Below are 71,314 nucleotides of genomic sequence, written 5' to 3'. Positions count from 1 at the left end.
GTCTGTAGACTTGAGCCTGTGCTTTCCGTTTCTTGGCTGAGTGCTTCAACTTCTGGTGTTGCTTTTTTGAACAGGAGCACATGATTCTTTTGTCTTTATGACTTGTGCCTTATGGTTTGCAAGAAGCCCTTGCTTTAATTTGTTTGTTTTGAAATTGAAGGGCCTAAAATCAAAGGGGTGGACATTATAGAAGAGTTAAGTGAAATTATTTGTTTTTAGGCACACTGTCAGCAGGTCTGAGGCCAGAAATTGGTGCCAGACTAAGTGCCTCTCTGTGCTTGAGCTCTCCTGCTCTTATTGTGCTTTTTTGTTCCCCTGGACAAATTGGGATGTGTTGTCATTTCCTGAGACTTTTGTCTAAGGCCACTGGTTTTCTTTCCAAGGTGATTCTTATGTTTCTCTCATCACTTCCCCAGGTGAGCATCCTCCGCTCCAAGGTGTCCTACGCTGCAATCATCACTCTTGGAGAGCTCTTTGCAACCTTGAAGAAGGACATGGACTCCGAGGTGGATGCGGTTGCTCAGGTCCTGCTCCTGATGGTTTGGAATTCCCCAGAGTTTGTTGAGAAAGCAGCCAATCAGACCCTGGGGATCATGGTTTGTAGGAGATGGGTTCGGGAATCAAGAGACGACCCAATATGAGTTAGCTGCTTGTTCTAAATTTATTACAACCTTAGCTACATTTTTATAGTATTTTGAAAAGGTAACATGTGATCTGTATTCTACTATGATTGGATAATTGCTATTTTTCACACGTTAATTTCTACATTTCTACTGGTCCAGCTCATAACACCGGAGCTCTATAAGATACTTTTTAGTAAAGCTTATTAAGATACATTTAGCAGATTTCTCATCCTAAAATTCTTATTTTTCATTGTCTTATTAACAATTAGCCTTCTTCATTTCTTTGATACAATATTCTGCCAAGGACTCATGCTAGCTCAAAATCAGGGTTGTGCAGGCCTTCTAAGGAGCTATGGCCTCGAGAAGGAAGCCATTCCTCAACAATTCCCCTGTTTTTCTTCTGCACAACCATGACTTTGGTTACCTTAGCAAACAAACACTTGATTATAGATATTGCACAACTAACACATAACAATCTAATGATCATAACACAGATAATTAATAATCCTGTTTTACATAAACTCTTAACCCATCCTGTCAATCCAAGCTAATCAGCCAGTCCATCAATCCTAAGGAATCTCACATCTTCTTTGATCTTCTGTGTATGCTGCATAAGTTCTTGAATTTCCTTGTGGATGGATTTTGAATGATCTTGTAAGTCCATACAACACATACCATCAAAGTCTTCACATCCATGACCATGTGCAAATAACAAAAAATCAATGCCTGCTCGATTTTGCAGTACTGCATGCTGAACTTGTGACGTATCAATTGCTAATTCAGAAAGTACTCTGCTAGTACCATTTGCTTGTTTTACAACCCAACAACTAAGTTTCTTTAAATTGCAATGAGCTCTAGCAGCAGCAGCACCCAGCAAAAAGGTAGAAGCAAAAAACACTTGCCATCTGTTCCATAAATCTAAATTATCATCAGAGTCAGAACTCAAAATTTGACTAAGATCTCTTTTCCATCTGACACGATGTGTGCTATTAGGATGATGGAGTGGAAGTGCCACGCTGAGTTGTCCAGTTGTGTAAGGACCTCCCACAGGTTGTGATGGGATACCTGCCCATGCTCTGTTACCACAAACTAGAAAATAACCTGCTGGTATCTACGAGGGGACTGAGTCCCAAATACAGGGTTTGATGCATTCCTCACCATTTTAGCACACCACTGTGAAAAATTGCTAGTTGGACTTGTCAATGTGATGATACTGGATTGTTCACATCTTTGATCAGTACTTTTTGCACACAATTTTTTGCTAGCATTTAGATAAATACAATAAGCAGCATCTAATGAATCTGCTAGATCAATTGCTTGTGGCTCAGGGCCTTCTGGAAGATGATCATTCCAAACATCATAATTCTTCATACATTGTGAAAAATTGTTATATCCATTCCTTAGACGCTTTGTCTTAAAAATGTCCTGAGTCTCTTTCATTGCCTTGTCTAACAAAGTCCATCTTGACTCATTGATTGGAACACCAATCAGACAAGTCATGAAAGGAGACTGAGGTGTAGACAGACTAGCACAGAAGGTCTTAGTATTTAAACTATGAGCAAGTGAAACCCATACATTTTCCCATGGATCTATGGTCTCTCTAGTTAACATGCCTGTTATTAAAGGTAAAATTACGAGAATGAAAATGCCAGTTGCCATTTTGAACTCTTTCCCACTGTCTACGTGAAATAGTACAGTTTTGGCACTGTGCTGCAATTATATTAGTTTTCTGAGCAAGTTTTGTAAAAGTTGCTGTTTTCTGAATTCTAAATATTAGACTGGCTCTTTCTAATGCACCCACATTTTCCCATAATGCTAAGGCTTCTGCCTGTGTTAAAGAACAATTTAAGGATTTTGTCAATGCAGTAAGCGGAGTTAAATGGTGAATTTCTCTATAACACCTAAGACACCCTCTATGAGACCTTGATCTCTGATATTCCCACAAATCTCTTTTACAACCTCCACACACAATTCTTATCTACAATTTTTCTGTGGTTTTACAATACTGACACCTTATACCTTCTAATTGTTCTTTAACCTGTTGTAGATAAACAGAAAAATAAACACTTTCAATATATGGATTTCTATAATCAACTTGTACACCTAATAGATAATTGACTTCTCTCACTAATGGTTCAAGGGCAAGTTGCCACCATTTATTTTCTCACCACCGTTGACTTTCTCGCAGTCTGGCTGTGATATCCCACTGTTGATGTGGTTGATCGCGGCTCGCGTCCATTTACTCGGCACCCATAACAGTCCTGTAGGGGTATCAACACACACGTAGCCTTGGCCATTAAATAGGACTTTGGCTGGTCCTATCCAATGTCCTGTTTTAGGATTTCTGTAATGAACAAATATTTCATTAGTTACAACACCTGATTTTACACATCCATTGTGTATGACAACTGGAGGATCTTGACAATCTGCAAAAACACACCAATGGTTAATTACAAAAAGAACTTTATCTAATTTTTCTTTTGGATCAGAGATATCTTTGAATTTGTTAAGATATTCCTTTAGGGTTCTATTGGTTCGTTCCACTATTGCTTGTCCTGTAGGAGAGTTTGGAGTCCCTTTAATATGCTCAACTCCACACTGCTGCATGAATTTTCTAATATTGTCACTGGCATATGCAGGGCCATTATCAGTCTTAATTTGTTCTGGGACCCCCATTATAGCAAAACTTTGGGTTAAATATTTCTTTACATGCAAACTCTTTTCTCCTGTCTGGGCTGTAGCCCATACAAATTTTGAATAGGTATCTACAGTAACATGTACATATTTGAATCTGCCAAATTCAGAAGCATGGCTAACATCCATCTGCCATACCTCTAGGGCTTTCAACCCTCTAGGGTTGACTCCTATCCCTAACCCAGGACCATGATGACTACATTGTGGACATGCTTGTACAATTCCTTGTGCTTCTGAAATTGATAATGAGAACTGTCTTCGTAGGCCCTTTGCATTTTGATGGAACTGTTCATGAGCCATATGAGCAACCTCAAACTGATTGAGAGGAACTCTCCTCTGCACCCAACTAGCTAATTGATCTGCAAGATGATTGCCAAGACTAAGGCCTTTTTGAAATTTATGACTTCTGATATGTATTACACAATATGGTGCTGATCTTAATCGTGTAGTTTGTTGTATTTGTTGAAACAACTGCATAAACCATTTATTTTGAGTTCCCTTAATAAAAGCATCCTCAATCCTTTGTAAAACACCTGCAACATACAATGAATCTGTAACCACGTGAAGAGGACAATTTATCCACCGACACATAGCCCAACAAACAGCTGCTAGTTCAAGTGTCTGTAATGAGTCTCCCTGTTTAGCATGCAAAATATGATAAGTCCAAGATCTTTGTTGCTGCCAGACAATTGCTGCTCATCTGGTTGTTTTACCAGCATCTGTAAAAACTGTATGTCCCTCTTTTAGAGGCATTAATGATTGTTTAGGCAATTGAATCCAATTATGATCTTTCAATATTTGAATAATTTTACTTTTTGGAATTTCATTAGTTACTTGCCCATTATATGCCAATAATGCAAGCTGAAGAGGATAAGAGTGACGCATTGTCCGTTCAAGATCAGCAGCAGTCATTGGGATGTGAATACTCGCCGGTCCATTTCCTGAAAAAGCAATTGTACCATCACGACCTTTTTAAATTGTCTCTCCCACTTGTTCCATCCAGGCCTGTAAGCTATGCTTAGGTTGCATTGATACAAAGACCCACTCAATTATGAAAACCAGATCTTCTCCCCCTGTCATGATTTTAAAGCAGAAACTAAAAAAATTACTTGCTTCTTGCTGTGAGATATGGATTAGAGCAAGAGCAAAACAGGCTTAAAACTTAAAAGGAAATAAAGAAAGTTTATTAACAAAACTACAAGAATAAAAACACCAGAATAAACTTCCAGTCCTTTCATCAGTCTTTGTAGAGAAACAGAAGACTTCTGCTAATCTATGGAGTTTCTCACAAGAAAACTATTTCTGTTATAGCTGTCTATTTTTTATGATGCCAGGTGCCTGGAAATCTGTCATCAGATTTTTCTCCTCCCATTTCACATCACTCTGAGGTGTGTATGGGCCATGAGTCTAGGGATGTCATTTTAAGGATGAGTTATTCAAAGGCAAAAGTTCTCTTCATCTGTCTCTGTGAGCTTCTCTGGAAAACAGTTTTCTCATTGCTCCCAAGGCTTCAAATCTTCGCTTCACTCTGTTCCAGCACCTCACTGTATCACATTTACTCTACTTTTTACTCAAAATCCACACTTTGAACACTCCATTCCTCCCAATACACTCTGACATCAATTAAAGAAGTTTTTTTAAAACTACTATTGTCTATCTCCATAGCTTTAACAGAAAAATATTTCATCTTATAAAGCATCTCCTTATTCTCTCTTCCCCATCTAAAACTTGACTCTTTTCTTCACTGTCTTTGATGGTTTTATGATGTCTCTTTCATGCTGATTGTCTCTCTCTCTGTCTCTCTGGGAAAAAGGAGTAATCTGTACGTTTTATCCAGGTAGTAAAAGAATGAAAGTCCTGGAAAGGCTGCAAGTGTTCATGGTGTCAGGTTTCAGTCCAGCAGCAGAAACTGAAAACGAAGCCAAGCTGGCCGGCTCCGTTTCTCTTCCTCCCCCCCACCCTCCGTCCTCTGCGGCCTTGTCCGGCCTGGAGGGGGGGGAGGAGGCCGAGACAGAGCCTGTTACCTTGTCAGAAGCAGGAAACACAAAGAGAACAAGAGAACTCTGGCTTTACATCTTAACGGGGTGTTCACAAGTTGATCTCACTTTTCAATGGTTAAAACTGCTGTCAATTCTCAGAAATGATCGATAATTGGTCAGGAAAAAAGTTCCTTTTAATAAAGGTTGCAAGGGGGCAAGATCTTCATTAGTAATTCTAACAACAGTGCAGACCCATTGTAAATCACCCATTAAAGTTTGCACATTTGTAAGATTTTGTATTTTGTAATTCAGTGTTGCTTTCAATGGACGTATTATGCTGTCATTAATTTGTCACCCTAAGTATTTCCATGGGGCAGTTTTTTGGATTTTCTCAGGAGCAATTTGTAATCTAGCATTAGCTAATATTTGTGTGAGCACCTTTAATTGTTCATCTGTAAAAGGGTGTTCCTGTGCAATGAGAATATCATCCATATAATGATAGATGATAGCTTGTGGCCATTGTTCACGTATTGGCTGCAAAGCTGTGGATACAAACAGCTGACACATGGTGGGACTATTGTGCATTCCTTGAGGCAGCACAATCCATTCATCTCTCTCACTAGGTTTCTCTTTATAAATTGCAGGTAATGTGAATGCAAACCGTTTTGTATCATCTGGATGTAGTGGAATAGTGAAAAAACAGTCTTTCAAATCAACAATTAACAGTGGCCACTTTTGTGGTAACATTGCAGGTAAAGGTAATCCTGGTTGTAAAGCTCCCATGGGCTGTATTTGTTCATTGACCTTTTGTAAATCATGCAAAAGTCTCCATTTCCCTGATTCCTTGAGTATGACAAAAATAGGTGTATTCCATGGACTTACTGATGATTTAATATATCTTGCATTAAGCTGTTTTTTAACTAATTCATGTGCTTTTTGCAGCCGTTCCTCACTTAGCGGCCACTGCTCCACCCACACAGGATCATTACTTTTCCAGGTCAGTTGTCATGGGGCTGGCTGCACTGCAGGGACTGCTGTGAGAAAACCAAATCTGGGGTAGTTAGTACTACTCCCCATTGAGTTAAACATTCTCAACCAATGAGGGCAAATGTTCCTTCTGGCAAAGGTATTACTGTTGCAACTGCACGGGCTTTTTCCTTTCAAGCACAAATGTTAGAGGATTAGGTGTGACTAAAGCAGCTGCAGACACTCTTCCAACTCTATCCACAGTAGTTGCGGTGGTTTGCAATGGCCAATAGCGTGGCCAAATTTTACTAGAAATGATGGTAATATCTGCACCTGTATCTAACAATGCTTGTATATTTATTTGTTCTTTTCCATTTATGATAGTTATTTTTTGAACAGGATGATCATGCATTCATAGTGTTAGGTACGTAACTGGTCTTGTTGAACCAAAGCTAGCATCTCCTCTCATGGGTCGCATAGGTTTGGATCCTTTCATCATTGCAGATACAAGATTTTGAAAGGGAATAATTTGTGCAATTTTACTGCCTTGAGGTATAAACAAAGGCGGATGCAGTGTATATGTAACCATTTGAATAACTCCCGTGTAGTCTGCATCAATGAGTCCTGGTATCACTGAGATACCTTTTAAGCCTGCCAATGAACGTTCTAGCAATAATGCTCCTACATCATATTTAATTCTTCATATATTATATGAAATGTTTCCCTGAATCCTAGAACTAAATATTAAAAACAAGGGCACACAGTCTGTATCTCAGACTCCAACAGGCCCTGGCCAAGCCTTGACTTTACCTGGACGGAATGTTTGCCAACAGATCCAGATGTTTTCTGCACCAAATCACTATTTCAGTCACTTTTTGACTCAGCAATTTGACCCTATTAATAGGACAGCTGGATCAATTTTGAAGTGAGCTTGGAGAATCATTTCTGGAGGTGGTTGTCCAATCCTTCACTGAGTTTTTTTTGGTTTTTGTTTGTTTGCAAACTATGGGATGCTGGTGCAGTATTTTAGTAGTTAATAGTAGTTTTATATTACATATGTTATTAATAATGTTTCTGATTTGATTGATTTTTAACTGTTACAAGTTTTTATTCATTGTGTATGTAGTTCTGTGTTAATGTTGATGTGTATAACAGAAGTACATCTCTTTTGTTTTTTTTTTTTTAAATGGGAGAAATTGATGCCCTAAAAGCATTTAATTAGTGTAATTCATTAAATTCAAGGGGAGAAGTGTCTGTGTTTTGCTGACAGGTTCAAAAAGGTCACCTGTTCATCTGACCAGACTGTCTGCCTCTGAACACACGAGATCCAGTGAACAGAGAAGTCACCACACAGCCTTGGTACTCCAGACATGGATCAGAAGTGGAGCTGTCAGGACACAGTTGTGTCTGAACACTACACAGACAGTTTGCCAACAGAAATTTTATGTTGTTATCACGATGCTGTGTCTTTACCAATTTTTTCAGTTATCTTTTGTTTTAAGATTTAAAAGGATGTGAAGAACAACCTGAACATCGAAGCCCTCAGTCACCGATCAGCTGCCAGCTGACATCACAGGAGCAGTGAATGTTCCAAGACTGAATCGTGTTCAATCATAGTGTGTTTGTGAGGAAAATTCTGTAGAAGATCTAAAAGAGTGTAGAGACTCCATCTAATTGTATATAAAGCAAATTGTAGTTGTGTGTTTACCCTTTCAGCAAATTGCTTTCATGCTTAGACTACATATATACCAGAGCACATGTGTTAAAAGAAGTGAGATAATAGTTTAAAATAAAGAGTTTGGCCTGTGTAGTAATTGCTATATTAGTATATAAAGTATAAGTATTCCCCCTTCAAGAGTTGGTATAAGCATATTTGAAAGTTCATTTAACGTTAATGCCTTAATTCTGAGTCTGCAGGCATGGTGTCATTTGCATGGAACAAACTGCTTATGGTAATTGTGCTGTGTATAGTCCTGACCAACTGTCTGCTAACTAACATCCAGAAGCGACAGAACATATGGGTCACTCTGGCACATTGAACTGGCCGAAAATCAATGTGTCTAAGCCTAGCCACACCTGGAGATCCTTTTCACACCTGTCTCACAGGAGTCCCTGAATGGGATCCTCAAGCATTTAAAGGTTTAGTTAGTAACGAGACTCGACTGAATCGATTGGCAATGTCGCAAGAGTGCAGTTGCACTGTTGGTTTCACATCAAGACAACTAGAAGCCTGCTGGCAAGTGAAAATTATCAAAGTTCTCAATGTTACCATAGGGCCCCCAGAAGAATTAGGCTTGTTAGGTTCCACCAATACCTCAGGTGGATGGACAATGTTTGAGCCCCTGACAAAAAGCCATTCTAACAAAGTAATGAAACACTGGGTTACAGTCAATCCTGTAGTTGATCTCATTACTCACACAAAAGTAAGGACTTTTATTCATGGTGCAATCTCACAGGACAATTACCAAAGCAATTACCTAGTTCCATATTCCAAATCTGTGGAGATAGAGCATAGAATGCAATTCCTGCTAATCCACATGGAGAGGACCCTGTTATCTTGGGAAACTTACTTTGTTCCGTCCAAGCTTGCATCAATTGCTGAATGTAGCTGATGACATAAAAACCATCAAACGGTCAAAGCGAAGCCTAAATGAATTACATTAGAGACGCAGACTTGTGGAATCATGGTATAATATGGGCAGCCTCCTTCTTCATTACAGGAGTAGCTGCTGCTAAAGGATTAGCAACTCAAAAAAGGCTCAGTTGCTGGACTAGAAAAGAATTCTACTTAACATCCACAATGTTTAGTTTAGTGAACTTTCAGCTGATGTGTGTAGTTTACGTCATGCAGTATTGCAAAATCGAGCTGTAATTGACTTTTTGCTCTTAGCACAAGGACATGGTTGTGAGGAGTCTGAAGGCATGTGCTGCTTGAATCTTACTGATCATTCAGTTCCCATCCACAAACAACTACAACAGCTACAGGATGGGTTACATGCCCTGAAAGAAGATAGTGACCCCATTGGAAGTTGGTTCACCAGCTGGGGCATCACTGGATGGCTGAAGTCTCTTGTGCTAGAAGGGGGATGGATTTTACTTATAGTGTTAATTGGGATGATACTTTTAAGTTGTATGTTATCCTGTCTTGGCAAAAATGTAGAATGAGTCGCATCCAAAGCCTGGTTTGTGCAAAAGGAGAAATGGGGAATTGTAGATAATATTCTAACAGAAGGTGAGCATGAAAGGCCTATCTGCACAAAGCAGCCTCTGGAATAAGTCGTGATATTAAAGGCTAAAGTTCTTGAAACTTTCCTGCAGAAGAGAGAGTGAAGCAAAACAATATCCTTGTGTACAGGAGAAAAAATGTAAACCTGTGTGTATTAGCCAATAGTAACTTGCCCTGCCCACGGACCCTGTAGAACCCTATAAAAGGTGTGCTAAAGATAGAAATAAACGGCGTTCACTTTTCCTTCTGTGAAGAGTCGTGAATAGCTGGCGGTCTCTCAATTCACTGCTGTCGCTCTATTGGGAACGGCGAGAAGAACGCCACAGACTCTCTTGTGCATTGAACAGGAGAGCGAGGTTTATTACCTCAGATCTTCTTTTATAGACCGATACATGAAAGTACAGCAAGGCTAAAACTCTCATTAGTCAGTAAACTAACACATTACCATCATTGGTCAGTGGGATACACCACCCCTCGACCTTCTCTTGCAAGAAAACAAGGAACTGACAAACAGCACCTGCAAGGCTGTCTTCTATCTCTGAGGATTGTTTGAATTCCCCTTTATGAATTCCCAGGCCACTTTTCTCAGGTGAGACTGAGAAAGTTCTGCGGCCTGCTTTTCCACAGGCACTGTGCTCCCTGCTTTTGCTCATAGTTAGCATCCATACACCACTGCCAGAGAAGCTGTCTTTTCCACCAGAGGAACTTGAGATAGTTAAAGGGAGTGGGGCAGAGGAAAGAGGGGGTAATTGGTTTACAAGGGATAGTAAGCAATGGATACCAAAAGCTCTAGCTTTACAGTTGTTAAAACAACTTCATGAAGGAAGTCACTGGGGCTCCCGAGGAATAGCAGAAGCCTTCCTCAGAATGTATGCTGCTGTGGGTCTTTTTACTCTGGCAAAGCCAGCTATTGAGGGTCATTTGATTTGTGCTCAAAACAGTAACAGAGTTACAATGAAACTTGCCAGGGGAGGGAGGCCTTGGCCTGTACATCCTTTCCAGAGATGCCTGGTAGATTTGACTGAAATGCCTCGAGTGGCAAGATTTAAATATCTTCTGGTAATAGTGTGTCCAGTTAACAGGGTGGCCAGAAGCGTTTCCAGACATTTCAGCAACTGCAAGACCAGTTATTAAAGTATTTTTGGAACAAATAATTCCAAGCTATGGGATTGTGGAGGCAATAGACTCAGATAGGGGAACTAATTTTACAGGAAAATTTCTTAAAGGAGTAATGACTGCTTTAGGGATACAATGGAACCCCCTGGCACCCCCAGAGTTCGGGCCAAGTTGAACAGATGAATGGGGAAATGAAGAAACACATTCTGAAGCTGGTGATAGAAATTAAGATGCTGTGGGTACAGCTCTTGCCACTGGCTTTGGCAAGAATAAGTATGGATGCTAACAGTGAAGCAGGGAGCACAGTGCCTGTGGAATAGCAGGCCACATAACTTTCTCAGTCTTGCCTGGGAAAGTGGCCTGGGAATTCATAAAGAGGAATTCAAACAATCCTCAGAGATAGAAGACAGCCTTGCAGGTGCTGTTTGTCTGTTCCTTGTTTTCTTGCAAGAGAAGATCGAGGGGTGGTGAACCCCACTAACCAATGATGGTGATGTGTTAGTTTTCCTCGGTCTATAAAGAAGACCTGAGGTAATAAACCAAGAGAAATTCTCCAGTCCGACTCCACAAGAGAGTCTGTGTCGTTCTTCTCACCGTTCCCAATAGAGCGACAAATAAGGGCCAGACCCAGGGGGGATATTCAACTATCTCCCTTTGAATTGATGTTTGGAATTCCTTATCCTTGTAATTCTCAGCCTGGGGCAGGGCTAAAGATAAGTGATATATATTGAAAACAATTTGTGGCCCAGATACTGACTCTTGTGAAATCTCTTCAACAGGAAACTCAGCTGGCACAGACCTTGTCTTTGCACTTTGCTGTTCACAACATCCAGCCAGGAGCCTGGGTCCTAGTTAAGGAGTGGAAAGAAGCACCACTGGTGGCTAAGTGGCTTGGACTCTTCCAAGTGTTGCTGACCACAGAAACAGCCATCAGGAGAGCTGAACACAGGTGGACCCATGGCACTCAGGTCAAGATCTCTGAAGCCTCGGAGATTTGGACATCTCAGCTGGAGGAGAAGGATGGGAAGCTGTGACTGACACTCCACAGGAGTGGACCAGAGCAGTAGCCAGTGCATTGACATCGGGGGGAGCCCCGAGTGCCTCCCCACAGGCGGCCTGCTGAAATAGTTTGTGTGGGCATCCCTTCTCTCCAACCTCCAGTCATTAGAGGCCAATCCTGGCTGTCATGGCTTTCTTTATGTTAAGCTGTTTCTGTGCCTTCACTCACCACAGGTGGTGCCGGAGACAACGTGAAAGTGAAAATTAGGTCAGGAAATTAGATGCCACCATTAGAATGCTTCTCTTAATAATCTTACCTTTATACTGTCAGTTAGGCTGGGGCAAAAATTCGGAAAATAATTTTTTAGCCTTAGGAGAAGAAGTAGCAGAAACCTTTAGCAATTGTTGGGTCTGTAGAGGCCCAGGGGAATCTGAAAACTGGCCATAGGTGGCCAGCCCAGTCAAACCTTAATAGTGGGTTAGCACCCTGAGTGAGGTCCATAATAGAAACAAGATTTTGGGATGAAGAAAGAAGTCCATTGCAGCTTCATTCTTCTGAAAGAGGCATTTATTGTCTAAATAGAACAGGAAGCATGTACGGGAGAATGGGACATGTTTCCGTGGTTACCTCATGAACTATAGATTAAACAAATGCTTTTTTTGTGCTGCAGCAACTCTAACCTTTTTATCATGCATCATCCCTTGCTTAGTACAACTTCTTCATCGTGTGATCAGAGAGATGCAAGTATTAGCCATGCCTACTGATCCAGAGATGGCTGCAAACAGACTGAAATTGATGTCACTGCAAATAATTGCAAAATCAAAAAAGACCCAGGAACAAGAAATGAAGTCAATGATAACTAAAGTTTGTAAAGACAATTATTAAAAAATAAAAGGAGAGGGATTGAGAGGAATAACGGATTTGTCTTTACAAACAAGCTGTGGGTCTGCTGGTAGATAAAACTAGCACTGAGAGATAAAAGAATCCGTGGGAAAGATTCCACTGGTTGATGAATGGAAAAAAGATATTTGCCTTTACAAACAAACTGTAGGTTTGCTGATAAATGAAACTGGATATTGAAAGATGAAAGAGACAATGGGGAAACACCATAAATTCCTAAGAATTAAAAATTAAGAGGGAGGGCTATACATTAGAGGGGAATCTTAGGTATCAGGTGATTTACCAAAATATGGATATGATCTAGTATCAATATCCAACTGGATGGACAAAAACTCTCTAATTGTTTTAATTAGAAAGGATATGTTTAATCAGCGCTGGACTGGTGCCCTAATATGCACGCGGCCCTGAGTAGAGATGGTATCAGGCTTTGATTTACAAAAGTATTGAATACAAATACATATTCATAACTCAGTTACCACCCAGTCTCCACTTCTCATGTTAATGAATAAAAGGCAATTAAGCATTTAATAAAATGCAAATAATGTTCTTTGAAATAAGTCCGTGGTCTTTTTATGAGTAGAGGTCCTGGAAGGGAGAAAGGAATGCATCTTGGCCTTCCTACCTTTCAGGGTAAGATGACAAATGGGCCAGATGGGCGTCTGTCTGGGCTCTTAGTTTCTTGTTTTAGTGAGCCTTTCTGATTTACTATTGTCTTTATCAGGTTTTCTATTTTCTTTCTTAAGCCCAACTGAGTCAGCGTCTCCATCTTCTAGCCTTGGTAAGGCCTCCCCATTTGCCCTTGGTGTCTCGGTTTTAAAAGACAGGTATCCACTAGGGAGGGCAGGAGCCTCCCTTGGAATAAAAAAATGTAAACCCCCTCCCTCCAAATGATTATAATTCTGAAATCAAGGGGGCTCTCAGGCAGAGATCTGGGGATAGGAATAACAGTTCTTTACTAGTATTTATGACAAGGCAAACAAACAACAATAACTACAGCATTAGCAAGAAAACAGAACCAGGGACCCCGTGGCAGCTTTCTCGGCCCAGACGGGAAGGGATGGAGGAGAGGCTTTGCTTCACAAACCCCCTCGGGCGGGCGGTCGCGGTGCTCCTGCAGGGCTCTGAGGAACAGCCGGCTGGAACAGCAGGGATGAGCTGAGATCTGGGACCGGTGGCTGAAGTGTAGGGAGACACCATCGCAGGATGACACATCCTGGTCATCCCCCGATGTGTTATCCATCTCCCAAAGTAGCTCAATGCATCCCAATGTTCCACCAGGCACACTGGGCCTTGAGTCCAGCATTCCACTGCCCTCCAGAGTAGAGGCCAGACTCCCACAGAGAAAGGCTGGCCATCCAGCCTGCTGTGGGACAAAGTCTGGCTCCCAGCAGCTCCACGGAGCCTCTGGCACAGGAGCCTCCTCCACCAGCTGGCTCTGTGGGCTGAGAGCCAGCAGCGGCCCCATCCTGCACCCTGCCCACAGCCCTTGGGCCGCTTGGGGAGGCCCTGAGGCTGCCACTGATGGGGCTGCTTGACTCATTCCAGCACTGCTGCGTCTGTGGCCAGAGCGGGGCCACCATCACGTGCTGCAGGGAAAACTGTGGCAGATGGGAGTGTGACAGCTGTGCTGGTATTGGCACGGGTATAAGGCCAAAGAGCCGGCTGCCCCTGGGCTGGGGGCAGTGCCCAGGCTGGGCTTGGCAGAGCCTGTCTGCTCCTTGGGGGCTGGGGGCTCTGCTCTGGCCTGGCCGAGGCCTGGGGAGCCCTTGGCTGTCCCGCTTGCCCTTAGAGCCTGCACTGGTGAGCCAGAGTTCAATGGCCCCAGCCTGACCAGACACTCAGGGCTGGAGCCTTCCTGTGGTTACGCAGAATCTGAGGCCATCAGAATCTGCCTCTGCACGCTCCACCTCCAGGGGCCAGCAACCACAGGAGCCCCAACATGAAGCATAACAACAGTCGCTGCCATCTTGCTCTCTGGAGAGCAGCAGCTGCAGCACACAGAGTGAGGCAATAGCAGCGTCAACATACAGCAGCTCCCCAGACCATGGGCACCATGAGCAGTGCCTGTTGTAGTTATAGTAGTTGTGGTAGTAGCAGTACTAGTAGTAGTAGTAGTATTTAGCGGCCTCAGCACAGTTATAGACATGCTGGGCCTGATAACTGGGGAAACAGCTCCTTCCAGCAAAGGAAAAACCTACCAAATGTAACCGACAATAAAAAGGGCCACCTTCATAATTATGCAAGTACGTTAAACACTTTACCAAGCAGTCAGCTATTCCTGCGTGCAGTTCTAACAATGTAATGCTGGAATTTGATACAGTTGCCCTTCAAATACCCCAGGTAAAGGGAGCTGAGTGCTTCAGTTCCACGGAAACCATGAGAAAGTATCAAGAGAAGTATGCTGCTATGTAGCAGTTCCATAGTGAGTCGAGCACTCTTTTTTCTGCCATGAAGAAAGAGGACTCACATGTGGAGGAGACCGTGGTGTTCCCACACAGAAACTGACCAGAATCATGTTTGACAGGGAGCAGGAGGGCCCTGATGGCAGGGAGCAAGGTGAGGGCAAAGCAGCCCCTCCCACAGCCTGGCCCAGGGGCTGTCAGGGTGGCCAGCGTGGGGCCCAGAGCAGAGGCCAAGGGAGGCAGGAGCTGCTCAGCCAGGCCAAGGCTGGGAGCCTCCTTCCTCCTCAAGTGGGGCCCAGCTGGGCCAGGGGGCAGCTGGTGGGAGCCCCGTGCCCGCAATGGCCGCTGCTCTCCAAGGCCTCCAGCCCTGCCCATCAGCCAGGCATGCAGGCAGGGACAGAGCAGCCCTTGGGGCCAATGCTGTGGGCTGAGAGCCCCACAGAGCTGCTCATGCCCACTGCCATTGGCTCTGTCCCCTGCAGCATGCCTGCTGTGTTGCCCATAAAGGCCGACCCCTGCGTTTCCCCAGGCCCTGGCAAGTGCCCCTGTGCTGCTCCTGCATTGCCCAGGGCACCCATGGGTGTTGCTCGCGCCTGACAGCGACCAGAACCAGTGGGGAGTGTGACAGCTCTGTTGCTGTGGGAACGGCTGTCAGGCCAAGACCCCTTTTGGGCTTGGCAGAGCCCGTAGGCTCCTGGAGGGCTGAGGACACTGCTCTGGCCCAGCCTGGCCCAGGCCTGGGAGGCCTTTGACATTGCTGAGTGCCCTCACAGCCTCCAGGGCTGAGCCAGAGCTCAATGGCCCCAGCCTGACCGGACAGTCTGGACTGGAGCCTTCCCGTGGCTCCCCGGAACCTGAGAGCATCAGTGCCAGCTCAGAAACACTGCCTAACTGGGTTTGCCAATATTTTTTCTTGTTAGGTCCTTGAAAGGATTTAAAAGGTAAGGTTGTTTGGCAACTTCTTCAAGGAACAAATATGACACAATTGACACAAGAAAAGGTTTATTAGTTTGGGTTCTGTTTCCGTATGGAATTCTTATGCTTCCTTAGACGATCCAGAAATTAATGAAAATCTAACAATTCCTAGGAGAAGTTTTTGAATCCACTACTCGCAGAAGTCTCTAAATTCACTGGTTCTCTTAAACGCTTCCCTTACATCTAGTTAGCTAGCTGCTCCTGGAACATACAGAGATGCAGTGGTTTACCTGGCTGGACATCACAACATCATGTTACACACACCAGTATACTAACAATCTTTTGTTCCCTGATAGTTACAAAGTTTCAGGCTCTTCTGGAGATCCTGAATTAATTTTGCATGCACATCCATAGCCATGTTCCCTCCTCAGCATTCAGCCACAGTTACCAGGGAACAGACGTTCCATACTCACCTCAAGCAATAATCTACATATGTCTTCCCAACCCACTTTTTCTTCACGGAGCTCTACAGATCTACAAAATAACTTTGGGCCCTCTGCACAAAACAAAACACAACACCAATCAATAGGGTTCAACCCTTCTGATTCTGCTGCTTCAACAATCATGAATGAACAACACAACGGTCAAATCAGAAGCTCTATTCTTCATGTCCCTCCTATTCTCTTGCCCCCCACCACATGTCAGCTCCAACAGAAATGTTCCCTACTGCAGCCTGGTGTACTAAGAAAAATGAAAGGCAGCAGCTGTCTCCCTGAACATGCTGAAATCTAAATTGCAGTGAAACAGCATCTCTTTCATGAAATGCTCAGCAGCAGGATCCCACAGCTGCCCTCAGAAGTGCTGCCTGCCAAGGGCTGAGATCTCCATTCTGACATACCCTGTAAATCAGACGGGCTGGCAGATTTCAGGGCAGTAACTGTATGAACACAGCCATACATTTCATCACCATTATCTAACAAGTCTCAAGAAACGAACGTCATTTAAGCCTGACTTGAGACTATATTCTACAAAATGTAACAAGCAATTGTTTTGGCAGCCTGTGTAATTTTTGGAAGCTGCTTTCCTTTTGTTGTTGTTGTCTTTGTTTTTAAATAGAAAATTCACTGGGTTCAGAAGAGAAAGCCCCAGATTCATTAGGATGAAGAACCGCACGGACGTATGTGGCTGACAAGAACACTCGGCATTCCTAATAGTAACACCAGAGAGACAGGAAAAAGTTAAAGGTGATAGACCTACCGGAAAGGATCCCAAATGTCTCGGTAACCTGTCTAGTGACTATGTTTTTGCTAAGCTCTAAAAGTTCCTATCGCTATGAGGTAATTATCTGAAAGAAAGGAAAGGCAGAAAGCTGCTCAGCCTTTATTTTTTTCCAGGACTCTCTCATGGGATTCTACCACAACTTTGACCACAAGAAAGGATGGCAAATTTTGACTACAGAGCATTCATAACCAGGCAGCATTTTCTTCCTCCTTACTCAAGTCCAGTAAGGGTTTAAAAGGGAAAAATATTCAAAAGGGGCTGAAGAAGTTGTGTCGTACCTCTTAGGCGTTCATCATCTATGGAGAAGAAGAAAACTCTAGAACTTTGTGCGTGTCTCTACTCTCTGTGTAGAGAAAGAACCCTAGACAAGTACAAAGGGGTTTTAGCATCCTAAAAGGTCCTATCAAATCCCATGAGCACGAGTTAGAGCTGTAGTGCCTCAGAGAAATGGTATACATGGAAGAGCTCTACTCCATAGTATGCAAATAAAGCCTTCTATAAAAAACCCACTTTTTACAAGAAAACTGACTGTGTCTTTGGCTTTTGGCCAAACTCAGTTTGGGGTTGGCCAAACCAAAACAACCCAGTCAATTTCTTGTGCTCAGCTTCTCTCTCTTCACATTCAACTTCACATCCAATGGGCTGCTGGGACTCTGGACTCCACACAGCACCAATGGTTTTCCAAGATGACTTTCCTTGCTCAGAGGTGTGCAGTGTCAGTTTCCAATTTCCTCAGTGCTGCCATTCATATTCCCACAGCATCCAACTACCACAGCCAAGTAGACAACAAATAGAAATGGAACTTGCCTTTCTTGGTGCTTTTCAATTTCTGACATCTCAGGCTCATCAGCACCTGATGCCTTGGAAAGGTGCATCCTCTTGCCACCTGACATTTTCCGCTTTTATCGGTCCAAGTACGTGAGGCTCTGCAAAACCAGCACCAAAAGAGAAAGAAAGCCAAAACCAGATCATTTCTCTGCTTGCCAGGAAAAATTCCTTCTTTCAAGTGAAATATGTACACTGGAGAAGACAGATTTAGGAAGGACAGAATCTTTTCCTCACGGATTTTCTGAGCTGTAGCTCTGCTCCAGGATTTTCCACTTTGTTCAAGCCATCTCCTATGTATTCTTAAACATTTATCATCACATCCAGAAGACAGTGAATAGCTCCTCAATTTAGCACAAGTGTGGGGGGCTTGTTGCTTTGTGTTGTTGTTTCTTAATATTTTGGATAACTTGGCATGGTTTCCTTTCATTCCTACCTGACTGTGACTTGATTAAATATTCCTTCATCTTAATTTCATAAGGCCTTATTTTATCTGAGCTTAGGACACCCCAATAATCCTTCAGTGTCATTCAGTTTCACTTTCCTGAAGGTCCAGGAGTAGAACTCGGTAACTAACAGAATGTTCATGGAGCTTGGGGTCAACTCCAGGATTTTGCTCCTCCCTCTACCTTAACACCCATTTTCCTTCAAATCCTCTTGGGTTCCATCTAACTTGGTATGACTGCTGTGCCACCTTTTTCCCTGTTTGAGAAGTTTAGGGCACGACAACAAGCTTTTTCACCACTCTGCAAAAATCCCAATGCCTTCTCAAGGCGTGCCTTTCAAAATTCCTGAGATGCAAGCAGCAGTTACCTCTCATTAATCTCCCACAACCTTGGCAAGTAGAAATGAAAATCAAAATGCTTCAGCAGAAGTACTGACTTCTGCCGCTGATCAGCCTCTGGATTATGACCTTCTTTACACCATATTGCTCTACAGTGCCTGCCAGAAGCTGTTCCTTACAAATGGCTCCGTTAGGAGGGTTCTGCTGTTACCTTCTTTGATGCCCAACTCCTCTGTGTCTCCAAAGAAGGAAAACTTGAAAGCACTGGACTCCTGAGTTCTGTTGTTTTCAGGCAAAGGTCCCAGACGTTCGTCTGGGGCAGAGTCCTGCGCATCCTCTTTGTCAAAGGCTATTTCCACTGTCTTTTCTGGTTTGACCTTTGAAGGTCCAAGCAAGTCTTTAAAATCAGCAGCAGTGTCGCAATCGATTTCTCCAGACACTTGAGGCAGTGTCTCACTGTCTTCTTTCTTCTTCCGCTTTACTGAAGGAAGGCTTTACTGAAATGAGATTGTTTAAGGATAGCAACTCAGCACAAGTCCTTTTTAAAGACAGCTTCCCCAGGAGCCACCTTGCTCTTCATGTCTCCCTAAATGGATCCAAGCCATTAAGGACTGGTTCACTTTCAAGGGTAAGCAGTGGGGAAATATCTGTCTAAAGGCAGCAATGAGTGTCCTTTCTAATTAGCTATGTCCTTAAGTGGCTTTTCCCTTAACAATACAGGATAGCAGAAACCAAGAATCATAGAAATGCCAAGAGCTAATCTGGGTTTTCCCACAGACCTGCAAATTTCGAGGTCCCTGTATTGACCCTTCTCACCTTCACTTACAGCAGCAAATGGAAGGACTAGAAAGAAAAGATGACACTACATGCTGCTGATAGAGGTCCGAGTTGAGGCCCGACGTGGCTGGCGGGAGCGGTTGCTCCAGCGCGACGTCCCCGACGGTGTCCCCCTGCGCCTGGGCCTCTCAGCACTTGCTGCTGTCCTCCTGCTCCTGTCCTGGTGACTCCCGGATTGGACAGGTTGATTTGAGGCCCGACGTTGTGGGCAGGAGCGGCTGCGTCTGGGGGACGTCCCTGAGGATGTCTCCCTTCGCCTGGGCCTCTCTGCCCTCGACGTTCTCCTGCATCTCCTGTCTCGGCAACTCCTCGACCGGGCAGGTGGACTCTGGGCATCAGCTTGCTGCCTGGAGCGGCTGTGTCTGCGGGAAGCCCGTGACGGTGTCTCCCTTTGCCTGGGCCTCTCTGCCCTTGATGTTCTCCTGCTGCCCCTGTCATGGCGACTCCGCGACCGGACGGCTCCATCTGAGGCCCGCCTTTGCTGGTGAGAGCGCCTTCGCCTGCGGTCAGGCCCAGCACGCCTGGAATGGACCCTGTCCTCAGGGCCCGTCCAGCTGCTGGATCTTGCCCTTGGTGTGCGTGGGCTGCCGGTGTCTGCCAAGGAAGAAGCTGGACGCCGGAGGCTTCTGTGGCTGCTGGTCCCTGGAGGTGGAGACTGGGGAGCCAGACCCGATGGCACTGCGCTGCTGGAGCTTGGCCTGATGGCCTCAGATTCTGAAAGGCCATGAGCAGGCTCCGGTCCTGACTGTCTGGTCAGGCTGGGGCCATTGAGCTCTGCCTCATCCCTGGGGGCTGTAAGGCCAAACAGGAATGTCAGAGGCCTGTAAGGCCTGGAGCAGGCCATGCCTGACCAGAGCACTGCCCCCAGCCCTCCAGGAGCCCATGGGCTTTGCTGTGCCCAGCCTGGGCACTGCCCCCAGCCCAGGGACACCCGCCTGCTTTGCCTCATACCCGTGCCGAGACCAGCACAGCTCTCACACTCCCAGTGGGTTCTCCTCACTGTCAGGCCCGAGCAGCACCTGTGGGTGCCCTCAGCAGCACAGGAGGAGCACAGGAGCAGCTCCCAGGGCCTGGGGAAACAAAGGGGTTGATGGCTCTGAAGACAAAGTGTCCCAGCACGGGATTGTATGGCTGAGCTCCTCTGGCTCCTTCTACTTTGAGCCCTTCCCGAGACACAGGTTCCCTGCAGGGCCCCGGGTGCAGCTTCCCAACTCACCCCTCTTCCTCTGCCTCCTCCCTGCCTCCTGGGTAAAGGCATTCCCTGGCATTGCACCTGCTGTGCCTCTCTCTCAGGTCCGCGAAGGCGTTGTTGTCCTCCCATGTTGGCAGTCTGATGGAGAAAGGAAAAGCTGATGTGTTTCTGCTGCCCTGACCCCATGGATGTAACAGGGTGACCCTGCTCTTCCTCCAATGCTTTTCCAAGTCCCCTGAGAGGCAGAAATCCAGACTCCCTGGATGGGGCTGGCTTGGACTACTGGGGCAGGGCCTGGCACAGTATGGCACTTACACCCCCTGTCTTGTGAGTCACACTGAAGGACACCAACCTGGTGGGAGTTCGGATCCCCAGAAAGAAGGTTTCGACAAGAAATGTCTCACGGTCTCTGCAGAGGGGGCAGCAGAAGTACAAAAGACCAGCACACATGGCCTGTCCCTGCAGGGCAAAGAGAAGCAATGTGAGCCAGGCCATGGTGCTGCTGAGCACCTGCTGTGTCCCAGGCCTGAGGGCATGGCTCCCACCTGCAGGCAGTCCCTGTGGAACCAGGCTCTTTTGCATGCCGGGCACACTATGGTGTTGAAGGTCTTTCTATCCTCCACTGGCTCCATGCAGATGGGGCATTTGGTGCCCAGCTCTGGAGTCACCTGCACGATCTGCACTGGACGGTGCTCAGGGCAGTAGGACCTGGGGACAAAAGGACGGGCATAATGAGAAAGACTTGGTCCTTCCCCGGGGGTGGCCAGAAGGGGAGAGGAGCTACCTGAATGGAACAATGTACTGTGTAACACAGCAGCCCTCCTTGGCACAGGGCAGGTGGAACCATCTGTCGCAGCCTTCCCTGCAGCACATGATGGTGGCCCCGCTCTGGCCACAGACGCAGCAGTGCTGGAATGAGCCAAGCAGCCCCATCAGCGGCAGCCTGGGGGCCTCCCCAGGCAGCCCCAGGGCTCCGGGCAGGGAGCAGGATGTGGCTGCTGCTGGCTCTCAGCCCACAGAGTCAGCTGGTGAGGGAAGCTCCTGTGCCAGAGACTCCACGGAGCTGCTGGGAGCCAGACTTTGTCCCACAGCTGGCTGGATGGCCGGCCTTTCTTGCTGGGGGTCTGGGATAAGCTCTGGCCAGCTACTCCTGGCACAAATGTCCCTGCTCTTTTGCCAGGCTCTCACCTTCTGTGCCGCCCGCCTGACTGCAAGTTGGATATCTTGAGGCAGAAAACCCAGGAGTCCAACACGTTTATTTGCTTGCTGAAAAAGCAGTGTGGCAAAATACTGCAGAAAGGGAGAAGAGCTGATGAGGACAGGGTGGCAGGGACTGCCCATTGCAATGCTGGAGGGAGTGCCCGGAGCCACTCACCAGGCAGAACACGTGGGCATAGAGCCCGTATTTCTCCCGTTTTTCGCCGCAGGTGTCCGGGTCAGCCTCTGCACGGCGACACAGCAGGCATGCTGCAGGGGACAGAGCCAATGGCAGCGGGCGTGAGCAGCTCTGTGGGGCTCTCAGCCCATGGCTTCGGCCCCAATGGCTGCTCTGTCCCTGCCTGCGTGCCTGGCTGATGGGCAGGGCTGGAGGCCTTGGAGAGCAGCGGCCATTGCGGGCACGGGGCTCCCACCAGCTGCCCCCTGGCCCAGCTGGGCCCCACTTGAGGAGGAAGGAGGCTCCCAGCCCCGGCCTGGCTGAGCAGCTCCTGCCTGCTCGGGCCTCTGCTCTGGGCCCCACGCTGGCCACCCTGACAGCCCCTGGGCCAGGCTGTGGGAGGGGCTGCTTTGCCCTCACCTGGCTCCCTGCCATCAGTGCCCTCCTGCTCCCTGTCGCACATGGCGGCTGTCAGCGCTGAGTCCCTGTCCAGGAACGCCGCTGTCTCCGCCAGGTGCTGGTCCTCTCTCTCTGTGGGAGAAAGAAGAGTGATGGGAGTTTGCAGAACAGGCCCAGAGCTACGAGGGTGCTACAGCCCTGCGTGAGCCCTGCTCCTGTCCGCCTTCTGCTCCCGTCGTCGCCTTGAGGAACACCGCCGTCTCCTCTGGATGTTCCTGTGCTGATTCTGGGAAGGGAGAGGCAGGTGAGCCTGCAGCACAGGCCCAGAGCCCCGAGGTGTGGGGCCCCTCTGGTCTCTGGGCAGCTGCTTCCTTGCCTTACCTTCTCCTCCCGTTGCCAGGTCGCACTGACACACGGCCTGAGCCCAGCCTTCCCTTTTGGGGCTTTGGTCACACGTGTCACAATGGCCACTCCTCTGACATCAGCATCTTGCTCCCAAGATTGAGGCAGCCATGGCCTCACATGCCCAGCAACCACTTGAGTCCACCCCCTTGGGAACCGAGGTTCTGAGATGGTTCCAAGCCTTTGGTCAGCACGGAACCAGGACAGAGACTTCTGCAGCAAGTGCAGGGTCCAATCCCAGGCTCTAGGGCTGCCATCGAGGGTGGCACTGTTGGCAGAAAGGTGCTGTTCAGGCATGGCCACGTCAGGGCTCCTGCCCCTGGCAGTCGGTTGCCCAGAGAGCTTGTGCAGAGTCTCTTGCACTGCACAGATTCCAAACCTGCTCTTGGTGCACCGATGTTTTCCTTAAGACCTCTCTGCAGTAAACTGAGATGAACCTGATTTCATGCCCGTGCTGATCACTGTTGGGAACAGGAGATAAAACTGGGGACCACTGCAGCTACCTCCCAACCTCAGTTCTCCTGTCATCTAACCATCTAATGAATTTGACATTTCATATTGAGTGGAAAAATTAGTATTAAGCTCCTTAGAAAGCTCATCCTTTACACTGACGCAATGGAAACCCGGGAAATTCAATGAAAGATTACCTTGTACATCTGACTGGAGAGCTTGCAACAGTACTCAGCTCAGGAGTCCAATGCTTTTCCCACATTAAAGAACTTTGTCAGTTTGGTCCATGCTTTCCTTCTAGCAAATATTTTGAAAAAAGTCAAGATGGGACACACACAAACAGTTCTTGTAGAGTTTTCGCATTCACATCTTTGCAAACACGCTCCTGCAAAGTCCAGATCCTTGACTTCTAGAACAGTCAGTGGGATCCCAGGGAAACAGGCTGACAAGCAGAGATACCCTGCACCTGCCTGATGCTGGGGCACCGGGACTTCATCCGTGTTCCTGTCTCCAGGGGAGAGCCCCCTTGGGTGGAAAACAATGCCTTCACTGAAGTAGGAGGGAGGCACAGCAGGTGCAATGCCAGGGAATGCCTTTACCCAGGAGGCAGGGTGGAGGCAGAAGAAAAGGGGAGAGTTGGGAAGCTGCACCCGGGGCTCTGCAGGGAACCTGTGTCTCGGCAAGGCATTGAAGCAGAAGGAGCCAGAAGAGCTCAGCCATGCAATCCCGAGCTGTGGACACTTTGTCCTCAGCACCAGGAACCCGTTTGCTTCTCCAGGCCCTGGGAACTGCTCCGGTGCCGCCCCTGCAAGTTACGCATCAACACACAGAGCCACCAACTCTTTCTCAACCCTTTTCAGCACTGGACAGCAGGATGCAGTAATTTTGATGTCTCTGCTGCACAATCTAATTACTAAAAGTCTAATTATTCAAAGTCCTGCAAAGAAGCAACTTTCATTGAAAGCATACACACCAAAAACCCCAAACTCTGGTACAAATCTTGAATTGACACAAGAAACATGTTCCTATTCAGAAACACAGGCTAACTCTTTTGGCCAATATTTTTTCCTATTAGATCTTTGAATGGATTTCAAAAGTAACATTTTTTGGCAAGTTCTAGAAGGAACAAGCAGGAAACACGTGTGAACTCTAAAAGAAGATTTATTGGCTTGCTTTCACATTCCTTTTGGAATCCCTATGTCTCATCCAGCATGCCAGAAAATGGTGAATATCCAACTTCATATTAGGAGAAGTTTCTGAATTTGCAGTTTGCCTCAAAGACTTTCTTTACACAGTTAAGGAACTGGTTCTGTAACTTACAGAGATTGAGCGGTTCCCATGACTGGACATCACCACATGACCTTATACATTCCAATATGCAAAACAACTATTCTTGCCTAGCAATTACAAGGCTTCAAGCTCTTCTAGAGGCTTTGTCCTGAGCAACTTCATTAGGTCCCTCTCTGCTCAGCTGTCGAGCCTGTCCAGGTCACTCTGGAGGGCAGCACAGCCTTGTGGTGCATCAGCCCCTGCTCCCGCTTCTGTGCTATCAGCAAACGTGCTGAGGGAGCGCTCTGTCCCTTCTGCCAGGTCACTGGGGAATAAGGCAAACAAGGCTGGCCCCAGCACGGCCCCCTGAGGTCACAACCCTCTGAGTTTGGAGCTCCACTGTCCACTTCTCCACCCCACTCTCCCTCAGCTGCCTCAGGAGCATGTTATGGGAGGCAGGGACAAAGCCTCGCTGAAGTTCCGGCTGACAACTCAGCCACTGCTCTCCCCGCACAAACCCAGCCAGTCACTGCAGCAGAGGTGGCCATGCTATGAGATTCCTCCAGCATGGTTTTCCCTTCCTGTTATTCCAGAGCTTTGGAGATGACATCCAGGAGGAGGTGTTCTGTCACCTGTCAGGAGATGGAGGAGAGACTGATGGGCCTGCACTTTCTTGGCTTCTGCTTGGTGCTCTTTGGGAAGACTGCAGTGATGTAGGCTTGCCTGCAATGTTCATGCCTCTCTCGTGGAGCATCACCTTCCCTGACTGGCTGAGAAAGCGCCCAGTGCCGGGGCCAGGAGCAAAGATTTCCCTTGGCCCCAAAAGGGAAGGCTGGGCTCAGGTCGTGTGTCAGTGCGACCTGACACCGGGAGGAGAAGGTAAGGCAGGGAAGCAGCTGCCCAGGGACCAGAGGGGCCCCACACCTCGGGGCTCTGGGCCTGTGCTGCAGGCTCACCTGCCTCTCCCTTCCCAGAATCAGCACACGAACATCCAGAGGAGACGGCGGTGTTCCTCAACGCGACGACGGGAGCAGAAGGCGGACAGGAGCAGGGCTCACGCAGGGCTGACCAGGGAGTAGCACTCTCGTGGCTCTGGGCATGTCCTGCAAATTCCCCACACCCTTCTTCTTTCCACAGAGAGAGACAGGACCAGCACCTCGAGGACACCTTGGTGTTCCTGGACAGGGACTCGGTGCTGACAGCCGCCATGTGCGACAGGGAGCAGGAGGGCACTGATGGCAGGGAGCCAGGTGAGGGCAAAGCAGCCCCTCCCACAGCCTGGCCCAGGGGCTGTCAGGGTGGCCAGCGTGGGGCCCAGAGCAGAGGCCAAAGGAGGCAGGAGCTGCTCAGCCAGGCCGGGGCTGGGAGCCTCCTTCCTCCTCAAGTGGGGCCCAGCTGGGCCAGGGGGCAGCTGGTGGGAGCCCCGTGCCCGCAATGGCCGCTGCTCTCCAAGGCCTCCAGCCCTGCCCATCAGCCAGGCACGCAGGCAGGGACAGAGCAGCCCTTGGGGCCGATGCTGTGGGCTAAGAGGCCTGTGAGGATGCTCACGCACGGCGCCATTGGTTTGTTACCACAGATAGGAACGTGTTTGTACCAGCCGACCAGCAGAAAACACCTATTTTGCAACAGTGCACTACTAAAACATCACCTTTGCAGGAAACCTGCATGGATGGATCAGGGATCAGCATGGATGCTCACACAAAATGACAGACTTCTTTTTTTGAGTACTAACTACAGAAATACTACACAACAGCAGATTTCTCATACTAACTCATGCCTTCCCTCTGAGAGAAATGACAGACTTATCTTTACAAAGAAACTGTGGGTCTGCTGGTAGATAAAACTAGCACTGAGAGATATAAAACAATGGGAAGGATTCCACTGATTAATGAATGGGAAAAACCATGTTTGCCTTTACAAACAAACTGTAGATTTTCTGGTAAATGAAACTGGATGTTGAGAGATGAAAAAAACAATGGGGAAAACCCATAAATTCTATAGGAATTAAAAAAGAAGAGGGAGGGTTATACAGTAGAGAAGAATCGTGTCAGGCATTCTGGGAAATCTGTACCTCTCAAATACCTCAGCCAATGGGGAAAGAGAGAGGGACATGCGGCCGGGAAATTAGGATAAAAAGGAGGCTGCGTCCACCAAAAAATTTGAGAGACCCCTGGGGAATGTCCCATGGCTTCTCCCTTCTTTTGAATAATGTAAAAGGACTTCTGTGTCTCCTTTTTGGATCTAAATTTCTGGTGTTTGGGGATTACTTTCCCTGACAACAAGGCACAGAGAAGAAAACAAAAATTAGAGAACCTTCAAAGAACCAGGTTTCTTCTTTGTTATCTCTGTACTTGCTCTTTGAACTTTTCTCATCCTACTTGTCCCTCCTCCAAACAAGGCACTTCACAGCTTTATTGTCTCAGTGGTGTATTTCTCCAATTGCTGACTTGCCATTTAAGCTCTGGTTTATTGAAAATACACAACGAGGGATTCTCCATGGAGGAGGGTTGCCAAAGACTCTGAATCCCTGACCATTCACCTGTGCCAATGCTCACAGTTATCTCCTAACACACCGGAGCTTCCTGTCTTTCTCTGAGGGAAGGATAAAGTCCAGGAAACGGGGCAGGGGAGACCGAAAGCTTCCCCTGAGATGCTTTCTAGAAGGCCTGCAAGGACCCTGTCTTTCTTCAGGACAGAGTGTGATCATTATACACAGTGTCTTGCCCTAGATGCCCCCTCTATTCCAGAAGGACTTTTGTCCACTTCATCGCTTGTCTGTCCCTCCAGTTACAGAGTTCCCCCATCTATTTGGCCAGGCCCTGGAAGAAATTATGAAGGAGTTTACACCAAGTGGGGAAACACAAGTCTTGTAATATGTGGGTGATTTATTGGTTTTGGGGAAAATGAAGGAAGAGGTTCAAGAAAGAACTGTTAATTTATTGAACTGTCAGGGAGAAAAGGGTTTGAAAGTATCCAAAAAGAAATTACAGTGTATAGAATCTGAAGTACTTGGGTCATTTAATTGGAGAAGGTTACAAGAAGTTAGATTCAAATCGGATACAGGAAATATTATTACTACCAGCACCAAAAGCCAAAACAGATATAAGGAAATTATTAGGATTAATTGGATACTGTAAGTTATGGATAGATTGGCATACAAAATTAGTTAAATTTTTACATGAAAACTTAGTAGGGGATGACCCCATAAATTGGAACAAAGAGGACAAGAAAAAGTTAATGGAATTGAAAGAGAAATTGGCGGCAGCTCCAGTGTTAAGCCTACCCAATTTAAAGCAATTATTTGAACTGTTTGTAAATATTGAAGAAGGAGTAGCTTATGGCGTCATTGTGCAAGAATGGTGTGGAGTCAGAAAACCCACAGCATACGTGTCCAAGTTGTTTGACCCAGTTGTAAGAGGATGGCTGATCTGTCTCCAAGCTGTTGCTGCTCCTGTAACCCTAGTGGAGAAAAGCTATAAATTAACATTTGGAAACAAAGTTAAAGTGTATACCCCACATGATCTTAAAAGCATACTGAGTAAAAGGGCTAGACAGTGGGCACCAGAGAGCAGGCTTTTAAAATACACACTAATCCTGAGGAATAAGGAAAACTTGGAGTTAGCTACCACGAAGGTTCAAAATCCAGCCCAGTTCCTATATGGGGAACCAGAGGGGGAGCTAGAACATTGGTGCCTTGGAGTTATTGACCAGCAGACAAAAGTTAGCGAGGATCTGCAAGGGCACCCATTAACTGAAGGAGAGGTCCTTTTTATAGACGGCTCATCAAGGGCCATAAACGGGAAGCAGGTTTTGGGATATGCTGTTGTAAACGGACAAGACATGACACCAATCAAGGAGGGAGAACTTCCTACGACATGGTCTGCACAGTGTTGTGACATTTACGCGTTGTTGAGAGGATTGCAATGGCTCAGTCAAAAGAGTGGAACCATCTACACGGACTCCAAATATGCCTGTGGGGTAGTACACACGTTCAGAAAGACTGGGATTGAGAGAGGTTTTATAAACTCAAAGGGGAAAGCATTGATGCATGAGGGCCTAATTAAAGCAGTATTAGAGGCTCTGAAAGGACCTTTGGAAGTGGTAGCAGTGCATGTAAAAAGACACCAGAAGGGACACTCAGTGGAGGTCAAAGGGAGCCACTTAGCAGATTAAATAGCAAAGCAAGCTGCTCTGGGCAATATTGAGAAAGTCTTTAGAATAATAGATCTAAAAGGCAGAGATGATGGAGATGAAAAGGATGGAGAAGATCCTGTATTTAATGAAAAAGAATTGAGGAATTACAAAAGCATGTTGCTAATAAAGATGGGAAAGGGAAATGGAGAATGCCTGATGGCAGACAAGTGCTGAATAAAGCACTAAGTAGGAAAATATTAGAAAATCTACATGCTTCAAGCCATTGGGGAACCCAAGCCCTCTGTGATCATTCTATGAAAACCTATGTTTGTATTGGAATGTTTGAAATTGCAACAGTGCTGACCCAAAATGGTATGATTTGCCAATGAATAAATAAGAAAGTTATGTGAAAATTGCCTCAAGGAGGAAGAGACCGTTTGGCTAGGAGACCCTTTCAAAATGTACAAATCCATTTCACAGTTACCTCAAATCCAAAGGTTTAAATACCTATTAGTCATAGTGGATCATCTAAGCCATTGGGTTGAAGCATATCCAGCTGCCAAGGCGACAGCAGAGGTGGTCAGTAAGATTCTACTAGAAAAGATCATACCAAGATATGGAATCGTGAATACGTCGATTTGGATAGAGGCCCACATTTTATTGCAAGAATTTTACAGCAAACAACAAATGCATTGAACATCACCTGGAAGCTCCATACCCCTTGGAGACAACAAAGCTCAGAAAGGGTCGAGAGGGTGAACCAAACAGTAAAGGTGGCCCTTACAAAGTTAGTCGAGGAGATGAAAATGGATTGGCTGAGGTGTCTTCCCTTAGCTCTAATGAGAGTGAGGACTAAACCTAGGATGGACTTAGGGATTTCCCCCTTTTACAAGATGATATTTGGTTTACCCTTCTTAATTACCCCGGGTAATATTGGAAACTATGAGGAAGGAGAGCAGAGCACAAGAAAGTATATCCAAACTATAGCCATCACCTTAGAGGAATTTAGACAGAAAGGATATCTCCCTCAGAGGTCTCCTATCGATTTTAAAATCCACGAGTACCAACCCGGGCACTGGGTTTTGATTAAAACCTGGAAAGATCAGCCATTAATTCCGAAGTGGGAATGTCCATTTCAGGTCCTGTTAATCACGGAAACAGCTGCTCACACACAGGAGAAGGGATGGACACATGTTTCAAGGGTGAAAGGACCTGTCCTTGCTCCTACGCAGCAAGCCTCGATTCCACCGACTGGACCTCGATCAAAGAAATGGACACTAAGCTGGTTTTGAAGAAGAAACAGTCTGAACAATCAGGAGGAACAGAATAACAGATCGTCATTGCTAGATTGGAACCATAAGCTGCAATGATGTTTAATGAGCTATCCTAGCTTATTTAAAAGGTATTGACTTCTTTAATTGTGTAACTTTTAAAGTTCAGGTGATTTAAATGCTTTTAGTGTTACTAACTATAAGATGTTGTATAAAAATATGTTCTTAACTTCTGATATTCCTTGTTACAGATCCAAAGAGTCTGGAAAGAGGATGGAGCATTCTTCCATGCACTTAGCAATCAGGCTACAAAAAGAGGAACGAGACAAGTGGATACAAGAGGGGAGTGAGCTCCTGCAACAGAAAAAGAAGTAGTAGCCAATAAAAAAGTATTGCAGGGAGCAAGACCGGATCAGGAAGCACTTTAGCCACAGAGTCACAGAACCTTCAGAAAGGTAAAGGATATGGGTGGGAAAGTGTCCTGTACCGGACCCCCGTTAATATCAGTCCTCCTATTAATGAACAGCTGGCAAGGAGAGACCGTGTCGTGTGATAGATGCTACTACCCCCTGTATGCAGGAGACTCGTGGATAGCTGTCCTCAGAACACATTCTAATCCGAACCCCTCCTCCATCAACTTTTCACAAATAACAACCTGTCTTGAGGACAGCAACACATATTGGCTTTCTGAAAACATGGAGAATTTTAAACAGAAACTATTGGGAGAATGCCCTGTCAAAGAAAACCGGATCTGCTCAGGGAAAAACCTATTGAACAGGAGGTGAAAGGTGGGGGATCCGAGCCAGATATAATTAAGGGAAAAGAAATAAAAGGAGTAATCAAAAGGGGTTGGGAAATTCAGGTGACGAGAGGTAAGAACTTATTTCTAGATTTGGTAGAGAAAATAAGCCGTGAATTTAATATCAGTAACTGTTGGATTTGTGGGGACACGCAACTGGAGGAAATTTGGCCATGGGAGGGAATTGCGCTGAGCTCACAGAATTTATTAAGGCTACAGGAGAAAGGAGAACCTGGAGCTGATAGAAGACCCGAGGAAGAAATACGGAATTTGAAGTCCCAGGTAATTGGTGAGGAATGCTTATGGAGGAGAGGTCCCAGTTACATCACCTAGGTGATGGTCAGCTCCATTGTAAGCAATACTTTGTATCCAATAATACGCATCAGTGGTGGATCCCTCCGGCACCAGAGCTGTATTGATCTAAGAAAAAAAACAAGGATGTTGGTACATTGGAAAGGAAAAATTATATGAGTGCATTACTAGGGAGGCTAACCCTCTTCTAGACGAATCCTGACTTTCAAAATTTTGGACAAGAAATGGCCTTAAAGTAACAAGAGCACCCCAACACTGGAGAGCCCCAAAAGGCCTCTTTTGGATCTGTGGGAAGACAAGGTATGTAATGCTCCCCCAAAGCTGGGTGGGAAGTTGCACTTTGGGCATTATTAAGCCCACATTCATCCTCCTTCCACAGATTAGTGGACCACATCTGGGGGTACCCCTTGATGATGAGTTAAAAAGAAAAAGGAGACAGACACTGATAGGGGGAGCCCAAAGATGGGGGGAGGACGAATGGCCACCTGAGTGAATTGTAGCAACGTATGGCCCTGCCACTTGGGCCCAAGATGTGTCATGGGGTTACAGAACACCTATTTACATGTTGAACTGCATCATTCTCCTACAGGCATTGATAGAAATAATTTCAAATCAATCCTCCCTAGCTATTGATTTGATTTCAGCACAATCCAGGCAGATGTGAACAATGATTTAGCAAAACTGGTTAGCATTAGATTGTTTACAAGCTGAAGAGGGAGCGTAATGGGGAAAATTTAACTCATCTGAATGCTGTGTCGAGATAGACAACCATAGTGAAATCATTAGAAACATTACAGCAATATCCGGAAACTAGCTCATGTTCCCCTGCAGAAATGGACCCCATTTTTCCAAGCTAAGTGATGGGATAATATCTGGAATGTTGACTGGTGGACAAAGGCGTTGTTAATTGCTGGTGGGTCACTAATAAGTCTTATTCTCCTTCCTTGTATGGTTCCCTGTCTAATCCAAACCATTACGAGAATGGTGCAAAACTCCCTCAAAATCAGTTTTGGACAAAGACCAAATGCTGAAAAGACTGAAAAGACTGGGACAATCAATTTGATGAAAACAGAAGCACAAGAGAGAGACCACGGTCCTCAGACATCCAAATAAATTTATAGGAAGTACCAGAAGCTTAGAAAAATCTATTGGATTTATGAAGAAAGAGTTTAATAATTTGTATTTGTATAAGAGTTTGATGTGGGCCTAGGCCAGGTCAAAGTTTCAGAGGGGGGAATTGTTATAAATAGTGCAACTCCCTAGTTGGTTAAGAAAGTTAAAGTTCTAATGATGTTTGTTTGTTGCGTATGATTGTACGGGTGTACAGAAACATGTGGTAGCCAGTTTTGAACAATAGGAGCGGGGGTTGAGGTTAACGAAGGCAGAGCAGAATGGAACCTTCTAGGAAAATGAAGTCACAACCCCAGATGACGTGTGGATCCTCACTGGCTGAAGGAAGGGACCAATGGAGTCTTGAGTTTTGGAAATGATTGGTGGAGGTTGCATGATCTTAAAGACCAATCAAAGGTCTGTATTTAGAACAATCAAACTGCGGATTGAAAAACGCTCCAAGCCGACATTGCGAGAGCCTTTAAAACCTCTGGGGTGCCCAGCACCGGGTCTTCCTGAGGAACTCTTGTTTCTGAAGGAAGCACCCAGCCTGTCGTGCGGCTGTAACTCTTTATCCAGACTGCTCTTTGGGGTCGGGCTTATCTCGTCCTCAGCCCTCAGTGGTTTCTCATTTTTAAATAAACAAGTTGACTTCTGAAGAACACCCGAGCATCATTTATCACATTGGACAAACAGTTTTCTGCTAGGAGAGCCCTGCACATAGTTCTGCACATCTTTCATAAACGCCATAAAACCAACTCCAAACACTCTACCTACAGAAGCTTTCCACACAGGGCTGCCAAAATCCAGGACAACTGCAAGTGAGGGTCAGAAGACTTTTGTCATGTACCTGCCAGCAAAATTCTTAATGATCTAAAGCAATTGCATTCAGATGTAACATGGGATCTCTGTTTTTCTATTAAACTGTTTCATGATGAGTAACAAGCCTTGGGAGCATGAGGTGCAAGGCTGACGTTCGAAAGCATGAGCATGCGCTCCACAGTGAGCAATTTAATTGTCCATTTTATTACTCTAATATTTATTCCACACTAAGAAGCAAACCCAAGCCTTCCTTGGAGGCAAAACGTGCATGGTATACACTACAGTCCCTCACAGGGTCACCAGGGTGGGCAGGGACAAAGCAGGCAATCTGCCTCATTGTGAACCACTACAGAGCTACATCCCAATGTGGGTTTAAATAGCACGGTATCATTAATTAATGAGTTCCTTTCCTGCAGGAGATACAAAAAGAAGGTCCCTAATGATCTTCTTGCAAGCATGCATTAAAGAACTGATCCTGCTATCCTAATGAAGCTTTGGCTTTGGCAATTACACTTTTCCCATTCACCTTTTGACACAGACACTTCAGGTCTTCCCCCACACTCCTGCAGTGCAGAGCTGGCAGTTGCTGTTCCCCATTTACTGTTCTTCCCTAGAGCCACTACAGTGGTTGCTTTGAAACAAAAAGCCCTGAGATCTGGATATCTTGAAGGAGCATGAAATGCTAATTAAGTGCTCATATTGGTAGCTACCTAGATCTTCACTTCCCTGTACTCTGAAGCACCATCAGGGGGACCATGCATCATTCCCATTTGTGGATGTTCATGGTTGTGGTGTGCAAGAGCAATGGCTTTGAGGAGGGAAAAAATGCCCCTATTCAAACAGTGGGTGTGCAAGGAGATGTGAAATTCCACTGCCTTTTCCATGATATTTTAGAAAGATCTAAGAGAATACTGCAGCATGGAGTGGGTCCCTCATTTTCTCTCCAGAGGAATCCCCAAAGGACACATTCACTCTGCTGATGATGGCAACCCCATAAGCTCACAGACTAGTTTTCCTTGCAACATGCCATCCTGCCTGGGCTTTACTAGGCCAGGACTAGACCCAAAGTTAGGCAACTACATTCAGCCATGTAACATGGAGATTTTGCTTCAGAAAACCTAACTATCACATTCACATGCATTTTCTCCGGTAACATCAGAAGCTGGCAACCATGAGGACTTTGCTGTCAAAAGGTTCCAGTTTGCACTGGGCCAAGAAGTAGTTTTCCCAAAGGCAACCTAAATTGAAATGTGAAGTGTAAAATCCTCAAATGAATACGAAAGGAAGCAGCGAAAAGAATTCTGGAAAGGTAGCATTGCCGATGAACATGCAGCCCACCAAGAGCTGGAGCTGAACCCAGGATTGCGTGTTCCAGCTATGCAGGAATTCATTATGCTGGCAAGCACTGGTCCATGGTAACAAATGATCCCATACCCCTGGGCTGAATGGCACCCAGGCTGGAGTATAGATAGATTTGAGGAACCCTTGTCACCTGTTGAGCTCACAGTCCACTCAACCTTCTGCCACCAAGTTGCAAACAACACACTTGGACTGCTGTCCTGGATAAATGTACATATAGCTGACTTTTCCAAAGGTGTGCATCTTTTCCAGAGAAATACACAACCACTCCTTACCTATGAAATTGTGACTGAAGATACCTCTGACCCAGATTGGCATGAGGTTGCAAAGGAGCAAAGCTTTGGGATTTGGGCACACTTCTCTTTGTTTCTTTGCTCAGGCCTTTTGTGAGCACAGCATACATGTAGGTAGAAAACTTTTGACTGTACAGGATCTTTTGGGTCTATTGTCCCCCAAACATGTCAGTGGGTAGCCCCATTGCAATGCCAAGTCACAAACAGCAGCACAAATGACACAAAAAAAACGTGGCAAAAGTGGGAGAGGCCCAGTGAGGAAAGAATGTGGTGAGACACTGGGACATCAAGTGAGCTGCACTCCCATAATCTCAGCACATCTCCTCTAGGCTAGCAGATCCTGGTCTCACATTCCCTGCTTGTTTTTTTAAAAATTTAATTTATTTAAAATATATTTATATTTAAAAGATACAATCAAAGCACATTTATTCAAACCTACATCAAAATATCAGAACATATGAACACATGTAACAGTAAAGCCTAACACATAAATCCTATTCTTCAATCACTCTTCTGAGAGGCAGCAGCTTCTTCCTGGACTCGGTGGACATAGAGCTCTTCAGGACGGGAGGCAAGGACTTTGTGGGTAAGGACACATAGGAAGTATGCAGAGAAAACTTCTTGGTAAGAGAGGAGCCTGTCAGGTCTACAAAATGGAAACACAAATTGTAACAGAAACTGCAGTGCAAACCTAGAGCATCTGAAGCTCCAAATTCCATGGGACACATTTCCTGCAAACTTCTAAAAAGCTGCACAGGAAAACATGCTCCTGCCAGCAGCCCCTTGAGGCAGGCCAGGGGACACCCTGCCCCACTTGCACAGAGCTACCACAGGAAGCCCCTGGCCTCTGGGCTGGCCTGGGACAACAGGGAGCCCAGAGCCCTGGGCTTTGCAGCCATGGCTCAGCTGCACATGCAGCCTCCTGCTCCTGTCCCTGCCCCACAGCTGAGCAGCCCTACAGCTACATGGGGCACTGGCAGCAGCACAGCTCATTGCAGGGGGCACATGCAGGGCAGAACTGTTCCCTGGGGATGAGCACAGGCTCCCTGCGCTGGCACAAGACCCTTCCTCCTGCCCCTCACCTGTGTGTGAGGCAGAGTCCTGCTCAGCCTTCATCTGGTCCTCAATCAGAAATTGCTTCAGGCCCCCCACGCATTTACTAGGAAGGGCAGTGGAGAGAGCGGGGGTGGATGCAAACCTTTCCTCAGTGTTTCCTCGCTTTTGAAACAGCTAAAAGTCACATCCGGAGGTGTCCAACTCAGCTCTTCGTCAGCTTTCTGGAGAACATCAGGCCTTCACCAGCCCAAGATGCTGGAGAGGTTTTCCCACACATGTGGAGGCTGGCTGGCAGCACACTTCCTCAGCTTGGTGCCCATCACCTCGTGGAGGGCAGAGGCAAGCTTGGTGACCACAGTGCGGACATTGGCTCTTCGGACAGGCAGCGCCTTGTTCCCCAGGAAGGACCAGAGCACGGGCAGGGCGGAGCGCTGGACGACTTCAGGGCTCCTGGGATAAACCCATTCCACAAGCACTGCCGGGAGAGAGACACAAGCTTCTTAACCACCAACCCTAATGCAAACAAGGATCTACCTCTAAGTTTTACTTCTTGGAAGCCTCTCTGGCTAAGATCAGAGGAAGAGCACACAGACCCCCATGAGCCAGAGACAGGCAAAGCAGCTGATCCTCCCAGAAACAGAACCAGCAACCCCCCAGGACTAATTCCTCCAAACAGGGCCTTGTAGCTCTGGCAGACTTTGTACTTTTACTAAACCATTTCATGATCTGTTTCTGCAGGCACAATGCCTGAAATGCCAAATAGCCTTTTATTTCCATTAAGAAGTTGTCTAAACCCACACTGAAAATCCAGACATGCACCATAGAGAGGTGTCTTAGTTTAGGGTAAATTAGGGAGGAAAACTCTGAATGGGGATTTCCCCAGGGAAATGCCCCTCCCCACCAACCGGTCCGGGAAAGGGAAAAAATTTCTTTGGAGAGAAGTGGAAAAAGCTGGTTATTTAACAGAAAATTGAATAATATTAAATAATAAAACCTCTTGCTGTTCGATGGGATGGCAAATCTAGGAAGAAAAGTCCTTTTCATGTGGTGTAGCTCGGCTCGCTCAGTTTCTTATCAGTCCCTCCAGCGCTGGAAAGTGCCGAGGCCCAGGCCCCGGTGGGCCACAGGCGTGAGCTCCCAGGGTTTGGCTGGGTGTTCAGTCCAGAGCAGGCTTGCACAGATCCAAGAAAAAGGAAAAAAACAAAGGTCCGGGGAATTCCTCTGCCTCAGCTAGCTAAAACTAACTAAAAGCCAGAGAGAAGCTCTGTCCCGCTGTCTGTCCGTGCTGCAGACAACACAGTCCAGGAGCGAGATGTGTGGGAGTTATATTTTCTTTAACACAAACTGCGGCTTCTTTTTCCCCCACCTTTGCTCTCAGAGTCAGTCTTAAAGGTACAGAACTTAATATATAACATAAACCAGACGATTGGGGATACCAGTATCATAAAGTCACCCCAGGACATTCCACCCCTTATCCCCATATCGTCAACTTATTATCAAAATTAATATATATATATATTTTAACTCTACAACACATACATTATACAGACAAGGGAATTAATTCACGATCTTCACCCAACCATCAGATCTCCCTGAGGTACACATTGTGTTGTTCCATCTTTCCGCATTATCCACCATGTGCAACCCAGTCCCTGAGCAAAAACAACCCCACGAATGGGTTTGTTTGCACTCGAAGTAGAATTGATCCAAACTGTCTTTCCTAACAAACCTCTGAGATGTACCGCTGGGACTTTGTCTCCGTCTACTATATGTAGGGCCTCGGATTGGGCTGGTCCTGCTCGGTTGGTGGAACCTCGGGTGTTAACTATCCAGGTGGCCTTTGCTAGATGCTGCTCCCAATTTTTGAAAGATCCCCCACCCAACGCTTTCAAGGTAGTCTTTAACAGTCCATTGTACCTCTCCACTTTCCCTGCAGCAGGTGCATGGTAGGGGATATGGTACACCCACTCAATGCCATGTTCCCTAGCCCAGCTGTTTATAAGGTTATTCTTGAAATGAGTCCCATTGTCTGACTCAATCCTCTCAGGGGTGCCATGCCTCCAAAGGACCTGCTTTTCAAGTCCCAGGATGGTGTTCCGGGCTGTAGCATGAGGCACAGGGTAGGTTTCCAACCATCCAGTGGTGGCTTCTACCATGGTGAGCACGTAGCGCTTTCCTTGGCGGGTTTGGGGCAGTGTGATGTAGTCAATCTGCCAGGCCTCCCCATACTTGTATCTGGACCACCGCCCACCGTACCAGAGGGGCTTTAACCGCTTGGCCTGCTTGATCGTGGCACACGTCTCACAGTCATGGATAACCTGAGAAATACTGTCCATGGTTAGATCCACCCCTCGGTCTCGTGCCCACTTATAGGTGGCATCTCTACCCTGATGACCTGAGGCATCATGGGCCCATCGAGCTAGGAACAACTCTCCCTTGTGTTGCCAATCTAAGTCTGTCTTTGACACCTCTATCTTTGCAGCCTGATCCACCTGCTCATTGTTTCGGTGCTCTTCATTAGCCCTACTCTTGGGGACATGGGCATCTACATGACGGACCCTCACAGACAGTTTCTCTACCCTGGTGGCGATATCTTTCCACTCATCAGCAGCCCAGATTGGCTTTCCTCTGCATTGCCAGTTGGCTCTTTTCCACCTTTCCAGCCATCCCCACAGAGCATTGGCTACCATCCATGAATCATTGTAGAGGTAGAGTTTTGGCCACTTCTCTCTTTCAGCAATGTCCAGGGCCAGTTGAACAGCTTTGAGTTCAGCAAGTTGGCTTGATCCACCTTCTCCTTCAGTGGCCTCTGCAACCTGTCGTGTGGGGCTCCATACGGCTGCTTTCCACTTCTGGTTCATCCCTACGATGCGACAGGAACCATTAGTGAACAGAGCGTAGCGTGCTTCTTCTGCTGGCAGCTGGTTATACGGTGGAGCTTCTTCAGCCCGTGTCACTTGTTCCTGCTCCTCTTCATCAGTGAGACCAAAGTTTTCACCTTCAGGCCAGTTTGTAATTATCTCCAAAATCCCAGGGTGATTTGGGTTTCCAATACGGGCGCGCTGCGTGATGAGGGCGATCCACTTGCTCCATGTAGCGTCGGTGGCATGGTGAGTAGCAGGAACTTTTCCTTTAAACATCCACCCCAGCACTGGCAGTCGGGGTGCCAGGAGGAGTTGTGCTTCTGTGCCAATCACTTCTGAGGCAGCTTGAACTCCTTCATAGGCAGCTAAGATTTCCTTCTCTGTGGGAGTGTAGTTGGCTTCGGACCCTCTGTAGCTTCGGCTCCAGAATCCCAGTGGTCGGCCTCGAGTCTCCCCAGGCACTTTCTGCCACAGGCTCCAGGACAGACCATGGCTCCCGGCTGCAGAGTAGAGCACGTTCTTCACATCTGGTCCTGTCCTGACTGGGCCAAGGGCTACTGCATGAGCGATCTCCTGTTTGATCTGAGCAAAGGCTTGTTGTTGTTCAGGGCCCCACTGGAAAGTGTTCTTTTTGCGGGTGACCAGGTAGAGAGGGCTCACAATCTGACTGTACTCAGGAATGTGCATCCTCCAAAAACCTATGGCACCTAGGAAAGCTTGTGTTTCCTTCTTGTTGGCTGGTGGAGACATTGCTGTGATCTTGTTGATGACATCAGTAGGGATCTGACGCCGTCCATCTTGCCACTTTACCCCCAGAAACTGAATCTCACGAGCTGGTCCCTTAACTTTGCTCTTCTTGATGGCAAAACCGGCTTTCAGGAGAACCTGGATGATTTTCTCTCCTTTCTTAAAGACCTCTTCAGCCGTCTTTCCCCAAACAATGATGTCATCAATGTACTGCAGATGTTCCGGAGCCTCATTTTTTTTTCCAGGGCAGCCTGGATCAGTCCATGGCAGATGGTGGGGCTGTGCTTCCACCCCTGGGGCAGTCGGTTCCAGGTGTACTGCACTCCCCTCCACGTGAAGGCAAACTGAGGCCTGCATTCTGCTGCCAGGGGAATGGAGAAAAATGCATTGGCAATGTCGATAGTGGCGTACCACTTCGCTGCTTTGGACTCCAGCTCGTACTGGAGCTCCAGCATGTCCGGCACGGCAGCGCTCAGCGGTGGAGTCACTTCATTCAATGCACGATAGTCCACAGTCAATCTCCATTCTCCTTCAGATTTACGCACAGGCCAGATGGGGCTGTTGAAGGGTGAGTGGGTTTTGCTGACCACCCCTTGGCTCTCCAGCTCTCGGATCATCTTGTGAATGGGGATCACAGCATCTCGAGTTGTTCTATACTGCCGGCGGTGTACCGTCGAGGTGGCAATTGGTACTCGCTGTTCTTCCACCTTCACGAGTCCTACTGCAGATGGGTTCTCTGACAGTCCAGGCAAGGTGTTCAGTTGCTGGACACCCTCTGTCTCTACAGCTGCTATCCCAAATGCCCACCTAAGCCCCTTTGGGTCCTTAAAATACCCACTTCGGAGGTAGTCTATGCCCAAAATGCATGGGGCCTCTGGGCCAGTGACATAGGGGTGTTTCTTCCACTCATTTCCAGTCAGGCTCACATCAGCTTCCACTAAAGTAAAGTCCTGTGATCCCCCTGTCACACCAGCAATAGAAACAGATTCTGCCCCTACATATTTTGATGGGATTAGGGTGCACTGGGCACCAGTGTCAACCAAGGCCTCATATTTTCGTGGTTCAGATGTGCCAGGCCAACGAATCCACACAGTCCAAAAGACATGGTTTTCCCTAGCCTCTACCTGGCTAGAGGCAGGGCCCCTCTAAGCCTGGTTATCCTTCTTTCCTTGGGTATATGTCTTGGAGGTTCCTTCAAGAGAATCAGACATGTCATCATCATACTTGTCAGTTTGACTACAGGCTACTGGAGCGGCTTTCTTTTTGGTGGAGTATCCCCCCTGAGTCTTGCTGTCTTCTAATTCACGCACCCGTTGTGCCAGAGCACCAGTAGATTTTCCATCCCATCTTTTCATGTTTTCTCCACAGTCACATAGGAAAAACCACAGCTCAGCTCGTAGCTTTTTCTCTCTATCTGGGGAATTTCTGCGTTGAGTCCCGGGGCTCTTGGACTGTACTGCCGAGACTGGAAGAAGATTATCCTTGAGTTTCTTGAAATTCTCTTCCATTTTGTCTTGGAAGTTTTGCATATCTGTTCTCACAGCTGCAATTGTTGCCTGCATGGGGCCATGCACGGTATCTGCATATGTTCGAAGTTTCTTCGCCATATCCAGCACAGTCTCCTCTCGGTCATCTCGCTTCATTGTTGCTAAAGCAGAAGCGTATTCTTGTGGCCCAAGTCGAACAAGTTTTCGCCACATCACAGATGTACATGGCACCAAATCTGGATTTCTAGTACCTAAGTCACCCACGAAGACAATCTCTACTATTGCCATTTCTCTCAAGCGCTGAATCCCTTGTTCTATGGTTTTCTAACGAGTTTGCTGTATATAGAGATCATCTGCACACAGATATCTTTGTGCCACACTTCTTAGGACCCGTTCCCAGAGACTGTAAGGGTCAGCCCCCCTCATCACTTCTTGATCGATAACCGGATCATGTGACAGGGATCCCAGATGCCTCGCTTCAGTGCCATCCAGAACTGTAGCTTCACCTGCAGCATCTCACAGACGGACTAACCAACTAATTATAGATTTATCAGGTCGTCGAGTGTAATCTTTTCTCAGGCCACAAAGGTCCTTCAGGGAGAAAGGTTCACCAGTGCCTTCTGATTTTTGATCAATTGCTGGTCTTGAGGGTCCTTCCCCCGCATCACCATTATCATCATCTACTGGCCGATCAGTTTTGGTTTTGAATTTCATATCTCTCGTGGCAGGAGCAACAGACACTGGCTTAGGCTCACTGTCTGGTTTGGCTGCTGGCTTAGGCTCACTGTCTGGTTTGGCTGCTGGCTTAGGTTCACTGTCTGGTTTGGCTGCTGACTTAGCTGCAGCCTGAGTGACTGGGGTAGCTGCTGATTTATCTGCCTGCCCTACAGTATCTAGCAGCGTGTGATAAGCATACACTAGGGCCCAGCTTATTGCAATGAAATTTTTCTTCTTAGAATCATCACAGCAATTCTCTTCCAGATATTTCCCTACTTCATCTGGGTTCTGAATTTGTTCACATGAAAATTCCCAGGCTGGGGAATCAGAAAATTCTTCCAGAGTTCGGCCAATTCTCTCCCATTCTCTACTCCACTCAGGATTTTTCACACCTGAGCCTACTTCTGGGACAGGGGTTTCATTGGCTCCTCTGGATATCTCAGCCCTCACTCTAGAGAAGTTACAGGCCGTATAGAGGAAGCTTAACAGCTGAACTACCAGGAAAGTGACCAGGAAAGTGGTATCCTTAACACTCAGGGGAAACTGGATATTCTCAAAGAGGGACATAACAGATTCAAAGGAGAAAAAGGAAAGAAAAGGCTGAAAAGCCTCATCCCCTGCTCTTCCTCTAACAAACTGGGTACAATTACCAATAAACTCCCAAAATGTGCTACTGGGACTGGGAGGCAGGGTCGGGCGAAGAAACCATAAGCCAAACATACCTGATAGAAACTTCAGTAGTTCTATAAACTTCCTACAAATAATTATCACCAAGCCCAGCACAATAACCATTCTAATCCATGCCCCTCTATTGTGAAAGAGGGAAAAGACAAGTATTAAAACCTCAAAAAATTCTAGGGACCAGATCGACATGAAGGCTTCCACCCCGAGAGATATTATGTATCCAAACAACATGGCTACTGACTGCTTTATCTTAACACAGAATAAATACAACCAAAAATACAACCAACAATCAGTACAGGTTTTTCCACTTTCTCTCGCCCCGCACTGGGCGCCAAAAGCTGTATATGTCTTAGTTTAGGGCAAATTAGGGAGGAAAACTCTGAATGGGGATTTCCCCAGGGAAATGCCCCTCCCCACCAACCGGTCCGGGAAAGGGAAAAAATTTCTTTGGAGAGAAGTGGAAAAAGCTGTTTATTTAACAGAAAATTGAATAATATTAAATAATAAAACCTCTTGCTGTTCGATGGGATGGCAAATCTAGGAAGAAAAGTCCTTTTCATGTGGTGTAGCTCGGCTCGCTCAGTTTCTTATCAGTCCCTCCAGCGCTGGAAAGTGCCGAGGCCCAGGCCCCGGTGGGCCACAGGCGTGAGCTCCCGGGGTTTGGCTGGGTGTTCAGTCCAGAGCAGGCTTGCACAGATCCAAGAAAAAGGAAAAAAACAAAGGTCCGGGGAATTCCTCTGCCTCAGCTAGCTAAAACTAACTAAAAGCCAGGGAGAAGCTCTGTCCCGCTGTCTGTCTGTGCTGCAGACAACACAGTCCAGGAGCGAGATGTGTGGGAGTTATATTTTCTTTAACACAAACTGCGGCTTCTTTTTCCCCCACCTTTGCTCTCAGAGCCAGTCTTAAAGGTACAGAACTTAATATATAACATAAACCAGACGATTGGGGATACCAGTATCATAAAGTCACCCCAGGACAAGAGGCAATTGAGGGATTTTCAATAAAAAGGATGATTCCATTTTTGTGACCTTTGATATCAAGTGCCAAAAGTCTAATCTGGCTCTTCCTTTTGCTCAGTGGCACACAGTAAAGGGCAGTATTAGACCACACTTCAAAACTCCAGCCCATTTGAGATAAATGCTGATGACACTTGGATTAGAAACATCAGTGACTTGCTGGTGTCATTGGCAGAATGCTTTTGTGGCTTCCAACAAACAGCTGTTCCAAACCTCAGAGTGTCTTAGATAATGACCCAGACCCCATTGCCATGGCATCTGAGCATCTCCACATTTTAATGGCATTTCCCCTCCCAATGTTAATGACATTTTTCCTTACAATGTACACAGAAATGAGGAAAGAGAGAGAAAACTGTTACCCAGGGGACTGCAGTTTAACCAAAACATGAGTGTTTTCTCACACTGTGTCTGAAGTATCCTCTCTACTTATTTTCTGAACTGAACCACATCAAACAGAGACAAAAATTGACGACCAACAGGCTCCCTGCACAGCAGATTTGGCTGAGAGATCAAAAGCTGAAATGGTCTGGAGACCATTCTTATTTTCTGAACAGGCAAAATGTTATGTAGGAGCCATTTATTATTCTGTGGTGGAAGAGACTTCATTTTCTCAATGCTGTTAATCCACCAGCAGTCACCAACATTTCAACAGCTCCTGGAAATACCCAAAAACAATGCTTCTAAGCGGAAAAAGGGTTATGGTTAATCCATTTAAAAATGGGGGTTCATTTGAGTTTAAATGCAATTAAAGACGTTGGTCAGTATGGAAGTCGAGAAGAGAAAGAGCTGTGTGCTCCTACTAAATCTCAGAGAGCGCATCTGCTCTTTCTAAAGTAGTCCTAATTTTTGTTTAATTCCTTCATTTGAAAAAGAGATCAAAATAACTGCAAAACTAAACTCCCTATTCCTGGAGATCTACTTGATTCAACTGCTCTTTAACAGGCCTTTGACATTCCCAATCGCTGAACATGACCTTTTGAGATTCATAATGAAGATACAAAGTGTATTAAACTTTCCATTTAAAGATGCTGGCAGAATTAGTGGTGGATTTAGCCCCAGATAAAGCAAGGCCATAAATCATCTTCTCTACTATATATTGAGATGATCACGCTTCCATTCCTTGGCTGTTGCTGCCATAGCAAGCTCCTCTGAGGAATCAATTAGCAGCTGCATTTGCAGCATTTTGGACAGCGCTGACAGAGGAAGACACTGTTTGCACTCCCTGAAATGCTCAGCCCAATGCCACTTTGACAGCACATCCAGGGACCTCAAGAGTTCAATCACATGTAAGCAGTGAAAAGGGTTTGCATCCCAGAGCAAAAAGGAAGAACCCCATACTTTGAACATGGAAAGGCACTGAGTCAGGCAGTTCATGTGCTCACAGAGCAGCTGAGGTGGAGAAAGTGGAAACTCCCCTGGAAGACCTGCCTTTTTAACATTTCATTGCTCAGGCATATTCCCCAGTGTGGCATTTTCAGAGCTGACATCAATCTGTGTGGCAAAGGAATTGCAGCAGCCCTTGCCTAGGTAGCTATTTGCTACAGCCATCTTGCCCCATGCAAAACAACATGTGGAACAAGGCATCATTGACAGCTGGATTTCTACCTGTTTGTTATAAGGAAATGAACTTGGTGAATCAAAAGTTCTCCTTTGAAAAAAGAAGCCAAAGAAGAAAGGTGGGAAATGGGCAGCTAATGCCTATAATGTATATAATGTAGAGCCTTCCAGGAGGCTGCTCTGCAGAAGCTCTGATGGGCCTGTGTCCCTTCATGCCAACAGCCAAGCTATTCATTTGGGAAGTCCAATGGGGCCCAAGCAAACTCCAAAACCCCCCTTGGCTCTGAATTCTAGCAAAGCTGTAGTCCAGGACTTCCTCTTCAGACAAGCAGCACAGAGCCAAGGACTCCTGGGACCTTTGGGAAATGCTGATGCACGTTCAAGCCTGTTGGGGGATTGGTGTGTAAGGACTGCAGCTCCACAGCTTCTGGTGGATGTCAGCTGCAGCATTCCACAGACAACAGGAGCTCTCAGGGCTCTCAGTGATCTCTTGTGTGGGAGAGGCAGAGACACAGCTGAGGAGAGTCCATGTCAGGGGTCAGCCTTACCTAAATGAGAAATAGATTCTTCCAGTGCTTTCACAGCTGCAGCATGAACCCCGGGATCCTTTGAGTTCAGTTCTTTGTAATTCCTTCTACCAAATGGATGATCACCGGGCTCAAGGCATAGGATGCCTATGATTTCTGACAGCACGTCCAGCACCTTCTGCTTCACCTTCTTGTGGCTGTCAGATATTCTCAGGACAAAATAATCAAAAATCTGTGGAGAGAACAAACAACATGACAGCTGGATTACAATGTCCTTGTTTGAAGAGGGGATGTGGACAAGTGCACTCAGCAATGTAAAAGATGAATCTGATCCTTTTGGACAGGTCAGCACTTGCTTGCACAATTTCACTGTTTTCCTGGGGGCCACTCACTGGAGTGGTTGCACAACCTCATGCTGGTTGAAAGATTTTCATCTATTTTGAAGAGGTTTGGGTGGGGAAAGAGTAATTCCTATGGTGTTTTTCTCCACCTGTAAATCATTAAAATAATTCCATTTATTAATTCAAAAATATGGCCTTTGCTTTAGAAGTATGGAACCAGATATTTATTGTGCCCAGTTTTCTATACACTTGCCTCAAGCACTGAGGACAATTTTGATTTTGCCAAAACTATAGCTGGAGGACATCTAAGTTTTCTTTTGTCAGTCTCTGTCTGGAGAAGTGCAGGGCTCTGATCAACTCTTCCAGGATCCACACTATTTGTCTAACTAACAGGTAGGCTTGTGAAATTTAATGTGCTCTACAGCTCTCATTAGAGCAGGTTCAGTCCAGTAACAGCCACATTATCAAGTACCATTCTCTGGAGAAAGGGAAAAAGCAGCTTCTGGGAGGAGAAGGCACAGATCTGTTCTTAGTCATTTTCCTCCTTTTCCAGAGAGAAGAAAAGGCCCCCCAAGAAGGGTGAGCACCATCTCTACCAAGAGGAATAGGGATAAAGATGGATATGAGTAACCCAGAGGTGTCAAGATGGAATTTACAGAAATATCCTTTAAAAAAATCTGGGTTTAACCAACCCAGCCTGATACTTCTCTTCTCCATCCAAACCCATTTTTTATTGAGAGAACAATTGCCATGCTTTCAGTGCTGGTATTCACTTAACTCAGCTGGGAGTAGGAGACAGCAGAAGCTACAGCAGCAGCAAACTCTGTCATCATCAATAGGCACCTGCCCAACAAATACAGCTGGACTGAAAGAACTTGTTCTGAAGCCTGGACCCGAATGAAATTTGTCTGTGTAAGAGGGACCAGCCTGTCCCAAACTGCCAGGATGTAGTGCCAAGACACACGGAATGAACTTCACTGCTCCAGGCTTGGGAAAGGAGCTAAAGGAAAGGAACAATGAAGATACCCTACATACTTGGACAATGTTAGTGGAGATGAGCTGGGGGCTGGTTTTGCACAGCTTGAGAAGGAATGCCACTCCTTCCAGCCGTGTCTGAAACCCCTTGGCTTCCAGGAGATTGTAAAGCTTCTGGAGCAGCTCCGTTTCTTCCACAGATGGAGGTAACGTGACCTGGGCTTTTGTACGGTGTAGGAGGCGTCCCTCAGAGGTAGACTTCACCCTGGGAAATGAAACCAAATTAGAACTTGGTGGTGATAATATCTTCATTTAATTGTGAGAAAAACATCTCAAGGAGCTTCCCTAATGATGTGATTTCAAGCTAGAAAATCATGAGGCTCTGAAAAACAACGTGAACCTGATGACAATCATTACAGGAGACAACCTGTGAGTAACATTCCTGCCAGTGCTCACTCAGGAAAACCAAGGATGAGATGCATCTGATCTACCTTCAGATGGCTTCACAGGCACACAGGTCTCATTGCTTTGTGGGGAAAGGGACACTACTTCCAGGTTTAAATGCCTCCTCATATGGGACCTGTGTGTCTTATAATAAGGAAACTCATCACTCTGGAGAAGTGTCTCTACACCAGGCATGACAATCTGTAACAGTAGCTCAGATGCATCTGAACAGATGAACAGGGGCATATCTGAAGGATCCAGGAAATCAGTAACAGAGATAAAATCAGAATAGTCAAAACAGACATCCCAGCACTATGCTAACATTATGTTTGCTTCCCCAGAGATTAGATCCACAGCTTAACAAACCCACAGGGAACAATTCTCCTGGATCAACCTGTCTCTTCCATGAGCATTCCAAGATCCTAGCTATGCTACTGAGGCATGTGGTCACTCTTCTGCCACCACTGAGCACGACAGAGCTAAGTAACTCTCCTCTGTTATCAGAGGAGAACAGGTACAAATAGCTCTGCCCCTGGCATGAAGGGCAGCAAGGACCAAATTCCTGTCTTAAATTTGGACTGCAGCACAGGGGGAAATAAACCAAACATGCTGTCCATCAAGCAAACAGTGTGAAGGAGAGGAATATCATAACAAAAAATCCACATTGAGACGCCTGTTGACCAATGTTGCTTAGGAATTGCCTTGATACTTACTACTCAAACTTGGTACTGATTGAGAGTAAGAAAGCCATGAATCAGCCAGGCCAAACAATTTACATGAGAGGTGCTTTTTTGGGGAATGGCAACTTGCTTCTTGACTGGGACTTCTCATCAAAACACCAATCTGAAAAAGACTCCTCTCTGATGAAAAAAAAAAACAAAAAACTGATTGAATTTACTTGTCACAAGTCAGGCAGCAGAGACACAGCCCTCTCCATGCCTGCACAACACTGCCCTTGCCAGTGCACTGGATCATCTGAGCCACAACCAATGGGTGTCTTTTTGTCACCCAATTTCTGTGGAAACCTCTCCAGAGAAGCTGTGTTCACTGTAATGCAGAAGTAGCCAATTTTTACCATAGAGCATTTGTAGGGAATGGAAACTATCTCTGGCACAGGTCATCTCCCCCACAAAGACTTTCCTGGGGAAGACACATGTAAAGCTTGTCATGTGCTTTGTCCCATCTAACAAAGTGCTCAGTACCGTTTACTGAAGGCAATGTGGCCTGGGGCTTCTTTGAGGAATCGCTGCTCTTCTTCACCAGCATCTTGACAGATGGGCCTTCACTCTTCTGGTTTTCCATCTCCTACAAAGACATAAAGAAAGCCCATGACTCTTTAGAATATACAGTAGGAAAGTCCCTGTTTAAAACAAAGGTTAGAACCTCAGGATCACGGCTATCAAGGCTTAGGGAGAGATTTCCTAGCTTACAGAAGGAAATAGACCAGAGATTCAGTGATGCCAACTCTTTGTTCTCAATAGCCCAAGGCAGGTTATGGGTGCTGCCATAGTGAGCAGCACTCTAAAATCCCAATTTCATTAGTCTTGAGCAGGAATGGGAGCAGTGCAAACTGGTAGGCAATGAGTGTTCTTAAAGGAAGCAGCAGAAAAATTGAGATTCTCTGGGGGCTGGCCCATTGTGTTGGAAGTTGATTTGATTCAACACTCGCTCTCCCTGTTCCTCCACAAAGTCACGCTCCCTTCTATAATGTAGATAAGAATAAAAACAAAAACCCACAAACAAACCAATGGTTTTCCACTGGACTCTGCTGAATTCACCAAGCTTCCTCCAGCTCCACAGGGCTTGAGAGCAGGGCAGTATTCCCAGCAGACACACAGTAATTGTTGTAATTGGGATTGACATGTACATCTTCTGTATATTTGGAAATTTTCATGGCACTACTACGTCCAGTGTCTTTTGCATAGACTCTGTTATCTTCAGAAGCACAATTCTCACTTAATTCCTTTACTGGGGGCAGAGTTTGGAGAGCATGGTGAGGGGTTACACTGAAATGAAAACCCATTTTCTCCTCTTTCCTTTTCTCCTTTGTGATATTCAAAATATTCAAAACCCCACTTTTGCCCTAAGAATATCAGTTCCTTTGTAGTCTGCAGATGAACAAGCTGAGGATTAACAGCTCATTCCCAGGAGAAAAGTGATTCAGGAGAAGAAAAATGAGATAAAGACAGATTAGGTATGTTTGATCTCATATTAGCAGTGGCAATCCTTGCACAAAGGAGACATTTCTCCTGCCAAACACTTACTTTCTTCTTAATTCTTGTCAGAATATCTTCCAGGTCACAGGTAGAAACAGATTGCTCCAAAAGCCTTTTAAATTTTTGATGACTTAGCAACATCTTCACCATCTCCTGTCCATAGTGCCTAAGGAACAAATGAAGGATGTTGGAGTCTGAGATACAGAGTGTGTGCCCTTGTTTCTAATACTTAGTTCTAGGATTCAAAGAAACACTGAATTTCATATCATATGAAATTCATGAGCATGTTTCCATGGTGATACATGAAAACAAATGTTAAAGTTAGATAGGAAAAATGTAAGTGTGTAGATTAGAAAGTTTCTTAAATCACTGGGTGAAAAATAGTTTAGAGAACAGGAGACAAGATGGAGGATTTAGGGTGTTGTCTCTTGTCCTTCTTCTTTGTTCTTCATGTTCTTCTCCTAGGGGTTTTTGGGTAGTAGTAAGTGATTGGGTAGAAAATGCCGCAGTGCAGCACACAGGTGTTGGGTCATTGGGTCACTAAGAAAAATAATTTAGTTGGCATCTGTTAGTTGGGAAAATGGACATATAAAAGACCTTGAAGAAGATCTTTGTTAGCCATTTTACCCCTTTTCTATCATAGTGCATATAGCTCCTTGTACCTTGTAATACTGATAAGAATAAATAAACAACTGAGACCGAACAAGAGAAAACTAGCCTCCCTCTCATCAATCTTCAGTTCAAAGGGAAAAAGAACCCACATACAAAGTCCTTAATGAGGCAGAAGGAAAAGAAAGAAAAGTGAATAAACATAGGAAGAGTGTTAACAGAAGAGGCTGATACCTTAAACTCATCAGTGTCAATCCTTGCATAAGAAGGCTACTCAGCAAAGAGAGATATTTATCTCCACTTGGCACTGCACAGTGCTGTCAGCTGAACACAAGAGGCAAGAGGAGAATGTGGGGCAGCGGAAAATACCATTTCATTCTGAAACTGTGTGTGAGCTTCTGTGGGATCAATGGATCCCAGGGAACAAGCAAAGCACATCTGCTTTCTTGGCAGAGCCCATTAGCAGTGTCTTGCTGCCACTGCACAATAATTTGTCTTCCTTTAACTGGCAGGGAAGCCAGGACAAAACACCTCATGCTTCCCATTGATTATTCTATACCATATGTATGGACAGGGGCAGCTAGTTGCTCCTGTGTTCTTGGCAGCTATTAATAGGAATTTAATCATCAACGTAAAGGAATGCAATTATCAAAGTAAGGGGATTTTAGTGGCTTGGGTTGATTTTGCCACTAGGAAACCACAGTGCTCTTCAAGAATAAATTTGGAGGTCATTCAGCCACAGATAACAGCATTATAGGAATCTGCAAGAGAGGTTTAGAAAGACTGAATACATTGGCTAAAGACCTCTGAAGTATTTCTAGCAAAGTCTTAAGTGAATGAGTAATAGATGTTTGGGATCCTTCAGTGATGATTAGCCACCACTTTGGCTTTGTGTTGTGCACCTAAGGCCAAACAAAACTGTTAGTCTGGCTAATCTGAGCTCTTTTGATCTCAGTCAAGAATCCTTCAAGTCACAGGAAGTTGGCAATGCTCCTTCTTGCAGGACAAGCTCAGGTTACCCAGTACAGTCATTTCCCCGAGGAACACAGAGCACTGGTCACAACAACAAGGCTGACAGAGCTCAAGAAGTGTTTGGACAATGCTCTTGGGTACATGGAGTGTCTCTTGGGGTGTCCTGCACTTGGCCAGGAGCTGGACTTGATGACCCTGATGATTCCCTTCCAATTCAGTGTATTCCATGATTCTATGACCCTTAGCCACATGGAGAGGTAAAGTATTATTTCCTGTAGTTTCTACACTTTTCTGGATTTCCCTTTTAAAGCCAGACACCAAACAGATTTCGTGTTTTAGGAGGTGAAATGAAGATCATTACCTTGTGTCCTTGTGACCATCCTGAGCAAGCTTCCCTGCCACCTGCGCCAGGCTCTCAGCCCAGGGTGTGTCTGCGAGCTTCGTGACTCCAATTGTCCCCATCAAGGACAGGAGGAGTTTGGCCGCACACTTCTGCACCTGGACGTAGCGGCTCCTGGGAAGAAGAGAGCAAACACTGGGACACAGGGAGAAGGAGGCACAGCAGCACAGGCCTTGGCCAGAGAATGCTCCCTGTCGTTGCTGGGCAAAGGAGGCCTGGGTTCTCCCTGCAACTTTAGACACCTGTAGGAGGTTCTGTTCTCAGATAAACACAAAGTTAGCATTGTACAGAAGGAGTGCCTGCAAGGAAGAGGGAGGAATTCAGTCTCCCTGTACTATCTGATATTCAATTTCTTTCCCAAAATTTGCTCTGAGAAAGATTAAAGAAATAGCTTACATACAAATTCTTTAGAAATTAAAGACAAGCCATGAATTAATGACAACCTATGCTGACCCACTACACAGAGCTGCAGCAGGAATGAGGCTCTTTCCACCCATTTATCCCCAAATTGTTGGAGTCTGGGGTGCAGACTGTGTGCCCTTGTTTTTAGTGTTTAGTTCTAAGATTCAAGAAAACACTGAATTTCATATAATATGAAATTGATGAGCATGTTTTCATGGTGATACATGAAAACAAATGTTAAAGTTAGATAGAAAAAGCTAAAAGTGTAGGTGTGTAGATTAGAAAGTTTCTTAAATCACTGGGTGAAAAAAATAGTTTAGAGAACAGGAGACAATATGGAGGATTTAGGGTGTTGTCCCTTGTAATTTCTCTTTCTTTTCTTTGCCTCCTTTGGGCTCAATTCTCTGTGAATACAACTTTTCTCTAGTCTCTCAGCCTTCTTTGGGCTGAATTCTTCTGGGATCCTCCCTCGTGGGGAGTTTCACTTATCTCAGTCTTTATGATTCAAAGTAAACTCTCGAGCTCGTTAGGATCTTGTTTCTCGTGTTTATTGAAGGATCCTTACAAAACTTAACAGGTCTCTTCAGGCTGGTTACAAGGTTAAACTTTGCAATCTGGTGCATTTCTTTCTTCTGATGGTACAAACAAGGCCTTGTGGCACACTTCGTGTCTGATACACAAAATGGCCCCGAACTACGCAGTTCTTTTATCTTTATACCTATTTTTATCCAATTAACATTAGACACGTATATTATTTTTCTTAATGACCCAGTGACCCATCACCTCTGTGATGCACTGCGGCATTTTCTATCCAATCACTCACTATTACCCAAAAACCTCCAGGAGAAGAACATGAAGAAGAAAGAAGAAAGGACAAGGGACAACACCCTAAATCCTCCATATTGTCTCCTGTTCTCTAAACTATTTTTTTCACCCAGTGATTTAAGAAACTTTCTAATCTACACACCTACACTTTTAGCTTTTTCTATCTAACTTTAACATTTGTTTTCATGTATCACCATGAAAACCTGCTCATGAATTTCATATTATATGAAATTCAGTGTGTTCTTGAATCTTAGAACTAAACACTAAAAACAAGGGCACACAGTCTGCACCCCAGACTCCAACACAAATCTGCAGACCTTTGGAAAAAAACAAATGCAGGGAAAAACATGCTGTGGGGCATGAGGTTGCAGAACATCCAGCAATACATCCTGTTCCTTCTGTGAGGCTTGGCAAGGGATACACCTGAATGTTTTACCCTATTCCAAAGCTGAGGAAGTGGTGGCAGGCAGTTTAGCCAGGTTGTCCTGTTCTAGCCAGTGTCTCTTGGGAACAGGCCCAGCACCAACACTGAAGGCAGCATTTGCTTCAGCTGTCCCATGGCAGTCAGCCTGTGAAGGTGCCTGTAGAGTGATTCATTATCTCAAGGCTAACATGAAACATCAGTTTGAACAGAAAGTAGAGCTCTAAGGCCAGGACAGTCCTACAAGACTCCTTTTGGCAGGAGCTGCACCTGCTGTGCAGGCTGTGCCCCATCCAGCACATTCTCCCCCAAGTGCTCCTCACCCCAGCAAGTCCCCTCCTTCTTTCTCAAGTTAATGGCATAATGAGGATGCCTGGTTTTTCCCAGGGCCTCTGTGCTTGGCGCTTTGAAATATCAAAGAGCGCTCACAGCTACTACTGCAACTGTCCCTCTTCCCATAAAAGCACATGGCTCTATCCTTAGCCTTTGCAGGCACTTTCCCTTCCCCACCATTCACCAGTTCTGGGAAGCTCTGACAGGCTGGCAGAACTCCAGGAAGCAGCAGGAAACTGAGTCGGGGGAGGTTTAGGTTGGATATCAGGAAAAGGTTTTTCACCCAGAGGGTGGTTGGGCACTGAAACAGGCTCCCCAGGGCAGTGCTCACAGCACCAAGCCTGACAGAGTTGAAGAAGCATTTTAACAACAATCTCAGGCACTTGGTGTGATCCTTGGGGTGTTCTGTGCTAGGCCAGGAGCTGAACTCGACGGTCCTGATGGGCCCCTTCCAACTCCCAATATTCTACAGCTCTGTGATTCTGTGAACTAATAGGCTGCAGGAGGGCAGAAATAGGTGACAAGAGGAGAGAAGTGAGGGTGATGGGAGAATGAAGTCACTGAGTTCACAGAAGATGCAGGATGCAGGAGCCTTCCCTCCCACCATTCCCGTTCTGTCTGTCATCCCTTCCCCCACTCAAACACTAGCAGGTGAAGAAGATCACTAAAGGAAGAAGAACCTACTTGGCTCCCCTGTCCATGAGAGCAGCCAGTGCTTGTGCAGGAGTCACATTCTCAACCATGATCCCCAGGGTCTGATTGGCTGCTTTCTCAACAAACTCTGGGGAATTCCAAACCATCAGGAGCAGGACCTGAGCAACCTCATCCACCTCGGAGTCCATGTCCTTCTTCAAGGTTGCAAAGAGCTCTCCAAGAGTGATGATTGCAGCGTAGGACACCTTGGAGCGGAGGTTGCTCACCTGGGGAAGTGATAGAGAAACATAAGAATCACCTTGGAAAGAAAACCAGTGGCCTTAGACAAAAGTCTCAGGAAATGACAACACATCCCAATTTGTCCAGGGGAACAAAAAAGCACAATAAGAGCAGGAGAGCTCAAGCACAGAAAGGCACTTAGTCTGGCAACAATTTGTGGCCTCAGACCTGCTGACAGCAGGCCTAAAACCAAATAATTTCACTTAATTCTTCTATAATGCCCACCCCTTTGATTTTAGGCCCTTCAATTTCAAAACAAACAAATTAAAGCAAGGGCTTCTTGCAAACCATAAGGCACAAGTCATAAAGACAAAAGAATCATGTGCTCCTGTTCAAAAAAGCAACACCAGAAGTTGAAGCACTCAGCCAAGAAACGGAAAGCACAGGCTCAAGTCTACAGACTAATTGGTAGTGTAGAATTACAGCTCAGGCAGAGGTTAGGACTCTGGTAAATAACATAATTAGTGTCTCAGTTTGTGCATTTGCACCTTGCATTACAATGGCACCTCACTCAAAGATGAGTGTGAGACACCCAACCTACCAGGAAATACAGCTACATGCACACACACATCCTAGCTGACAGACACTAGAAATATAAGGTCTAAAACCAGAAATGGAGGCAATCCCTGAGCACACGTGGACATGAACATGCACATATCTACTCTACACACCATGTATGAAGTACAGGGGACAATTCAGAAGAATGTTCTCACCTCGCTGGTGACTGCCAGGCAAATTTCACAAAGTCTACAAAGCACGACTTCTGAATGGGACCCAGCCAGCTGTTGGATGCTGGAGAGTGCCTTCTCCTTCAGCTCCCTGAAAGGCAAGTACCAAAAAGATTGGTTTTTCTCTCCACCCAAGAACTAGGCAGCACCCTCTGAAATGACCAGGCTGGCAGCTCAGTGGGTCCTCAGTGGGAGGTGCTTTTCAAGGAGCACTTCAGCAAATTGTGGAACTTGTTGCCACAGGATGCTGTGCCTGTCAAAAGCATACACAAATCCAAGAGGCAAATAGAGGGGTTTTTTCAGAGTCTTCATTTGTGGCCGTTTTACAAGACAGCCTTTCTGAAACCTCTGGCCCATGAAGTTCCTCTGTCACTGCTTCCTAGAAACTGTGAGACCGGACCAAGTTGCTGTTTCCTGTCACCTCTCTGTCCCTGAGACACAGTCCCATTGGGCTGTTACTGGGGCATTTTCCTTCTTTACCAGCCCCAGCAGGCAATTCAGCAGTAAGAGACTGCACTGGCACTCTGGAGCTGACTTTCCACTCTGCAGTCTAGGCCTGTCTGTCACCCACTCCACTCCTCCTCCAAATTCCCCAAGAAAAGCAGCAGGATGTCCCAGAAGATTCCATACCTGGGCAAGAACACTTGAAACTCTGGCAAAAACCCCTACCTAAAACAACCACCACAACAGCAACATAACAGCAGTGTTATTTAAAAGGGGAAAACAACTCCATGTCTCAGCACCTGCTTTGTGCAGGCCCTCAGCTACAGGAAGGTTGGTGAGGCATCAGGGATGCAGCACAGGGCTGGTGATGGATCCCACGGGCACCCCTGAGCGTCACCCAGACACCCCCACACCTGCAGATGCTCTCTGCACCTCACAGGGCACCAAAGAGAAATGGGGAAGAGAAAGCAGAAGAGAAAGGGCAAAGCAAAGGCGACTGTACAATGAGATGCATTGTAGCAGATTTTTCATGTTTATCCCAATGTGAATGGAGTCCTTATCCCCATGTGAATGAAGCATCCACCAGTGAGTGCATGCTAACCCAGACAGCAAAAGGACAACCAATACTGATAGTAAAAGGTTTTAAAATCATAGAAAATTTGGGGACTTAGAAAGAAAGTTAGGCTTGGCAAGCCCCGGGAAAAGTAGGTCCTGGGAAATGTTAGGCCTTGTGCTTGCTAAAGATCATGTGAAACTGCACTTGTGTAATCAGTATATGATAAATGATACAATTGTTAGATGTGATTAGATATAATTATTGTTTAAAGAACATGAGAAACAATGTTAGGCGGTTGAGAGGGGATCACGAGAAATTCCTGCTTGGGTCAAAATAATGCATACAATAGAACAATGTAAGTTTAATAATTAATATGTAAGTTATATAATGATAGAGTATAAAAACATGTTCAGCTCAAAACCAAGGAGGGTCACATTTGGGTATGAGTACCCCTGACACCCCGAGCTCTTCAATAAGGCACCTTCATATCATCATTCCATGATTATGTGTTCCTGAACACTAACAATACCAACTAAATTTTGTCAGGTTAGCATCTCTGGGCCTCCTTCTGCCTGTGTCAAATTTTGGGACATGATGTGAGTTTTGACCAAGCATCTCAGGCCCATATGATGCAGTGAGAAGGAAAAAGTTGAAGGAAAAAGCTGAATTCCAAAAGTGCAAGATTCCTAGAGGATTATATTTCTTTTCCCTTCTCTTCTGCCATGAGCCCTTCTGCAGTAATGACAGGCTGAGGGACTTGAAAGCACAAGTCAGGCCATTTCTCAGAAAGAGGAACTCCCTGGAGCTGCTTGTGGCATTCACATGCAGGAGGTCCCAGGGAGACCCTGTCAGCTGCCATTGCTGTCAGCAGTGGGACCAGAGAGAAGAAACCTTACTCAGTCCCACTGGGCCAGTGCCCCAAGGCACCCAAATCTCTACACTCAAAAGTGCTGCCGTCCTGCTTCTGCCTTCAGCCAGCAAATCATCTTGTCCCACAGCTTTCTCTCTTCCCTCAAGATTTCCTTTGCAGCTCCATGGAGCAGCAGGCAAAGCCCGCAAAGAGCAGGGACCTGCTGCAGCTGGAGCACTGCTGCAGACCAAGGCCAAGGAAAGGCTGCTGTCAGATCTTTATCCTCCCACTGCTCTGCAGTGGTTTCACTGGTGCCCCTTGGCCCTCTGGGCTGTTGGGGCTCAGAGGCACCAGCAAGATCCACTTCTGAGCTACCTTAACGCTAAGAGGGAGACAGAGTGAACGGGGCCTTTCTTACCAGTCATTGCTGCCCAGCAAGGAGAGTGCCTTGAGCAAGGCCTGCTGTGGGTCACAAGAGGCTGTGTCCTTCTGCCTGTTCCCACACAGCGGCTCCTCTCGACGCTTGGCACCAGTGGCCGTCTGCCAGGTCACTGTAAGGAGAGGGTCAGCCATGAGCGCTGCAGCCCCGGGCAAGGCACCCCGCCATGGAGCGGCCTGCAGCCCCATCCCCAGCCAGGCTTCCATGTGGGACAAAGTGGCACTGGGTCAGACACTTCCCTGCTGCCTGGCTCCTTGGGCTGCTTGCTTTCTCCCAGCCCCCCCAGCTGGGCACAGCTCCAGGCTAAAGCTGACAGCTGCCCACACAGCGCCAGCTCCCAAGTGCCACAGCTACCACAGGCAGCGGCAGCTTCCTGAGGCCGCAGAGCTCCCACTGCCTGCGAGACAGCGCCCACCAGCAGGACTTGCTACCCCAGGAGGGAACCAACCCCTCAGCTGCCTCTCTTGTCTCAGCACCCTGATTTCCCCCAGCCCCCAGGACAGAGGCACTCTGCAACTCCCTGAGGAAACACCTGCAGCTGCCTCGCCACAGCCCCAAGCCAAGCCTGAGCAACCCAGCCCTGCTGGGAACAGCTGAATCCCCACACAGCAGCTACCAGGGAGCAGCGATACCTGACCCTTCACTCCTGACAGCGCCTCTCTTTCCATTGCCTTCAAATCTTCTAGACAGCAGGCAGCTGACTGCACATGCATTGTAGCCTACTGTTGGCCAGGGAGTACTTTATGGATTTTGCTTTTTCCAAGCATCATGAATCTTTGCTCTTGCAGAGGTACACACTAGCTCTCTTTCAAAGATGCTGAGATGAAATTTGTTTGTCATCAAATGCTCGTGTTTGTGAACTCAGCAGTGCCTAAGCTTTCTCTTGTGGAAAAATGCAATTTCCAGTCTAGACAGTTGATAAAAAAGCCTTTCAAATGCAAACTGAGGATAAAAATATGCAAATACAGACGCAAATTGTTGCCAGACACGTGCTCTTGATAATCAGGTGTCCAGGCTTTGCCTTAATTGAATTTTTTTGCAAGGAATAAAATGTACATGGTATGATGTTGGGGGAGGGAAAAAAAAGTTAGAGTGACCAACCTGAAGAAGATGGCATGCTGTACGAGGAGGCAGGGTCCTTCCTCCCCACCCTCCATTCATGTTTATGGTTATGATAGTTATAGTTATGATGCCAGCTGCAGGTGGCAATGACGTAAGCAGGAGGAAATGACACGCCGAGCTGGAAAATATAAAAAGCAGAATCACCCCTTAATAAACGCCATTTGCCATCCACCATATTGGTGTCTGTGAGCAGTGGACTGAGCAGGCTTGAGGTAGTTGCCGTGTCGTTCCCGAACCAGGTCGCCTAGCCGGTTTTACGGTGACAGTATGAGAAAAATCAGATGATAAATGCATTTCTTATGAAACCCAATTGTCATCAAAAGCACTGTCCATCCAAAATTTCATGTCATGCACTCAATAGCTCATTTACTAATGTGCAGATGAAAACATCAGAGCTGTCTACAATGATGGAGTATAAACATTGCACAGAACCCAGATGAACTGCTCTAGACTCTCTAGGGTTTCTGTGCTACCTTGCCTGTTCTCACAAAGTATACCATAACATCAAAAATATTCAGCCAGGAGCTAATGTGGATGTCACTGATGTACCCCAGACACTGACATCAGTGATGTCACTGCAGAAGTGTGTAGACATACACATCTAGGTTCACTATCAATGGAGAGCCACGTCAGGCTAGTTCTGGTCAATTCTGAACATGGAAGTAGCACCTCTAGAAAGGAGCATTCCTAGCATCATTCCTAGCTCCTTTCTTCTTGTCTCCCCCTACTTGGAATGATAGCACAGACACTCTACCCACAAGGGACAGACAAGAGCCACTGGGGACTATCTGCTGGGTATTTACTGCAGGCAGCAAACAGCCTGGGAGCACCAGGCAGCCCCTCCTGGCTGTCACCTGCTACATACGGCCACTGTACTTGGCTGGGGTGACACAGGAGGCACTGCTTGTTCCCTCTTGGCATTGCAGGCTGTGGGATGGCAGCAGTGAGGAGCCACTGGGCACTTCTGGGAGCGGCAGCACGACTGCACCAAGCTGCTGACTGCCATGCAGAGACAGCCCTTGCTGGGATAGCAGGAAAGCTGGCTGCAGAGCCGGACAGCAGCACAGGCAGAGGGCTGAGATGGTGAGTGGACAACTGATCGTGGTGGTACTTGTGGGTGCCCAGTGAGCACACCCTGGCACACTGTCCCACAGCTCATCCCTGCAGTTACAGCTGCCTCCTGGCACCAGTGCTGTAGTTTGGACTATCAGGAGGGGCAAAAGCCAGAGCTTAGGCCTTTACCACTACTTTATTCAGCTCAACTTCCCCATGGATCTCTAAGAACCAACTGCTCCACTACTGCTGAGCTGGAGGGACTCAAAAGTACGTTTGCTGTTCATTCTCAGGACAGGCTATGGACCCAAGATCCCAGCTGTGCTTGGTGAGGCAGGTGGCAGTTTGGGTTTCTTGGGCAAGGAAACACCCGTGTGGGAAAAAGCTGCCTCGGAGCAGGCTTACCCGAAAACTTGCATGGGAAGATGCCATCCCCATGGATGATGGGCATATTGGGCAGTAAGGGCACGTTGTCCTGCTTCCTCAAGACCTTCTTCTTCAAGGCACTACCAGGGTGTTTTCTCTGCACACTGGAGGTTGTGCCATTGACAGGCAGTAGGCTAAAGCCTGTGGGGAGACCAAAGAGGAGCTTGTAAGTGGAGGCTGCTGCACAGGGTGATGATGGAAAGGGCCAGAAAACTTGCTGGAGTTGGGTAACATCTCTTTGTTATTCCAAAGAACTTCAAGTATAACACTGGCATGCGAACATGGGACAGTGATCACAGAATCCCAGAATCCTAGAAGAGTTTGAGTTGGAAGGCACCTCTAAGCACCATCTAGTCCAACCCCTGTGAGCAGAGACATCTTCATCTAGATGAGATTCCTCAGAGCCCCATGTAAATTGGCTTTGAACACTTTCAAGGTTGGATCAACAACAGCTTCTCTGAGCAAACCCTTCCAGTGCTTCATCCCTGTCATTATAAAAACATTCCCCCTAGTATCTAATCTGAATCTACTCTCTTCTAGTTTAAAACTAAATTGCAGTGATGCTTCCACTAAGAAACAGGGAAAACCCAGTATTGCTTTGCTTTTGTTTTCCTGTTTCAGAGGCTGGCTGGGGAAGTTACCAAATGAAAGTGCAGATAGCCTTGCGTGATGCCCTCGGGCTGAGTGCTGCCTCCTAAGGTCCCTGCTGCCACCCTGGGGGCAGCGCACACAGCACTGCAGTCAGAGCCCCTCAGCCAGGATTCAGTCAGGAACACTGCTGGCTCCTGGGGCTACAACAGAAGCACTGGCTCTGGGGCTTCAGCACAGCTCTACAGTGCCAGCTCCTCAGCAGGCTGTGGCAGGAGAAGGATCTTTGGTGATTTCATTAGAAGCAGTTGAATTTTGTTTCTTCTCAGTTGCACCATGGCTGAGAAGCATTCTTTTGGACTCCCCTTCCCTGGAGGCTGCTCTCCAGGAGAGAGTCTGAAGCCCCAGTCAACTTTGCAAGACAAAAAGACTCTGAAAGACTTTGGAGGTGAAGGTGGGAAGCTGATATTCTGTTACTGGCTCAATGAAGCCATGGGCAAGATTCTTCATGCTTCTGTATTTTTGGGGGGGAAGGGAAAGAACTCCTCTTCAAGCTTCCACTCAGATGCAATCAGAGCAGCCCCCCCGTCTGATTGCATCACCGTGCAAAGGGCAAGCAAGTGGTCAAAAAGGTCAAAAAGGACCACAGGTGTAGTCACCAATTACTTGCTTCTTCTGCATTCTCAGTGTCAACTGTCTGTGGAGGCAGCTGCAAGGATGTTTCTGTTTGCCTCCTTCTCTTGAGCTCTTTCTCCAACAGCTCCATTTTCTTCCGCTCTAAGTTCTTTTGAGCCAACTTGCACAATGCAGACCTAGTTGCAATGGAAATACATCACAGATGTAAGCAGAGACACCCAAACCAGACACAACATCTCATCAGGAGCACAGGGTCCATAGAGTGCCACAGTCTTTAATGCAGCTCCATATTCATTCAGTTTCAGAAGAATGTCTCCCACCCTCACCTTGGCAATTACACACAGGGAGGTGGAAAACTTTAGGGCCACAACCTTACACTGCTCCAACTGCAACCTATGACAGGAAGCCCTGCTTGAAGCACAAAAGTCATTGGAGTGCTCCAAGACAGATGAAGAGCTCACATGCCCAGTGAGCAGGCAGTTCAGTTCCTACAGGCCATGGCAGCAGAACAAAAACCACGTGCAATACGCAGCAAGGAGGGGTAACTGCTCTTGCTTAACACTCATGGCCAGGAATGGCAGCTGTTTCTCACTTCCTGCTTCTGAAGAACTCAGCTCTGAGGGACTCTGAAGGACCCCAAAGGTAGTCTGCTCATCTATGTCTTTATCCCTTACCTTTCCAAAGCCATCCCTCAAGTCTTCGTCACTCCTAAGACCAGTTCTGCTGGGATGATCTTTCTCCTTGGCTTGCCCCAGTGGGAGGCCTGGTAATGGAAGCCAAGGTTCGTGTAAACCTCTGGCAGACTTCAAGCTCTCAAAAACACCATGTGGGCAACAGGCAAGACAGGTTCCAGACTGCAGAGCTCTCATAAGACACAGAGATTGTGTAGGAGAGCAGCAAGGTACATATGCTTAGACCCTCTCCCAGTGGATGTGCTACTGGCAGCAGACAGGACATTACTCTGTTGGCCAGCAGACTGAAACCTGCTGCATGATGAAGGCCTCAGCCCCTGGGTGCTGGAGAGCCTCAGTGTTTGAAAGAGAAGGGCAGAGATGGAGATTGCTCTTGGCAGAGATTCTTATCTGCCCTTATGCTGATTTTAGTAAACATCTTCTTTCTGGTTTCTAAAAGAAATCCCTGGTTCTAATACCTGTGGGCATTTAAATCAACACTTTCTTCTCTTTGTTGGAGTGTTTTAGAGGAGATTGAAAGAAAAGCTTAGGAGTGCAGGAGTGGTACCTAAACATGAACTCTGTTCTTGACACTAGATAATTTGCCTTCCCCAAGGATTTTCATTCAAAACTGTATGAGATTGGGCCACTTTTGGGCCAGCCTGACTAAAGGCTGATTTTCTTAATGCAAGTAGAATAATGTAGCTCATTCTGAAATACTTTCCAACAGAGCTGTAAAAATTCAGAGAACTACTCATTCTATACAACAACTTCACAGAGGCTAAAATCAAGTGGCAGCAAAGCAGAAAATAACCAGTGTTTTAAATCAGGATTTTTTGCCCCTGCAGAATGGTCAGCTTAAAAATAAAGGAGGGTTAGATAAGGCCTTTGAGGGAAAAAGGCAATTCTAGATGGAAGGCAAGGCCATGGAAGGTAAGAGCATCTGGGAAGTTGGCAGGGAAACTTCTGACGCCAGGGTAACCTCCTTGGGGCCACTGCAGTCATTCAGGTCTGCAAAATGGACACACAAAATGTAACAGAGGCCACAATGCAAACTTAAACCATCTGGAGCTCCATATTTCATGGGACAGACTTCCTGCAAACTTCTAAATAGCTGCACAGCGAAACATGCTCCTGCCAGCAGCCACTTGAAGTCAGCCAGGGGGAAAACCCTGTCCCACTTGCACAGAGTTACCACAGGAACACCCTGGCCTCTGGACTGGCCTGGGACAACAGGGAGCCCAGAGCCCTGGGCTTTGCAGCCATGGCTCAGCTGCACATGCAGCCTCCTGCTCCTGTCCCTGCCCCACAGCTGAGCAGCCCTACAGCTACACGGGGCACTGGCAGCAGCACAGCTCATTGCAGGGGGCACATGCAGGGCAGAACTGTTCCCTGGGGATGAGCACAGGCTCCCTGCGCTGGCACAAGACCCTTCCTCCTGCCAGGGAGCAGCACAGCTCCCACCTTACCTCTGCGTGAGGTTGAGCCCTGCTCAGCCTTCACCTTGTCTCCCTGGCAGTGACCCTGTGGGCAGCGCTGCTCCGCTGCCTCTGCCAGGGCTCCTGGGCCCTGCTGATGCTTTCATGGCCTGCAGGGCTGTCTCCCAGCCTGGCCTGGCTGCAGCTTCTCCCCAGCCTCTGCAGGAAGGCATTTGGCATCAGCTGACAGGGAGCCCAAACTGCAGCACAGGCCATGCACACCCTGAGATCCCCTGCAATTTCCCAGTCTCCGGGTAGATCAGGTCTAGGGGCTGTTTGGAGAAGGGACCAACCTGGGATCATCCTGAAATCCTGCATGTTTGCTGAACCTTATCCATGGTTTCACAAATATTGCCTCCTGAAAATGGCACCTCCGCAATGAGGAACAGCCCCATCTGATCCAGCTGTCCCTCTTCTATTCTCTAGGAATGAAACGAGAGCCCGTGCAGCAGGAAACCATTCCTGAAGGAAGCCGTGATTCTGTGCCAGACTCTGCTGCAGGAAAGAAGGCGATGCCAGGCACGGGCCCAGACACAGGAGGTAATTGCTGTGCTGGGCTCAGCCCTCAGCGGGGCTGTGTGCCAGCAGCTCTCCCCACAGGGCCGGCCCTTGCACAGTGCGGCGGCCAAAGCTGGAGGTGCCTCAGCTCCAAGGCCCCTGGATCTCGTTCCCAGCCCTTGGGAAATGGGACTTGTGCACCAACATCCCTCCCTCTAAAGCTGCTCCTGGAGCTGGCCCTGAGCGCCCAGAGGCCCAAGGCACAGGAGCAGCCCCGAGTGGGAGCTCTGCCATGAGCCCAGGGCCACAGCCAGCCCTGGCTCCCAACTGGGCAGGGCCTGCATGGGCTCCTGACAGGGCCTGGCTCTGTCCGGTTGTGCTGGGGGAGCTGTCACAGGGCAGGGAGGGTCAGGGGTGGCTGTGGCTGCTCAGGGATGGCTTTGGCCCGTGACCCTGGAAGGAGCCACTGCCCAAGCAGCTGCACTGTCCCTGGGCTCTGCTCCCGGCCTTCTGGGCTTTGTTGGGTGGCACAGCCTGTGCCAAGGGACAGCAAGGTGCCTGCAGGCCCCAGCTCTGGGGCAAACAGAGAATGTCCTGGCAGTATGCAGCGTGCTGCCAGCTCAGCAGTGGAGCACAGCACGGGCTCACACTGCCCATTGCTTCCATAGATGCAGCCGGCACCACAACTCATGTTCCTGATTCCCAGAAGGGCATTGAAAGGGCTTTCTGTCAGGGAACACTCTGTTGGCTAGGGATAATAGCAGGCCTGCTTTGTTTGGAACTTATCTTCATGTTGTCCTGCTTTGGAATCTGCAATGCCTGGAAGAGAAAATGGTGAGTGTTTTGTTCATTTTTCCCTCAAACAGCTTCTTTAGAAAGTCTATTGCAGACAGGAAATATTCTCAGTGAGGCTGCTGTGGACTTGTGGGTAGTCAGTGGTTGCCCAAATAACTCTGTTGAGATTTCTGCTGCTGCCCAGGGCTTTCTTTGGCCTCTTCACTGCGGGGCCTTGTCCTGGGGAGCCCGCTGGGGCTGCAGCCAGTGCTGGCTGCCACTGAGGCTGCCTGGCCAAGAGCAGCCCCAGGAGCAGCAGGCAGAGGCAAAGCAAAGCAGGGAGGAAGAAGAGAGGGGAAGAGATTGCCCTTGAAAGGCAGAGGCGCTCTGGGGCCTGCTTCTGGCCAAGGACCCTGCCCAGAGCCATCCCCTGCCCCCCAGGTCCTTGAGGGACAGCTCTCCAGCTGGGCCAAGCTGTGCCAGCAGCTCCAGCCATGCTGGGGAGCCTTGGCCGCTCTGGGCCCTGCTGTGCAGGAGGGTCTCTGTGTGCCAGTGGCAGCTGGGGGCCTCAGCCACCTCCTCTCTCCACAGGAGCACTTCTGGACAGCAGTTGAAAGACAATGGCTGCACTAAACACCCAGACAACTTGAGCAGCCCCTCTTCAGTAATGAGGGCCTGGGCAGCTCTCTCAAGAGCTCTGAGAAGAGGACCCCAGAGCAGCCATCCCAGAACAGGAGGAATCCTCCTATAACCCTGTAGATCCCACAGTCAAACTCTTCTCCCCAAGGTCCCTTCAGTCCCTTTTTTGGTCTTCTTCTGCCCCAGCCTAGCCCATTCCTTAGTTTTTGTAGAGACCTCAGGACCAGCTCAGCACCCTCCAGCCCCAGCTGAGACCAACATGGCCCTTCCTCTGTCCCTGAGCCCCCTGGCCCTGCCCTCTAAACAGCACTGAAGGTGAGCCCATCTGCCAATGTAGGTGATGGCTCCTTCATCTGTTCCAATAAAGAAATGGAGATGTTACCCCAGTGTCCGGCTGGTCCCGCCAGCAAAGCCCACACAGCACCAGCCCTGGCTGAGCTCCATGTCCAGGAGCTGCCGGGGCTGACCACGGTGTGGGCAGGCAGGAGCCAGGCAGGGGCTGCCGTGACCAGTGACGGGGCCCCAAGGGGCTGGGGGAGTCCAAGCTGAGTGTCCCTGGGGTGAGGGCACATTTCCTTCAGTGGCATCACCTGAGCCTGCACCTCCTCCACTGGAGTGCCCAGGAAAAGAGGGAACCATCAAGAGCAACACCAGGGACACAGCCTGACTGTGGACATGATTTTCTGAACCTGAGAGACATTCAAGCTCTCAGGGGCTGATTGTTTCCAAGGGAAAGTCTTTGGAGAACATCTTCTCTCTCAAGGAGTGTTTGTGAAAATAAGGTTTGGTTTCCCAAAACGAGACAGATGTTCTGAGAGTGTTTTTCTCTTGTCCCACCAATGGGATGAGGGAGGTCTTGTTCTTTCTACCAGTCAAGATGACCTGTATCAGAACACCTTAAAAAAGGGTTGAAAAACCCCCAAAATAAAGGCTTTCTGCTTCCTGAAAAACCTCTGGTTGCTCTGAGTGATCAGAACCTGTTGGAGTCTGGAATACAGTGTGTGCCCTTGTTTCTGATACTTAGTTATAAGATCCAGAAAAACACTGAATTTTATATAACATGGAATTCACGAGCATGTTTTCATGGTGATATATGAGAACAAATGTTAAAGTTACATAGAAAAAGCTAAAAGTGTGTCTGGATTAGAAGTTTTTTTAAATCACTGGGTGAAAAAGTTAGTTTAGAGAACAGGAGACAAGATGGAGGATTTAGGGTGTTGTCTCTTGTCCCTTCCTTTTTCTTCTTCATGTTCTTCTCCTAGAGGTTTTTGGGTAATAGTAAGTGACTGGACAGGAAATGCCACAGTGCTGCACACAGGTGATGGGTCTTTGGGTCATTAAGAAAAATAATATACGTGTCTATTGTTAATTGGGTAAAAATAGGTATAAAGATAAAAGAACTGCGTAGTTCGGGGCCATTTTGTGCATCAGACACAAAGTGTGCCACAAGGCCTTGTTTGTACCATCAGAAGAAAGAAATGTACCAGATTGCAAAGATTAACCTTGTGTAGCCAGCCTGGAGAGAGCTGTTAAGTTTTGTGATCACCTGTTAATAAACACGAGAAACAAGATTCTAATGAGCTCGAGAGTTTTCTTCAAATCAGAAGAACTGAGATAAGCAGGGCTCCCCACGAGGGAGAATCCCAAAAGAATTCAGTCCAAAGGAGGCTGAGAAATCCGGGGAGAGACAGAAAAATACAGAAGAGATACAGCAGAAACAGAGAAACAGAAAAAAGAGTTTTTAAAGAAAAGTTACACTACACTTCTTTGAAGACAGGATAACATACAACTTAAAACCACCACCTCAATTACATTATAAGGAATAATCAATCCCCCTTATAGCACAAGAGACTTCAGCCATCCAGTGATGCCCCAGCTGGAGAACCAACTTCCAATGGGGTCACTATCTTCTTTCAGAAGAATGGATTACAGAATGTAACCCATTCTGTAGCTGTTGTAGTTTTTTCTGGATTGAAACTGAATGATCAGTAAGATTCAAGCAGCACATGCCTTCAAACTCCTCACAACCACGTCCTTGTGCTAAGAGCAAGTCAACTGCAGTTCGATTTTGCAATACTGCATGATGTACACTACTCACATCAGCTGAAAGTTCACTTAACATTGTTGATCTTAAGTTTAATTCTTTTCTAGTCCAGCAAGTGAGCCTTTTTAGAGTTGACAAGCTTTTAGCAGCAGCCGCTCCTGGAATAAAGAAGGAGGTTGCCCATATTATACCACGATTCCAAAAGTCTGGGTCTCTAATGTCATTACATTGTAATTCATTCAGGCTTCGCTTTGACTGTTTGATGTTTTTTTAATTTATCAGCTACATTCAGCAATTGATGAAAGCTTGCATGGAACAAAGTTTCCCAAGATAACTGGGTCCTCCATGTGGACTAGCAGGAATTCCATTCCATGCTCTATCTCCACAGATTAAGAATACTGAACTAGGTAATTGCCTTGGTAATAGTCCTGTGAGATTGGACCGTGAATAAAAGCTTTACTTTCAGTGTTAGTAACGAGTTCAACTATAGGGTCAACTGTAGCTCAGTGTTGCATCACTTTGTTGGAGTGGCTTTTTGTTGGGGGTTCAAACATTATCCATCCACCTGAGGTATTGGTGGAACCTAACAAGTTCAATTCTTCTGGGGGCTCTATGGTAACTTTGAGAACTTTGATAATTTTTGCTTGCCAGCAGGCTTCAAATTGTCTTGACATGAAGCCAACAGTGCGACTGCACTCTCATAACATTGCCAATTGATTCAATCGAATTTCATTGCAAACTAAACCTTTAAATGCTTGAGGATCCCATTCAGGAACTCCTGTGAGACAGGTGTGAAAAGGATCTCCAGGTGTGGCTAGGCTAAAACACATCGATTCTTTGGCCAGTCAAGTGTGCTAGAGTGACCCATATGTTCTCTTGATTTTGGGTGTTAGTTAGCAGACAGTTGGGACTATACACAACACAATTACCATAAGCAGTGTGTTCCATGCAAATGACACCATGCCTGCAGACTCACAACTAAGGCATTAATGTTAAATGAACTTTCAAATATGCTTATATTAACTCTTGAAGGGGGAATACTTATACTTCATACTAATATCTTTTCTAAAGTTATCAATAACTTACAAATAACAATTACCACACAAGCTACACTCTTTATCTTAAACTATTATCTAACTACTTTTAACACATGTGCTCTGGTATTTATGCAATCTAAGTGTGAAAGCAATTTGCTTAAAGGGAAAAATACAATTACAATTTGCTTTTATATACAGTTAGATGGAGTCTCTATACTCTTCCAGATCTTCTATAAAACTCTTCTCACAAACAATGATTTAACGTGATTCAGTCTTGGAACGCTCACTGCTCCTGTGATGTCAACTGCCAGCTGATCGGTGACTGACTGAGGGCATCGATGTTCAGGTTCTTCTTCACATCCTTCTAAATCTTAAAACAGAGAATAACTGAAAAATTGGTAGAGACACAACATCATGATAACAACACAAAATTTCTGTTGGCAAATTGTCTGTGTAGTGTTCAGACACAACTGTGTCCTGACAGCTCCACTTCTGGTCTTGTTTGGAGTACCAAGGTTGTGTGGTGATGTCTGCCTTTTCTGGATCTCATGTGTTCAGAGGCAGACAGTCTGGTCAGATGAACAGGTGACCTTTTTGAACCTGTCAGCAATACACAGACTCTTCTCCCCTTGAACTTAATGAAGCACTTTGGCTTAGCTATGGTTCACCCAATTGTAAATTTAGATTATATGATCTTTCTAAACTTTCAATATAAATATTTCATTATTGTGGTCCAAATTTCTAATGCACATATTACACTAATCAAATGCTTCTAGGTCATCAATTTCCCCCATTTTCTTTTAAAAAAAAAAATAAAATAAAATGGGATGTACTTCTGTCATACACATCAAGATTAACACAAAACCATATACACAATAAATAAAAACCTACAGCTGTTAAAAATCAATCAAATAATAAACATTATTAATAATATATATATAATATAAAACTACCACTAACCACTAAAATACTGCAGCAGCATCTTGGAGTCTGCAAACAAACAAAAAAATCAGTGAAGGATTGGACAACTACCTCCAGGAATGATTCTCCAAGCTCACTTCAAAATTGATCCAGCTGTCCTATTAATAGGGTCAAATTGCTGAGTCAAAAAGTGACTGAAATAGTGATTTGGTGCAGAAAACATCTTGATCTGTTGGCAAACATTCTGTCCAGGTAAAGTCAAGGCTTGGCCAGGGCCTAGGCTTTAAACTGGAAAGATGCCTCTTAACTCATTTCTAAAACAAGGTTCTCAATAGTAGCAGCTATGAGATGCTTACAGCACAGCAAACTGTTAAAATGCATTTGTACAAAGCAAATGATCAGAAGCCTCAGGTACCAGACCAATTAAACCATTCAGCAGTTGGTTTAATCTGAAGCCTCTCCCATGGCAGCTGACCCTCAGCAATGGTACATTTTCTTGGAATTCTGGAAACACTAAAAAATAAGAAAGCTATAAAAACCAAAACAAAACTGCAGCGATTGCAACAAACAATAGAACTCCCAATGAAATCAAGGGTGTCACACACTGCATTCACTTTTATCCACAAGCAGGTTCATCAGTGTTCTATCACAGCTGTTTCAGTTATAGTCATCTCCATCTCTCTAAAAGAAATAACTATATAGTTTAAACAAGTATCTTTAACAAAACATAGAACAATTCAAATTAAACCATATTTAAACCTGATAAAAATTAGTTATAACAAAAGGAAATAACAAAACCTTAAAAGAAAATCAAATTTATAAAACTTAACTTAAAAACATTCAAACTTAAACATAATAAAACTTAATTTTGCTTAATTCTATTAACACTTAATCTATATCAAATAAAAGCATAACTTAATCTTACTCTATTATTATAAAAAGGTGACTGAAAGTTTGGCATATACTTTTTAAACAGTGTAACAATATAACAGTACCATGGATTCACTATAAAGATTATAAAAATATAAGAAATACATCACAATTCTATGTCATTTGGCTCTAATAATAACTCACAATAATTACAAATGATGCTAAAATACTTATTCATAAAAGGAATTTGCCTAGTATATGCTTAAATTGGTTAGGATTTTAAAGTGCACTTTTACTAAAGAAAAACCACAGCAACACATGATTTGGCAAGTTGCCATTCAGCTTTTGTAGCACTTTTTAGAAACATCAAGTTCAATTCTTAATTAAAATCTGAAGTCCAAATTGGTATATATATTTACATGGTATGCATGTTTTTTATAACAAAAAATATTCACATTGAAATTATCTTCTTAAAATTGTGGAAAAAACAAACAAATGGGTAATATATGCTTAACTTAACTTTGTCTTTTACAGTAAAGTTCTCCTCGCTAATTATTTTTAAACCATAAATCTCTTTTGTAGATAACTTTAATTGGAAGGTTGTTTTCTTAGGAGCTGTAAATCATTCAATATTTTAACCTTAGGTTTTAAAACTAATTATTGCAAGGTAACTTTTACTTCTGTTAATATTCACTTTAAACACTTTTTAAAAAAGGGGCTTTTTAAACTTTCAAAGAATCACAATACTTTTCTCCAAAAAACTGCAACTGCATTAATTCATAATTACTTAAAACACAAAATTAACTCTAACAGGGTATATAGAAACATTTTAAAAACCCAATGAATCATGACTTTTTAACAAACTGGATAACGTCCCAGTGCTTTTTCTTAGAGAGGGAGCGGGAGGTGAACTGCCCGCTCTGCTGCTGCTCTGCTGCTGTTATCTCTAGAAGGTTTGAGTAATGTCTCCATCATCCCCCACATACTCTGGCAGAGGGGAAAAACGGAGAGAAAGAAAAAACCTCACAAAGTTAACTTTAACACATACAGTTCTTTCTCTCAATATTTCTCTCGTTGTTCACAGATAGAGGAAAAAGGGCACGATTTTACAAAAACAGGCGATGTTGCACAAAAAGCCTCTCAGGACCAGGCGGTAACAATTCTGACCATTGCAGCTTATCAACTTTTAATTACAGTGATTAATTTCAAACTAGATACCATATAGTTTGCGATTTTTTGGCTATTTTATCTCTCTTTGAAGCTGTCTTAGCCACCTGTT

The 71,314-nt window shown here is 46.1% G+C and overlaps 2 protein-coding genes across 2 annotated transcripts; both read right to left on the bottom strand.

Annotated features, from left to right (window-relative positions):
- Nucleotides 1-21,019: 21,019 nt before the first annotated feature.
- On the bottom strand, nucleotides 21,020-25,844 carry LOC131582224 (PHD finger protein 7-like). The gene is made up of 8 exons (XM_058845180.1): nucleotides 25,592-25,844; nucleotides 22,717-22,800; nucleotides 22,557-22,646; nucleotides 22,116-22,207; nucleotides 21,929-22,030; nucleotides 21,525-21,649; nucleotides 21,286-21,448; nucleotides 21,020-21,199 (listed from the first exon to the last, which is right to left on the bottom strand). The coding sequence occupies exons 1-8, from the start codon at nucleotides 25,842-25,844 to the stop codon at nucleotides 21,020-21,022; spliced, it is 1,089 nt and encodes a 362-aa protein (XP_058701163.1).
- A 9,385-nt stretch (nucleotides 25,845-35,229) lies between these two features.
- On the bottom strand, nucleotides 35,230-61,791 carry LOC131582223 (TOG array regulator of axonemal microtubules protein 2-like). The gene is made up of 14 exons (XM_058845179.1): nucleotides 61,778-61,791; nucleotides 61,134-61,279; nucleotides 59,859-60,020; nucleotides 57,258-57,390; nucleotides 54,975-55,080; nucleotides 54,013-54,248; nucleotides 51,309-51,461; nucleotides 49,415-49,532; nucleotides 48,353-48,396; nucleotides 46,767-46,971; nucleotides 45,412-45,622; nucleotides 36,065-36,266; nucleotides 35,818-35,894; nucleotides 35,230-35,381 (listed from the first exon to the last, which is right to left on the bottom strand). Exons 1-14 carry the CDS (start codon nucleotides 61,789-61,791, stop codon nucleotides 35,230-35,232), a joined length of 1,959 nt encoding a protein of 652 aa, XP_058701162.1.
- Nucleotides 61,792-71,314: the final 9,523 nt, after the last annotated feature.

This window comes from Poecile atricapillus, chromosome 9 (assembly GCF_030490865.1).
Source record: "Poecile atricapillus isolate bPoeAtr1 chromosome 9, bPoeAtr1.hap1, whole genome shotgun sequence".
Lineage (NCBI taxonomy): Eukaryota > Metazoa > Chordata > Aves > Passeriformes > Paridae > Poecile > Poecile atricapillus.
Note: the sequence above shows the minus strand (reverse complement) of the source record. Positions and strands in the feature narration are given on the sequence as shown.

Excerpts from the sequence above, each read along its gene's own strand:
- LOC131582224 (XM_058845180.1), bottom strand. The coding sequence starts at position 25,844 with ATGGCGGCTGTCAGCACCGAGTCCCTGTCCAGGAACACCAAGGTGTCC. Across the intron at positions 22,801-25,591 it reads TTCTGGGAAGGGAGAGGCAG|AATCAGCACAGGAACATCCA; the intron begins GTGAGCCTGCAG and ends CTCCCTTCCCAG. Across the intron at positions 22,647-22,716 it reads CGGACAGGAGCAGGGCTCAC|AGAGAGAGGACCAGCACCTG; the intron begins GCAGGGCTGTAG and ends TTTCTCCCACAG.
- LOC131582223 (XM_058845179.1), bottom strand. Across the intron at positions 49,533-51,308 it reads GATGGTCACAAGGACACAAG|GCACTATGGACAGGAGATGG; the intron begins GTAATGATCTTC and ends TTTGTTCCTTAG. Across the intron at positions 35,382-35,817 it reads GGACTCTGCCTCACACACAG|ACCTGACAGGCTCCTCTCTT; the intron begins GTGAGGGGCAGG and ends TCCATTTTGTAG.